This window comes from Papaver somniferum, chromosome 9 (genome assembly GCF_003573695.1).
Source record: "Papaver somniferum cultivar HN1 chromosome 9, ASM357369v1, whole genome shotgun sequence".
NCBI classification, from domain to species: Eukaryota; Viridiplantae; Streptophyta; class Magnoliopsida; order Ranunculales; family Papaveraceae; genus Papaver; species Papaver somniferum.
The window spans coordinates 122,583,375-122,655,463 of NC_039366.1; the positions used below are offsets into that span (position 1 = coordinate 122,583,375).

General features: G+C 37.4%; 3 protein-coding genes and 1 non-coding gene across 6 annotated transcripts; 2 read left to right on the forward strand and 2 right to left on the reverse strand.

Moving 5' to 3' along the window:
- Nucleotides 1-242: 242 nt before the first annotated feature.
- Nucleotides 243-6,295, reverse strand: LOC113310798 (anthranilate synthase alpha subunit 1, chloroplastic-like). Of its 2 annotated transcripts, none has more exons than XM_026559585.1 (11): nucleotides 5,967-6,295; nucleotides 5,693-5,886; nucleotides 5,406-5,584; nucleotides 3,705-3,856; nucleotides 3,257-3,372; nucleotides 2,924-3,170; nucleotides 2,766-2,822; nucleotides 2,280-2,432; nucleotides 1,198-1,278; nucleotides 937-1,023; nucleotides 243-563 (listed from the first exon to the last, which is right to left on the reverse strand). In XM_026559585.1, the coding sequence occupies exons 2-11, from the start codon at nucleotides 5,755-5,757 to the stop codon at nucleotides 243-245; spliced, it is 1,458 nt and encodes a 485-aa protein (XP_026415370.1). In that variant the 5' UTR covers nucleotides 5,758-5,886; nucleotides 5,967-6,295. The 2 variants fall into 2 exon arrangements, with proteins under 2 accessions (XP_026415370.1, XP_026415369.1); XM_026559584.1 differs by having other exon boundaries at nucleotides 5,406-5,595.
- A 17,754-nt stretch (nucleotides 6,296-24,049) lies between these two features.
- On the reverse strand, nucleotides 24,050-29,893 carry LOC113310871 (probable zinc metalloprotease EGY2, chloroplastic). Of its 2 annotated transcripts, XM_026559686.1 has the most exons (16): nucleotides 29,556-29,893; nucleotides 29,388-29,469; nucleotides 28,841-28,939; nucleotides 28,650-28,742; nucleotides 28,418-28,510; nucleotides 28,186-28,278; nucleotides 27,948-27,995; nucleotides 27,725-27,775; nucleotides 27,525-27,629; nucleotides 27,119-27,193; nucleotides 26,928-27,033; nucleotides 26,602-26,695; nucleotides 25,667-25,820; nucleotides 25,175-25,382; nucleotides 24,745-24,905; nucleotides 24,050-24,511 (listed from the first exon to the last, which is right to left on the reverse strand). In XM_026559686.1, the coding sequence occupies exons 1-16, from the start codon at nucleotides 29,708-29,710 to the stop codon at nucleotides 24,233-24,235; spliced, it is 1,896 nt and encodes a 631-aa protein (XP_026415471.1). In that variant the 5' UTR covers nucleotides 29,711-29,893; the 3' UTR covers nucleotides 24,050-24,232. The 2 variants fall into 2 exon arrangements, with proteins under 2 accessions (XP_026415471.1, XP_026415472.1); XM_026559687.1 differs by lacking the exon at nucleotides 28,418-28,510.
- A 5,495-nt stretch (nucleotides 29,894-35,388) lies between these two features.
- LOC113312522 (protein FAR1-RELATED SEQUENCE 5-like) lies at nucleotides 35,389-36,780 on the forward strand. Its single transcript, XM_026561270.1, has one exon. The coding sequence runs from the start codon at nucleotides 35,389-35,391 to the stop codon at nucleotides 36,778-36,780; it is 1,392 nt and encodes a 463-aa protein (XP_026417055.1).
- Nucleotides 36,781-59,733: 22,953 nt separating this feature from the next.
- On the forward strand, nucleotides 59,734-59,947 carry LOC113314677. The gene has a single exon (XR_003342556.1). It is a non-coding gene; the product is annotated as a small nucleolar RNA U3 (small nucleolar RNA).
- Nucleotides 59,948-72,089: the final 12,142 nt, after the last annotated feature.

Below are 72,089 nucleotides of genomic sequence, written 5' to 3' on the forward strand. Positions count from 1 at the left end.
TATTAAAGCTTTTAGTACTACACTTCTTACATGGTTGTTTCCTTTAAGCATTTTCCTTTCATAAATGAACCGAAGTACCAAAAACAGAGTTGTACAAAGTATAAACTGCCAAAACTTCATATTATGTACTCCCCCAACCCTCCTATCTAACAGCAACTTAAGTAAACTAATAACCCTAAATGATGGAAATGGCACTTACCAAAATGTGATTGTAAGTTTAGTTTGCAAGAAAGAGGAGAATATTACTCAACAAATGCAGACTCTGCAAGATCAATTGCACGTGAAGTACCAGCAGCTTTGTTCTCACACTCTCTCTGCTCATCATCTGGATCACTATCTGCTACAATCCCGGCCCCTGCTTGGAGATGGGCTATCCATTCTTGACGCTTTTGTGCTTCCTTGTAAGAGTACATTGTATCATAACGGGATGCAGTTGGGAAAACAATCGTTCTTAAAGCTAAGGCAATATCCATATCCCCCGTAAATGAGATATATCCAAAACCCCCACTATAAGGTCCTCGTCTTGTTACTTCAAATCTATCTATTAGTTCCATCGCTTTCACCTGGTTTACATGAGACAGATAAGTAACAGAAAACATTGAATCCTGTCGAATTGATCCTTTCAAAATGATATACAAAACTTTAAAACTTCAATTTAACATTTAGATAGATCATCCCAGTAGGAACGTTTATGCTCATAGTGATATGTTAATTTGGACTCTGGAAATGGTGTGATTGGTATCCTTGGAAAAAGCCACGTAGATGGCATATGCTTAAATTAGCCAACTTCCACCATTCAAATTTACTAACCGGAGTTTGATTATCAGAAGTTGGTGAGAACAGTACACTTGTTGATGATCAATTGTTTTGTTTAAAAAGATAAATAATATGAGGTACCAATAGAAGATGAACAAATAAGACAAGTAAAATATGAACCTTCGGCGCTCCGCTCACAGTACCAACAGGCAATGCATTTCGTAACACATCCCAGCAACTGAGATTATCAAGTAGCTCCCCTGTAACCTGCAATTGTCATAACACATCCCAGCAACAAAGATTGTAAATCAACATTTGTTACTATTATTATAATGCGGGACTATTAGTTTTTATGTGTGATTCATTACTTGAAAGATACTGCTAAGATTCTTATCCTCCAAAAAAATCAGCTTCTGTTCCGATTGCATGCAGAAGTCTTACCTCGGAGCTGATGTGCATTACGTGAGAATACCGCTCCACGGACATAAGCTTATCCACCTTTACTGATCCAGGCTTCGAGACCTACAGCAATAGTCCATGTTAAATATGGGACTGCAAAAATCTATTGTTGAGAAAGATACATCCCCGTTATGAGAAACTAAATACAAATACAAACATTATCATGACAATGACACTAAGGAATCGTTTATACCATATGTTGATTCGAAGGTCAATATAATTACTTGGAGTAAACAAAGTCAGCCATGTGCACGTACACTGAGTCAGTGACATGGTATATACCCTTCTTATGAGTTCCTCTAGGCTTTTGAAAACAAACATTTTTTTTCATTAAAAACTATCGTAACCAGCTGAACAAGCTTGTACAAGAATAGACAGCAAGGATTGCTGAGTTTGAACATTAACAATTCCCCAAGGATTAGGAAACAACTAACTAAGTGAGAACAAATTCAAACTCATAAACAAATGATCTTCTAATATCCTGAATTCATAACTGCCGGATCTATTCAATAATTTCTACAACTCCAGTATGTGAACTAAGTTTGTGAATCATAAGGAGCTTTGCACAAACGATTTTAAGTTTACCATTCCTTTTGGCTCCATTATTGATTCCCCCAAGTCCATAAAAGCAAAAAGACATCTCTAATTTTGCCTTAGCTTCATATAAGAGAGGCATAAAACCTATATCTCAATATAAAATACATCAACAAAAATGAACGCATCCAGGATTAAAACACGCTGATAGATATCAAACAGGACAGTTCACACAGTATTTTGTATTAGATATGCATTAAACACAAAAGAAAAACCCATTTGCAGGTATGTGGTTTAGAAACCTAAATCAGTTGTCCTATTATAAGACTGTCTTATGATAAGGGAATTAAAGGAAATTAAATTACTGAGTAGTTTGATTCTGTCTCAGGATTACAAATATTCACGATGGCAGCATGCCCTTTGTTTGAAAATAGAAAGATATACACAGAATTATAATGTCAGAAATTACCATACTAAATTGTAATTGAGCTACCAATCGGATGAAGGGGAAGAAAGAGTGAGAATGAAACCTTTCCAACATCGTTACGCCCCAAATCCACGAGCATAACATGCTCGGCACATTGTTTTTCATCGCCCAACAACAGCTTTTCCAAAATTTCATCTTCTTTCTCAGTCTCTCCTCTTCTGATCGTCCCAGCAAGGGGTCGATTTACAATCTTCCCCTGTCAAAGAAACAGAAGTGCCCAGGTCAAGCTGTCAACTACTAAACTATGGTAATTCTAGAAACTATAGTGATTTAACTACGGTAATTCTAGAAACTAAACTGATCAAAAAGATGCGAAGATGCGCTTGCAGATTTATAGTGTAACTTCCTTTTTCTGTTAAAAAAATGTGTCTAACTTCAAAGAACAGTGTTATGCGTCAGCTTTAATCTGAGTATGACTGCTAAAATTCCTCACAGCGAAGTCCACAAAAACTAGGCCATCAAAATGCAAGCTGACAAACAAATTGATTAGAATTTCATACCTGGAGCTAACTAAGAAGGAGTAACTTACCTTCTTCAAACGAGTAAGAATTTCCGGGCTTGAAGCTACCAAAATACTTCCTCTAGCCTGATTAAGAGTCGTATTATCAAATTAAACACTTGCTATGAAACTGAAGTACAAAAGGTGAAGATACATTATGAATAGAATGCAGAGATGGGCAAACTCACTTGTAAATAAGTCATATACTGACTGGGGTTGACAACTCTCAATGCTCGATATACTTCAAATGGGTCTGCAAATGTTCGGCGTTCAAAACGTTGACTTAATACTATCTGGAAAATGTCGCCTGCCAAGATATGTTCTTTCGCCTGAAGTACAGCCTTCTTATAAGCTTCACTTGTCATGCTTGACATCTTCAATGAAGAACCAAAACGACGTGTCTGTAAGTTCACAGAGCCTGGAGCTAGCTTTGGCCTACCAATTGAAAATTGCATCAAATATAGCTAGCTGGGCTCGAATGTACAATAATATATGTATGAAACTTGAATAAATCCACTCACGGGTCAGTTGTTTGTATTGCAGATAGTAGACGTTCTAATCGTTTGATCCCGTCATTGTACGCATCCTCAACTGAAGAGTACCGATCCATACGCACCCAATGGATGACATATGCTTTCTAGTCAATCAAAGCAGACGACAAGACTGAATCAGATCAATTGAGAACAATCCTTCATTTCAAAATGAAATCTGTAGGTATTAAAATTTGAAGAGAAAAACATATGAAAAGGTTTGATGCGGCATGAAGTATCAAATCTTTATAAATCGTCTACTAGATATTTGAAGGAACAATACTGCTGAAATTGGTGTAGAAGCATATCCACAAAAACAGGTTGACACAATAATATCCAGTGCCATATTAGTATTGGTGAAGCTGATATTTCTTATTTTCCTAAGGGAACAATTACCATATTCATCCTTTCAATGAAAACTATGAGTCGGTCAGTTTACCTTCTCCACGTGATCAAAAACTATAACATCGTCATAGAGGCCAAGATGGATGTCTGGGAGGTTTCTATCATCCACAGGAGCACTTGAAAATGGCACTTTTTTATGCTCTACGTAACGCATAGTATCGTAGGAGAAATATCCCACCCATCCACCTGTTTCATCACAGTACTAGGATCACCAGCTATAATTTATCTCAGATACCAGGTGGCCTGAATTTCTAACAAGATTGTTGAAAATTTTAGAGTAATGGTTCATTCACAGACTTTAAGGATTCAAAAGCATCAACTTTTCTTTCAGCGAGTAAGGTAAACTAATAAAATCATATATGGGTTAGTACCAGTGCAGATTTCTCTATATATTAAGAGAACCCCAGAATGTCACGTGTCGTCAATCCTCACCACATTCGTTCTAATTTTTGGTGAAGCCACATCATCACATTTTTACATGTCATTGCTGATTCCTCATCGCAACATTAGAGACAACTGCTACGAAAAACGTTGGTGTACATGTAGAGATGCAATGAGTTGGTTCCACCACAAATCAGAATGATTGTGGTGACGACATGTGGTGTTGTGTTGGACTCTTATTATATAGAGATATAGGTTGTACTTACTAACATCCCTTCATTGATTTGGATTACAAGGGACTGAAATACAACAGTCGTTCTCATTAACTGCAAGTCATTGAACATCCTTTCTGGTATTCGGATCATGCAGAAGGGGAAATGGAAAGAAAAGAAGAAAATAACATAATTATTCACTAAACTGGTGCTTAATTTTTCAGCACCTAAACTAGTCGACACAAGAAATATTCTAACACAGATTCCTTTACGGCTTGAGAACAAGAAATACAACAAATTGTGAATAGTTAAGTAAAACATGATTAGTGGTAATCCAAATTTAAGTGTGATTGGAGTTTTTAATCATGTTCCTTAAGCTTATATTTTGATAATGCCGCTAGCAATTCGGCTCCTTATCATATAACTTAGAATAAACTTAATCATGATTGTGACTTGGTTTATGCCGGATTGAAGTTAACACCTTGAGCAAAACATATTTTACAACCTTGATTAAACTAAGCAGCATATTATATAACAGATAATATACTTAGATACAAAATTGTGTGGTAAAATAGCAATATTATTACTACTAGGAATGGACTTCAACTTCTACTTCAACCTCCTCATGAGTAGTTGATTGGAGAAACTACCTTTTATACAAAAGGCTAGAAGAGAGTCCATGCCATGCTTGACAAGGGCTCGCTTCTAGCCTCCTGCATAAAAATAATCCCTTCCATCAACTAAGCATGTGTAGATAGAAGTAAAACTTGAGGTCTTAAGCCTAGTAGTTAGAAAGAAAAGAAAAAAAAATCTATCCCTTTCTACCTAACTATCAAACTATAGTTAGGAGCTGTGTATATTATATTAACAATCTTAGTTGTGGTACATGTTAATCCTGACCCCTAGGTATTAGATATTGTTCAGCAAAGTGAAATGTAATCATGATAAGAAGCTGAATTGGTAACAGTTATAGTTCAATTCAAGAGCACCTAACTAGTTTAAGTACCTGAAATATCAGAACAACTTATAATTGGGTCTTAAAATCCTTAACTTGACCATGAAATGAAACATGAATTAACAGCCATATTTATGCACTACATTGGTAATGAAAATAATCTAGTGTGAAGCGGGTGATCAATTACCACAAAATGCATCAGGAAGTTCATTGATAAGCAGCGGTTTCCATCCCTCCATAATTCTCCTTGGAACATCCATTGGATCAGCAACAGATTCTTCTGTCTTACTCCTTTCCTCGTGATCCATAATAGTAACCAAATTCTCCTTTGCAACAATTTCCATTGTAGGCTGAGCTCCAATAACACTATATCGCCCCTGACAACAACATTAACTGAGAACCTTTCAAAACAACACAAAAATGGTAAATTAATTTAAAAAAAGAAAAAAAAAATCAAAGAAAATTAGGGCTTACAACGTTAGCACTTCCAAAACCTTGTTCGACCGATTCAAACAGAAAACTCGGTGCATCTCTATCATCTTCTTTAACTAAACATCTGTAAGCTAAAACTGGTGTTAACTGATCTGAAAATATACACCGATATAACGGTACTAAATTGTTTCCATTCTTTGTAGCTTCGTCGAATTTCACCCTTTCTTTCTCATTCACTACACAAATTGAAAATCAGAAATGTGAGTTTTTCAAATTAGAAAGTTCAAATAGAGATAAGAGTGAGATGGAGACAAACCTAATGAGCATTTCAGTGATGGAATGCATGAACGTGAAGTGGTAAAGAAACGGTGAGAGCTTGAATTTCTTGTTTTGATAGGAAATGATGATGAGGATAAACGGAGATTTGACGGAGAAAAACATGATGAAACTGCTAGAGATTCCATCTCCAGGCAGAGGAAGATGAATTAGGGTTTGATTTCGGTTGCCGTGGTATGCTTTCTGTAATAAAAAAGGCACAAGGGATTACAGTTTCCGGAGAACTGATTTTGTCTTGTAACTTCTTCTGGTTTCGGACCGATGAGATTGAGGGAAGGAGAGAGCGCCAGGGGTTAAGGATTTTGGTCAATTTCTTTTACTCCAGTAGGACGACTCACAGTTGTGTATAACAAGTTTTACACTCAGGTGGTGGGAGCCCACTGCCACGAAAACAAAAGAATGATTTTTTAGGGACCATGATTTTTTTGAGAGGACCATGATTTTATTAGGCCACCTTCCCTATAGTGATAAGGGTGTCCTAAAATGTTGAAATGACTAACCTATCCTTAACCTAATTTAATTTAAAACCAACCTAATAACCACCTACATATATAACCACCACCTCCTCCCACCACCACCGCCGATTACCACTACCACCACCTCCGATTATCACCACCACCAACCACCGATTACCACCACCACCTCCTCCCACCACCACCACCACCGCCTATTTAAGAAATGTAAAAACATCAATGTAATCATAATTAAATTCTGTTACATGATAATTTTATCGAGTATAAAAGACGCCAGCCGCAGCCTGATTCTGCCATGGGACCACTCCGGGGGTATTTTCCAACAAACCCTTCACTTTAATTTGATTTTGATTGCTTCAATCGAATAGAAATCATCAAAATAGGGTTTTAGTAGGAGTTACATAGCCATGTTCGGTTAGGCCTATTTTCCAAAAAACCCTAGTTTACTAACCGAACTTCTTGAAAATGAAGAACACGAAGAACAATTCGGTTCTGTTGGATTTAAAACCAAGTCACCGAACTCTCTGTTCGGTTGTTTCGCAAAAAAATTTAAAACTACAAAGTAACCGAACTCCACCCTTAGAACCGAAAAAAAAAAAATCCAGTCTAACCGAACTGTGTTGTTGTGGCCACTATGTTGAGTTCCAAAATAACCGAACTTAGCCAATAGAGCTCGTTTTTTTCGCAAAAAATTTTAAAACTACAAAGTAACCGAACTTAGCCAATAGACGCTGGAACTTCACATTTTTTTTGTTTGTTAAGTTCGGTAACTTCACAATTTTATCGCAGAAACCGAACTCAAAGTTCGGGTGGTTAGCTGTTAGGTTCAAGTTTGCGAAAGAACCGAACTTTGTAAACTTATATACTCTTATATTACGTAAGTTCGGTTAGATCAAAAGTGCATGCAGTTTGCGAACCAACCGAACTTTGTACACCAAAGTTCGGTTAGTTGAGAACCAACCGAACATAACGCTGTAACTCCTAGAAATTCCATTATTAGAGAGTTCGGTAATCTGCGTGTTTGGAACAAGTAACCGAACTACACTTTCAGATGAGTTCGGTTACTTGTTCATCTCACGGGGAAACCGAACTACAGCTTCAGATGAGTTCGGTTACTTGTTCTTCATATAAAGTAACCGAACTGTTCAAAATCCAGTTCAAATCCGGATCATTTTGAAGATTAACAAATGTTCTAGGAGAGGATGGAGATGAAGAATCAGATGAGTTTTCATCATTTGAATACTCAAACTTAGTGAATTGGAAAAAAAAATCTATTTTCCATGTTTTTCTCCTTCATCTTCTCTAACTCTACTCTCTCAATAATTCTACTCAACTAATAATAAACGCATCTTTTAATTTAATCTCACTAATTGTTTTTAACTAAATCATTCACTAATCATCACCCAAAATTAATCAGGAGGGTAATTTAGGTATTAATATAAATATCTAGATAAGGGGTGACCTAGATTTATTTCTAATGTCTTTACCCAAAATAAAACCATGATCCCCCAAAAAAACCATCGTCCCCGAAAAATCGTTGAAAGAAAAATGCACAAGGAAAATGTAATTTGTATCCCCGGACCCCAAGGCCCAAGGGTAGTTTGTTGAGCTAGGATATCGAAAAGCTCCAGATGAACAAACACTTTGTTTTCAGGTGAGTCTGATTTTGTGAATATTTTTTACGTGGCATTTTTAGGAGGCGATCCTAAAAGAATTAGGGGTGATTTTTTTATTCCCATCCCAAAAATGTAGTTATGGGATATCCTAGTGGCACCCTAGCACAATCGGTTGTTAAATATCGTTTTTATCAACTGATTATTACTTTGTTCCTCTCAAATTAAATTCGGGCTACTACCACAGTCAGCAGATAATAAACATCCCAAAACTACTGATTGTAAAACTAGAGAAACTCGAAGTTTCATTTGTTTTGCAAATTCGAATTTAAGGCATCTATCGCAATAGGTAGAAAATGAACATAACTAAACTATCGATTGTGAAACTTGAGAAATTTAAAATTTCGTGTGTTTTGAAGAAATTGAATTTGGGGCTACTACCAAAATTGGTAAATAATGAGATAGTCAAGAGCCTACCGATTGTAAAATTACCTATATACCTTTTGACTAATAAAACCAACCGAAACCTAATTTCATTTCATTTCTTTTCAACTCCTGTTATCCTCTTTTTCTTGCTACCGATTGCAGAGAGGAACATTTTTCCCTCGTTCAACTCCACTTCAATTCATCGTCGTCGTGAATCGTCGAATCAAAACATCGTCGATTGTTCTATTAAACGATGACTAGAACTAATGAACCCAAAAAAGCCCGAGTGAAAAACGTACACCGTGGTGACGTTCCAAAAATTGGAGAAAAATCAAAATTCAAAGAAGTTGTTACTGAAAATTAAGGAGAAAGCGAAAAACACGAGGAAGATGGAGTACCTGATGTAGGTGATTCTGATAGTCAAACTCTCAAGCAACTTCAAATGGTCCCGATTAGGTAAGTTTCTACCATTTTTTTGGTTTCTATTGCTCAAATTTGATGAATCGATGAAATGTTCTAGGGTTTTCAGTTTTTTACCCAGAATCAGGAGTTAGTTATGAATTTTAACTCCCGATTGTGCACGTGTTCTTCAATCCTCAAGAACATCGACCAGAATCGGGAGTTAAATTTATATGTTTTCTATCGATTATACAACGTTGTTTATCACTGAACCCTAATTTGCCATAATCATAAGTTAAATGTTTTCTTTGATTTTCGAATATACTAGAGGATCAGAAGTTATAGAGACGCAGTGATCGGAAGAAAAAGTAATCCCATTTACTCCAGATTGTTAGATTTTGAAATTGAAAGAATTTTGGAACTACATTATATTCGGTAGATATGTATGCTTATTTGCTTCCGATTGTTTAAGTTCACAACTGAAGAATTTTCTGATGCATATTCGGTAGATATGTATGAATAGTTTCTTCCAATTATTTTGACTCAATTGAACTTTCTGAACTCAAAATGAAGCATATTCGGTAGAAAATACTTTTGTATATCTGTCGATTGTTGTTTATTCGGTAGATAAGAATGTCCTTTGACTTCCGATTATATGCATTCGGGTGATAATATTGTTGAACTCATACTACCGAATGTGTATAATCGGTAGTTATTGTTTTTTCTACATTCCGATTGTGTAGTTTGTTAACAGATTCTTACGAACCAATTGTCCTTTTTTTTTAGTTTTCTAGGGACAAGCGAGGTAAGAAATCCCAAGATACAGTTGTTTGAGGGCCTCGTCGAAAAGGGGTAAGAAAGTAACAGCTAGTGCAAGGAGAGAAAGGAGTGTTAAATGAAATTCAAGTGCTCAAGATGGAACTCAACAAGGAACTCAAGAAGGTGAAAAACCAATAACTCAACAAGGAACTCAAGTAGGTGTAGAACCAAGTGCCACACAAGTTAGAGTCGAAGATGAAATTCAACCACTGATCCAGAGCCAAGAGTACAAGGAAAAGGACAACCAAGTGGTACCCAAGGAGGAGTAGAAGTTGCAAAGAAGCCAATCGCTAAGAAAGCAGCACACCTTGTCCTATCAAATTTGAAGGTGAAGGATATTCCAGAAGGCGTGATCCTGGGGCTGCCGGAGGATGGAGGAAAATTGTTAGTTGGATACAAAGACTCATGGGCCAAAGATATCTTCGAAACTGAGGTAACAATCGTATCTTTTTATTAACGTATTGTTTATTTGTTCGTAATGTAATTGCAGGAAATCCTACACCACACCCCTCACAAGATTTCATTAACATTCAACTCATTTTTGGATTAACAATCTTAATTTTATTGATGAATCTTTGAATAATCTTACAAGAAAAGATAAAGGAATCAAGAATAACCACTGCTCTAGATTTTCTCTCTCCTATTTACTTGCGTCTCACTCAAAAAAGATCTCTCTCCTTCCTTTACAACTGAACGGCCATTCATAGGGCATTACATGGTGGATGACATCTAATCTGTCTTTTATTTTCGGATATGACTTGCGATATTATCACAACCTTATAAATATCAATCTCGCAAAACTTCCTTATTTTCGCAGGACCGTCACACTTTTCTCATGATTTGGCTGATGTCGTTTATCATGTCGTTTCTGAAGTTGTTCTGCGACACTGTCGTGTTGTGTTGTTAATAATTTCGTTGAGGCATTATTGCTGCGAGATTCTGATCCTATATCTTGCCTCTTCTCATATCTTCTCTGCGAAGTAGAGAACGATGTGAGAAATTCCTCAACTATCCATCACTTCATATTCTGCATTTATCACACGTATCCTTTCTCCCATCTGTTTCTTGACACGTCTTCTGTAACCGCTGATTTTCAATCGCTCACGTCTTTTCGCATTAATTGTGTTTATCTTCTCGAAAATCTCCTCTGTATGTACTCTTCTTACTCTCCATTTTCTTCTTTTTACTCTCTTTTTCATCTTCTCTGCAACTTCATCATTTTCTCTGTAAATTCCTCTGCTGTAATTTTTCTTCTATCTTCCTTCTTCAATCTTCTTAATTCTTCGTCCATTCCCATACTCAATATTCATATATGCCTCCAAGTGGTCAAAAACATGAGAAAACCTTAAAGGAAGTTCAAAAAGATCTTGCCGAGAAAGGTTTCACACTTTCTACCATTCCTGGTGAAAGTGCCAAATCAATTCTTTCTATCAAACTTTTCTCTGATCAATCAATCATAGTTTCGCTGGGTCAAATTCTCGCAGGTCTCCTCATTCCTCTTTATGACCCAGATATTCCTCTGTTCTATGAGATTCTCGCTCACTCGGGATTTTCGCTAGCTATCTTCCAATTGAGTGGGGATTGCATCCGTCTGATGCTGGAGTTCGCTAACCGTGGTGCTGGTAAAGGATCTTTTTATTCCAAAGAACTTAGGGATCCTAAATTCGTATATATAGAGATAGTCGCTGAGAAGTATACATTAGCGAATTTCTTCGAAAATTATGAATTAATATCCATGAAGAAAGAGAATACTCGCTGGGGTATTCGCTTGAAAAGGAAGGATGTTATTGTTGAAGATAAAATGCTCATGCATGACATTGATTGGCATTCTGGAATAAATAAAACCCCTCGCCAATCCAAAGATGATAAATGGTGCGTCTTCCCCTTGATGCTGAAAGGACCCTATATTGTTGGTTCTAATGTCATCCTGCGAATCTCACCGCTTATCGACCCTGGGTATTCTCTTGGCCTGATAAAGTGAAAGAGGTATATTTCTTCTAATTTCGCCCACTTTATGTTTCTTTATTTATCTTTACTCTTTTGTTCGCTGATTCTTGCGACATTTTACAGATCCAGAAACTAAAAGATAGCTACCGCGGGACTGGGAAAGCCAATACCTTGCTAGCTCTTCGCTCATACACAGATGAGGTAAGAAATATTCTTTTATGATTTTAAACAATATATTGTTGCCTCTGTTTCTTATCTTCATTTGTGTGTGAAGGTTATTGTTGAAGTAGAAGAATCCACCAAGGCTGCGACGGCTGGTGATAAGGGTAAAGATATTCTTCGCAAAGGAAAATCATTTGCATCCTCTTCAAAGAAAAGAAAGAGAGGGAATTCTCCTCCTCCTTCAGATGTTCATTTCCCTGATAGTTCTGAAGATGATGAAGACAACAAAGATGATGATGACGACTCTGCTGCGAATAAATATTCTCCACCTGAATCCTCTAGGGCACAGTTATCTGGTATCCTCTCTGATTCTTGGCAAGGGATGGGAGATAATTGCCTCTCCAGTATATGCAAAGCTCTCGCAACTATTTGCGATACTCCTTTGTTGGATGGTGATAGTTCTCTTCGTGGAGTCTCCAGATCAGTGACTCCTAGCTTCCTAAATTCCTTCAATAGTTTGGTATGCCTTCGTCTTTTTACTTCTTCATTATTGTGACTAAAAATTTCATTTTATTTTAATTATTTTTTGTATTTTCTTCGCAGGCTGGAAAAGCTTCTTTCGCTGTTGCCTCAGATTTAGAGAGGAGACGCGAAATTCTTGAAAAGAAGAATCTTTAATTCGTACGAAGAATGAAGAACTGGAAACTGAAGCTAAGGGTCTTCGTGAGAAGAACGAACAATTAGAAGCTGAAGTTAAAGGTCTTCGCGAGAAGAACAAACAACTGGAAACCGACACTTCTTCGCAAAGGAACAAAATTTCTACTCTTCAAAAAGCTAATGATCAGCTCTATGGTATGCAATTTTTCTCCTTTCCTTTCATTCATTCATCATATTGTCTTATCTTATTTGATTAATCCTTTTTGCAGACATTTGTGGTCTTTCTGATGAAGCCATTCTTCTTTGTTCATTTCCCGATGCCCTAGATAATGACACTCTTCTTGAACATCTTAATAAATCTTTGAATAGTTTCTCTAATGATAAAATTTCATCTCTGCCTTTGAATGAACTTAAATCCAAATTTCGCCTCTTAGAGATTGATCATAGATCTAGTTTAGGTTTAGCCAACCAATTTAAACGTTTTTATCTCAATTCTAAAGAGAAGATCAATGAATTAAGAACCAAGATTAGCAAACATATAGATGATAAAGATCGCATCTCTGATCAAGGTGTTAAGGCTTTGGCGAAATTCCAAGAGACTCTTCTCGAGGTTCAACTTGAACGAGATGAAGCCAATCGTCAAAATGTTGTGCTTAGCGAGAGAGAAAACCAAGTTCGTTCTCGTCTTCTCATAAATAGTAATGATGAGTTCGCTTGGACCGCGACAATCTTGAATAACACCAGAAAAGATTTAGGTGTAAATGTTAGTCTCCAAGTTGAGCATACAGCCTTGATTAGAGATATGATTTCTGAGAGAGAAGGTCATTAACTGTTTTCCTTTATTAATCTTTGATTTTTCACAAGTTTTTATCAAGTTACTGATTAATTGCTATATGCTTCGCAGGGTATGAAAGTAGATATCGCCAAAGAGTTGAGGAACTTGAAGCTGAAAAAGAGGAACTCGCAAAGAATCTTTCTTCTCGCAACGACAAATATTCTAGATTAAAGAATCAAATCAAGATCACTGTTGCGAACTTTAAGAACAACGCTCTGCATTTTCGCAATCAAACTATTCAAATGGTTTGTGATGACCATAGTATTCCTCACTCTGATTATCCGTGTCTCTTGGAGGAGATCCCAAAGAACATTCCTAGTCTGACCATCTCTGATAGCGAAGCTGATGATGAAGAATCTGATGGTGATGAAGGTTATGATGGAGATAAAGGTTCTGATGCAGACGAAGAAGAGAACAAGTCTGATGAAGATGATGAAGGATCAACTAAGAACTAGTCTTTGTTTCTTTCTTTGATCTTCTGTAATACTTGTACATTTATTCATTCTTTTTGTATATTTGCGAATTCTTTTGGTTCCCCATATTCCTTAATATATGAGTTTCTTTCATTTCGACCTGCATTCATTAAAACAATTCTTCCTTGCAATACGGTTAATCAACATAATCATTAGTTTTTGAATTTTTGCGTAAATCTATCATGTGGAAACAAATAACATTTTTTAATTTCATTCATTCCCATACTTGCCTCTGTTATTTGTATCCAAATGAGAGATTTTGCAGATTTTCTTATTTTGTGCCTCAACTTCGCAGTTGTTTATGTATAATTTCGCAATCATATGCGAAGTGAATTTTGATTCTTTTCAAAATCTCATTCCTGTGTGGTCTTATTTTCCTTCCTAGTTAAAGGTCTTATTATGCCACCTCTTGTCATTGCGACAAAATCGCAGGACGTCCTTGCATTTTCATGCAAAAACCCATTGATCTCTTAACTTTTTCTTTTGTATTATTGCCTCTTCAGGATGTTGCGACAATATGACAGCCTAAATATTCTTGCGAAAATAAAGCCCCATGACATTGTCGTCTTGCGACGAAATCGCAGGACGTCTTCGCACTTTCATGCGAAAACCCATTGATCTCGTCTTATCTTTCTTTTAGTATTATTGCCTCTTCAGGATTGTCGCACAAATATGACAAGCCTTAATACCCTTGCGAGTAAAAAGCCTCATGACATTTGCGTCTTAAGACACTTATCAGCTCCCTAATGGAGGGTGCCGCCCTTATCTCCCCCTGGTTGCCCCTTCAAGGAGGCGTACCTCTACCATACAAGGTTGGCTCCTCCCATCCGGTCTTAACAACAACCAGTTGTTTTCGCAGCCTCTTATCCCTTTTACCTATAGGGCTTATGGTTACGAGACTGCACCCTAAGTGGGGTTTTCTTCGGGCCGAGTGCAGTATAAGCCAAGACTTGTCAAGAATGGCAAGGTACGCTCCAGACGCCCCTGGCACTCTTGACTCAACCGTGTACCTCGGCGCCTTGGTCAGATTCTGCACTCCTTGGGAGAGTCCTTATTACCTTAGTCGCCCAACCTAAGTCATATGCTTAAGTTGAGAATCCAAGGTGCCTCTCCCGGATGGGCTTTATTGACCCCAAATCTCCATGACTCAGGTTCCGGTGGGGGGTGTAGCCTTTCCCTGAGCCATGCAACAGGTACCCCCTTATATGACGTACTTTAGGTCTTACATTTGCCTCTTGCGAAATTGTATTCGCGAACTAGGGTGTACGCCATAAAGGTTCGCCCCTTTCTCTTTTGTCATTGTTCTGATTGTCTTTTGTAATTCATTATCTCTGCGAGATTCTCGCACATCATCATCGTATTTGCACTTCTCAATCTCATTTTCATCATTCAGTAAAATGTATTTTGAGAATTTTATTTGTTGCGAGAGTGTCGCAACAAATCAATCATTCATACACTTCTTATTTTTATTACCTTTGCCATTCTCTGCTTCTTTTATTTTCTGCTACTGCTTCCTTGGTAGTGGTATGTTCACCATTTCTTATTCTGAGCTAGCATTAGTTTCGCAACATTTCTTCTTCTTTTCGTTCGATTGCATCCACCATCAATCTCACTTCTTTGTGTCTCTTTGATTTTGTGTCGCCAACTTTCCTTCTTGTTTGCTCTTCCTTCGCAGGATTCTACCTCAGTTTCGTAACATTTCTTTCCTTCAACCCAATCTCCTTTTATGATTCCTACACCGCTGGGGTGAGGGAATTTGATGCACTGGTGGAAAGTTGAAGCTACACCTAGAATCCCATGTAGCCAAGGTCGACCAATTAATGCATTGTAGGGTGACTCTACGTCAACAACACAGAACAGGATTTCAGAAGATATTCCCTTCAATGGAATTCGCATAGTAACCTCCCCTTTAGGCTTGTTGGCAGTACCATTAAAACCATATATCTTATATGTTGATGGTATAAGATCATCATCTCTCCCTCCCATGGTTTTATAAGTATGATAGAATAAGATGTTCACAGAGCTTCCGGTATCGATTAGAATCCTATTAATTGCCCATGAGTCTTCAGCTTCATCATCTTCATCTTCTTTCGGTTTTGGATTAATTTCTAATTTTACCACCAATGGATTGTCATGTACCTCTCCACCTTCGGGGACTTCTTCTGCGGTAAAAGAAATAGTCTGCTTCTGCCATTCCTCTAGTGGCGAGATTTTCGCAATGTTCATAATTTCTCTTTCATCATTGTCTCTTGCGAACACTCTACTCAAAAAATTGTCGTGAAAATCTTCAATTGTCTTGTATGAATGTACGATAGAGTGACAGAATAGGTTCTTTTCTTTTGCACCAACTTCTACGAAGAATGTTTCATTCTCTTTCACCGTGTTTACTCTGTGATGCTCTGGTGGTGGTGGTGGAAATGGTTGAGATTGTGGGTGACCTACCAAAAAGTGGTTTAGTTTTCCTTGATCTATCATTCTCAGAATAATTCTCTTTATATTTCTGCAATCATTTGTAGTATGTCCATGAAAATGATGATAAGAACATAACTCATGACTTCTATGGCTTGGAGGTGGTTCCGTTCCCATGTTCCATGGTGTTGGTATATTCTCCATCAAAATTATAGCTTCCCATATTTTCTTCACACTTGCATTTAGAGGTGGAATCTTGATTTCTTCCCATACTACCTTGTGACCTCCTTGTCCTCTATTATAATTTTGTCTTTGACCTCCATAGGTTTCTTGTGGCTGATCAAGTCTTTGAATCTTATTATTTCCATCATGATTGTAGAAATTTCTTTCTCTTTCATACTCCTCTTGACCTCGGCTTCTCATAGCCACCAGTTTCTGTTGATTGTTGCCCGTAACCTTTTCTTGTTGTACTTGCGAAGTGCTCGCCACTGTGTTTATTAGTTTAGGTAATAAGCTTGCATTCGCTGCTTGTGAATTGGTGTTCGCAATTGGGTATGATTCCATCTCATTTTTCCTTTCCTCTAGAGCAATATACTCTTCCTGAAGTTCTCGCAGTTCGGTCATTGTGATTGTTTTCTTGACTCTGAAAATTTGGACATACAATAGATTGGTTGCGAACATAGCATTGATAAATGACAAAATAAGATATCTCTCACCCACACGGCCTGCCATCTCACTACACATAGTCCTCCACCTTTTGTTAGATGCTTCAAACTTTCTCCAATCCTTTGTTTTAATCCAAACACATCTTCAATACCAGGTCGCGACGAATTGTTACTTATATATGCCCCCAGGAATGTAGTCTGCAAATGATTGAAGGATGTTATTGTATTCTTTGGTAAACCTTCGAACCATTTTAACGCCTCCCCTATTAAGCTGGATGCAAAATACTTGCATAATACGGCATCATGATTTTCCCATTGCAACATGCACCTCACATAGGCTTTAATGTGTTGAATTACACAAGTTGTTCCATCAAAAATGCTAGTTAATGCGGGAAGATTGCATTTCGGAGGTATTCCTCCTAGTTGTACTTCTCTTGTAAATGGAGTTTTCGCAGCTTCTTCTATAACTTCATATAATTGTCTTCTGCCTACTTCTCCTCTACTATTTAGCATTCCTCTCATTTCTTCCAATTCTTTTAAGATTTGTTCATTTACGCCTGAATTTTGATCCATTGGTCTTTTTAATTTCGCCTCCCTTCTTCTGCGTTCATGTCTTTCTTCTCTCGCGAAATTTTGCATTTCTTTTTCATCATCCTCATCTCGTCTTCTCCTACGATTCTCTTCCTCATCTCTATCTTGAATTCACATATGATGATGTCTCTCATTTTCCCCTCCATGATTTTGTTCATTTCTTATCAATTTCATTCACTGTCTTTCAGCCCTCCTATGTACTCTATCATACTCTTCATTGAGATTACCGTTATTCCGGTTTTGTGTACGCCTTCTTTCTCGATTGTCGTGATTATTCTAGCGAATCGCCTCCTGAAGCTCTTGTTCTTCCATTTTCGCTCTCAATCTTTCACGTTCGCAAGTTAAACGTGCTTGTTCAGCATAGTGTCTTTCAATTTCTTCTTCAATCGTTTGTTGATTTCTTTGAGTTTCTCTCTCATGTAAAATTCTCCTTCCTTCCTCTCGATTCCCTTCGCCATCTTGATTATTTCGTCCCTGACGTTGTCCATTCTCCTGACTTTTATCATTTTGCCTATCATCAAAAGTTTTATTTTGTGAAACGTAACGATCATCAGTCCTTTCTCTACCTTCGCGATGTTCTTCATTCGGATTTCGTATTTCTTCTCGAATATTATTTTCAGCATTAACTATGGGTGAGTTTCGCCTCATCTCTCTTCTAGTCGATCTTGAATACGATCTTGTAGTATTTCTTGATCTTCTACTCTGTAGTATCATATTTTCCATCCTCAATTCGTGATTTTTCCTTGTTAGATTTGCACGTTCTTCTGCCTCAGCTCTTCTTTCTTCATGCATTCTTCGTCTCAACATCTCTACTGCTCCAATTTCCTCATCTTCACGAATTATTCCTTCAACTATTTCTTGTTTCCCCTTTGTTAGTCTATTATTTCTCGTTTGTCGTTCTTCTTCTTCATCTGCTGAATTTGATCGCCAAGTATGTATGCTCACTCTATCATAATCCATAGTTCTATTTTGTACCGGTGTTTGTTGAACTGGTTGTTGAATTTGATTTTCTCCATCATTTCTTATTCTAGTAGATTCTCCTGTTTCACTTCTCTCCCTTCCAGCAAGTCTTTTACTTATTCTTCTAGCGGTTGTTGGTTGTTCGGATATATTCCTCCTTCTAGCCATTTCTTCAATACTAATGAATTGTAAGATATTCCGTAAAATTCTTCACCAGTTATTCTAATTTCCCATAAATCAGAATATTAATCTTCAACCTTTTCTAGGGTGATCTTCAATCTTCGGTCCCTGTTTCTAGCGCCATTATGTAGTTGCAGGAAATCCTACACTACACCCCTCACAAGATTTCATTAACATTCAACTCATTTTTGGATTAACAATCTTAATTTTATTGATGAATCTTTGAATAATCTTACAAGAAAAGATAAAGGAATCAAGAATAACCATTGTTCTAGATTTTCTCTCTCCTATTTACTTGCTTCTCACTCAAAAAAGATATCTCTCCTTCCTTTACAACTGAACGACTATTTATAGGGCATTACATAGTGGATGACAACTAATATGTCCTTTATTTTCGGATATGACTTGCGATATTATCGCAACCTTATAAATATCAATCTCGCAAAACTTCCTTATTTTCGCAGGACCGTCACACTTGTCTCATGATTTGGCTGATGTCGTTTATTATGTCGTTTCTAAAGTTGTTCTGTGACACTGTCGTGTTGTGTTGTTCATAATTTCGCTGAGGCATTATTGCTGCGAGATTCTGATCTTACACGTAATATTATTAAGGGTTATTCTAATTAGTTTTTTTTCTTTGTCGTGTGTTTAATAGTATCATCAAGATGTTGTTCGTCTACTTAAACCCACTGTCGCACCAACAAAAATGTTGGATTGGCCGTTATCCGGTGAATGTGAAAGGTTCTTGCAAATTATTACAAACTCGGGGTTGTCTACTACTGTCGAGAATTCAATGTTGCAACATGACCGGGTGGCTATATCGACGTTCGTGAAGAGATTGTATCCTGAGACCGACATCTTTCATATGTCGTTTGGGGAGATGACAATTACCCTGGATGATGTTATGCAGATTCTTAGACTCGCTGACCATGGAACAACTGTGAAGTATGAATACACAAAGCAGTTAAGTTGGGAAAAACTTTACGATTTAACTAATACTACATCCGTTTCAGAAAAATAGGCTGATTTCATGTACAAATTACACATGAAACCAATATATTATTTCGAAACGGAGGGAGTAAGTGTTTTGGTTGGGATGAAGGGACACCAAAAATTGAGTTTGGGAGGTGCGCTGCTTACAGAACTAGACAGTTCAACATGGGTCATTTGATGACTATGTTTAGAGGCACCTTGCAGAAGAAAAAAAATGAAGGAACATTAACTGATGATCAAGTGAACTACGCGGCCACCGCATATCTCTTTTATGTATTAGGATGTGTCATTTTCCCAAATGTTAGAGGCAACCGGGTCGACGCCAACCTTCTACAACTATTGCATCCTATCAATAAAGTATGTGAGTACTCTTGGGGCACTGCATGCCATGCATTCTTGATGGAAGAGTTGAGAAAGGCGTCGAGGCGAGGAACTAGCCAAATTTCCGGGAACGTGAGTCTATTACAGGTATTTTATTTTATTAACTCTATTAGTCCATTAATAGTTATGTTTTTCTTGTTTCTCCAATTGAAGAATCAATTTTCTAATACTTAGTTTCGTATCCTTATAATAGACATGGATCTATGACCACTTCTGTATCCTGAAATTGGCCTTAGAGAACCCTGAGTAGTAGAAAGGTACTCCTAGAGGAACAAAGTATGTCTTCGATGACAACCGTTTTAGGACAAAGGAACAACAGTTGATTCGCATGAGGGAGGTTTTGGATTCGATGAAGGCCTAAGACGTATGCTTTGATCCATATAAGGAAGACTGAGATAGTGGAACATATAGCGGGTCGGTCCGAGTTGACCCTTTATTTTGGATCGTTGTGGCACCCCACAGTATATGTGATGACAACCCCTCAAGGGTGATGCGACAACACGGTTATGTACAACATCAACCAATGAAAGGGATCCATAATGTATGCGAATTGGAGTTGGAGAAGTGCGCTTCTAATGGTGACTCTATGATGATAGTTCACTCAGGCCCACCTTCCGTTATTGAACACTATAAGAGGATGAATTTCACTATCCACCCTGGTAGACCTGTCACCTGAGGTGATGAAAATTCTCCAGGCTATATGAGTTGGTATCAGAAGCATTCTCATCTTCAAGTAATCCGTGAACTTAAATCAAAGACTACCTCGGTCGCAGTCCCTTATAAGTGTATCATCAAAGAGAAGCCAGGTGGTTATGATACATTGGTGCATATTGTTGTGTTCTTTTCATTTGATATTACGGCTCATCTTAGTAATAACCGTTTGATGTTATGTTATGTATAAAAACGGCGGAACAGGTTTAGGGTTTTGTCCAACTGGTGCGCTGGATGCATAAAGTCCTATCATCAAGAATGACACTATGACAGTAGTCACACAATTTCAAAAGGATGAGAGATTAGATTGGATCATGAAATGCTCCTTCAAAGAAAGAGGAATCCATCCTTATATAAAAGAAGGAAGAATATCCAGCCTACCACAACACATCAGACCTATTAGCTTAGTGGGTGGTATGTATAAGATCATCTCTAAGGTTCTAGTAAACATATTAAAGACTGTAATGCCTGAAATTATATTAGAACATCATGGTTCTTTCATTAAGGGGAAGCGGATCCAAGATGGCATTCTAATTGTTGGTGAGATGATTGATGCAAGGTTAAAAAATTCAAAAGTGTCTGGTATTCTTTGTAAGCTGGATTTGATAATGTGAATTGGCATTGTATTGACAGTTTTCTTCAAGGTACTGGCTTTGGTGATAGATGGAGGAACTGAATCTATTGGTGTATCTCATCTGCTCAGTCTTCAGTTCTAGTTAATGGCATTTTACTACAAAGTTCAAGCATCAAAAGGGCTTAAAGCAAGGTGACTCTCTCTCTCTCTTCATATTTATTCTAGTTGCAGAAATTCTTACTAAGTTGCTTAGAAAGTGAGTTCCTTAATATGCTCAGTGGATTCAACATTTTCTCTCAAATTTCAGTGTCCCATCTGCAATTTGCAGATGACATACTAATTTTCTTAGATACAAAAGAGGAAATGGTGGAGAATTTTCTAATGACTTTTCAAGTATATGAAGCTATAACAGGATTAAAAATCAATTTTGATAAGAGTTTTTTGATCAACATAGGTGCATATCATAAGATAGTAGATTTAGTAAACATTATGCGTTGCAAAATGGAATCCTTACCTTTCTCCTGTTTGAGACTGCCAGTATGGGCCACTTTTAAGCAAAGTAGTATTTGAAATCCAATCATTGGCATGTTCAACAAGAAACTGGCTCCTTGGAGAAGCATATTCCTCTCTAAAGATCAAGGAGTCATATTAATAAAAAGTGCTCTCTTCAGCCTACCCATCTACTTCATGTCTCATCTACAAATTCCAGCTGAAGTTGAAAAAAAGATGACACAATCGATGAGAAACTTCTTATTGGTTTGGACAAAGTCAATAAATCCAAGGAAATGGGTGGCTTAGTCAAAAGAAATCTCAGAGGAGCAAATCAAGCCTTGCTGGCTCAGTGGAGCTAGAGATATGTTAGAGGTAGTATGGAGAAAGATTATTAAGCTTAAAACTAAAATAAAAGAATGAGACTTATGCCCTAATGACTACCAACTAGCTCATGGAAAGTGCTATTGGAAAGGTATACAACATGCTAAAGGTTTATTCCAGGGAAATCCCGACTTTACCCTGGGAAATGGTAGAGACATCAAATTCTAAATGGATATCCCCCATGCAATTATTTTCAGTTGGTTTTTAAAGCAGCAACACTCAAAAAAGCTAAAGTTGTTGAGCTGATATCACGTGGGAGATGGAGGATAAGATTAGAAGGTGCTCCAACAAATCAAGTCACTGATGATTACAACAGGATGATTACCTTTTTATGTGACCCTCTTTATCTTGAATCTGAGGAAGAAGACACATTCAAGTTCTCAAACACTTCTAACTACACTACTAGAGAGTGATATAAGTATTGGATTTACGGTCTCACTTAACAAGCCCTATGTCAGATTTGAAGCACATATGAAAGAAGAATGTGCCTCGAAAAACACAAAATTTAGTTTGGTTAGCGGTTCAGAATTCCATTCACACCGTTGAAAATCTCTATAAGAGGGATTATGACATCTAGGAGGTACAACGTTGGTTTTGCAATAACTCGGAAGAAACTGTTAATCATGTGTTATTGAACTTCCCATTCTCAACAGTAGTTTGGGTATATTTTACTTCAAGAATGGTTGCTACCTGGATTAACAGGCCCACAATCAAAGAGCAGTTCGAGTTATGGCAGTCCAGTTATGGATCCTCAATGCTTAGCAAGGTGTGACAGATCGTCCCGTTTTCTATTGCGTGGGAAATATATGGTATAAAAGAATAGAAGGGCGGCGGGTAAAAAGAGGGGTAAATTACAAGAGAAAGTGGTCATAGAAATCAAAAGATGGATTTATCAATTGGTTTAACTTTTAATCCTTTAGGGACTTGATCCTTAACTGGACTGCATCTAATTTTGTAACCTGATTTTCATTGTAATAGGCTGAAGGTTGGGCTTCAGTCTATATCTTTTTCTTTTTAGTAAAATTTTAATCTTTGTTGATAAAAAAAACCTCCCTAGTTTGAGGCATATGCCTTTATTTGAGGCATATGGATTTCTTCGTCTACCCAATAGAGAAGGATAATGGGTGTCTAAAAATGGCGAAAGTACTTGGGTACCCTCACCACTCTTACGTATCTCTAAACGTATTTTTTCTAACAATCAAATCTATTCAATTGACACTTCACTAAAATCATATCCCTCTCAATAATCGAACCTAAAATTAACTACACCTATGAAATTAATTCGTTCTCCCATTTGATTATAATTTTTTTTCTTAAACTAAGAATCGTCGAATGCAGCAATATGATGATATAATTTTATTAACCCGTTCCTTTTAATTAAGTTTTTGATGGATTTGACCTTTCAAGATTTAGATATCCAGATTTCATGTTTTAATCAGAATCGGTTGATGTCCATGTCTACATTGACCGATTTCATCATAATCGGTCGATAATCATATACACCTCGATCGATTTCTATTCGTGTTCTTCGTGATTGACAACCCAGAGTCGGTCGATGTGGACACTAACATAAACCGATTCTGGTTAGAGGAAACACAAAGATTTTCAGTTGATTTTTTTCTATAGAATCGGTCCATATACATTTCGTCATCCACGAATTCTATTGAATGAGTATGATACTCATAGTGATGTAGAGTTGAAAATGAATATTACCGAAGAAAATCGGTTATATGGGAACTTAATATCCGCCGAGTGTTTTGATGGATGAAAAAAACCAAGTCAGAACCATTAACTAAAATAAAATTGATAAGGGGTTATTGCCTTATTGGAATTACTTCATAATGACTTGTTTTAATCTTTTAGTGACAGGCCTCGGACAAAAGGCATGGGCCTCAAACTAGAGAGGAAACAAAAAAACCGTATCCCCAAATGTGGGACTATTATTAATCACTTATCACTGCTTGAACCACACATAAGAACCTTAAATCACCTGAAGCAAAACAATTTATTGTGTATATGTACGTATGCCTACAAGTTGTAAAGGTATCATGATTTCAATCAAAAACTTTTAGACTTATCATAATGTACACTCACTCACACTTTTATTATCCCCCAAGGGATTCAATTGTACTCCTTAAACCCATTACTGCGTCTTCAGTGGTAAAAGGGAAAGGGTATGGTAGACATACTAGCAACCCTAAGGTCAAAACTGTGATGCCAAGGCCGATGAATTTGTTGTCAGGATCACTGATTTCCTCTGACAGTGGAGCAATAGGCCCTCTCTGCAAGAAGAATATCAAGACGACCCAATAGAATGACACGTCGTTGAATAGCGATGACAGTCCAAGCAGAGCAATTGATACGCCTGTTAAGCGATTTGAAGCCTGCGAATACGTACGTACTTGTTAACATCGTAGAATGTCTTGAAAAACTTCACTTATGAAATTTCAGTGACATACGCAAGTCGAAACCAAATGAACATGCTTGGTGAAAAGAAAACAAAAGTAAAAGAGTTCATATAGTGAATTCTTCGGCTTAGCTAATCTAAGAAATATGCATGTTATATATCATTGAACTACTCCCGATTTTAATGCTTCAATGAGTTTTAGCATTGTACCTTTCGGCCCCAAAGAGCCAAAGAGACACGACCTCCATCAAGCTCCCCAGCAGGAATGCTGTTGATTGCATTAATAAGAAGTCCTGCCCATGCCCATATTACTAGTGGATTTATAGAGATAGGAGTTCCTTCTCTTAATACATCACCAAGAAGAAACTTTGCTGCAAAATATACAATTCAGTTCAATCTATTTCAAAGTTAAAAACTACTAAAGCTTTTCACTTGGCTCGAGTCTTGAAGAAAAAGGAAACTAAAAGGCTGTGTAGGTGCATAAATAGACCCCTTTGAAAAACACCACCAATTAGTGGACATAATTTGATCTACGAGTACTATGACTGAAATTGATGCTTACTACTAAGAATCGGTAAAAAAGCCAAGGCTTCAAGTGAAAAAACAACTAGACTTAGAAAGTGTAAGAACAAGTGCTAACCAATGCCTCCAACAAGGAATGATTCATGGAAGACATTCCCGTCCACTACGACACCAATACCATCACTAGGTGGTAAGAAAAACCCCAAGAGAAGAAGAGCAAAACCCAGAGAGAATCCAGCCACAGGTCCAGCGGCTGCAAACTTAAGGAGGTCCTCGCGGTTGGGAACAATATTTATAATTCTGGTAATGCCACCAAATGAGCCTATCTGCCACCAAAATAAGCCCATCAGACATTTTCTATGTGGATAAGCTTGGAGCCAAAAAAAAGGGAACCCTTTAGGAGGTCTGTTTTCATTTACAGAGTGTTCCTAGCATTTACCTACTGACGAGACATGACATATATATGAAAGAACATGCAGACCCAAAAGAAATATGGAATAATCACTCCCATTATCAGGGACAATTGGTAGTACGCAATAGAGAACATTTGATTATATTCCCTCTATTCTGCCAGATTGAGAGATCTGAAAGGCAGACAACGATATCTCACCTGCCAACTAGGAATAAAGTACGGCACCCCAAGTTTAATTCCTGCGCTTCTTGCAACTAAGATGTGGCCAAGTTCATGCACCCCCAAAATGCATGCAGTTACAAAAGCTCCTGAGAGGCCACCCCTCAACAAGTCGACATTGTCAAAAACGGATCTGAGACATAACGTGCTTGTATGTTACAAAAATGAAAATTATCTTGTTTGATGATGCGCTAAAAAGCACTTGATAACCATTATGCACTTCCATAATAACAGTCTAAAGGAGTAAATGACAAAAACTGCTTGAAAGTTATGAACAATGAAGATTATATTGTTTTGACGATATGCTAAAAATAGTAAAAACACGCAAAGGCAGATAAGCAAATTAATTAACCAAACAAGGTAGATCAATGAATAAAGACCAGAGGAGAGAAACATAAATTGAGAGTTGTGATAAACTATCTACCCATTTCAGATAGAAAATAACACTGAATATGGCTAGCATTAGGTGATGATTGCATAATTTTCAACATTGTTATCAAATTTGCTGATTTGTTGCCTTGATTTAAAAAACTAAGGCGAAGTCAAGTTGCTTACTTAGGAACCAAAGTCTAACTCTTAGTAATTTTCTCTGCTTAAAATATGGTAAGTTACTACATCATATAATCAGTACAAACAGCTTCGTTTAAAACTAGCAGTAGTTCGCTAATCCAGCTTCTTTTTCCCCTTACTGGCAATAGGTTGTGGGGTTATTCGTCTTAATGGTACCGCATTTTGGTACAGTGATGTGAAAGGGTCCCATATATGTACATGCTCCAGTTGACATCTAGGATATGTGGGCAAAACAATTCTCCATATTATCTCAACTTTGAGTAGTAACTAGAATGTGTTTGTTTTTATATATATAAATAATGAGGTGGGAAAAAACAAAGTGACAAAACACAGGAATTCCATACAGTAAATTTGTCTGTAGTTCAGGGACGTTTCGGAGAAGTAGTGTAAAAACAGTGACCAATCCAAATGCACCAGCTGCCACCCATTCTGGAACAGCTGTAAAAAAACAAAAACAGGTTCTGATTTGCACAATGCAATACAAACAGTAGAAAACCGCAACCATGGTATATTCCTTACGCATCTGACATCTCATATCGTAAAAGTCTCACTTTGGGACTAATGCTCTAAATGATGTAATTGTAATGAAGGGATAAAACCAGGAGGTGTTCAATTATGAAAATATCGACCTAGAAATTTAAGTGATTGACCCCAAAAGCAAAGGGTTTACCAGTACTCTCAGGTTGCAATGTCATCTTAGGAACCACAACAGCCACTGGGACATCATCCTCTGGATTGATAAGAAGGAAGAGCTTATATTCATCCCCAAACTTATCCTGCAAATTGAGGACAAATAATTTATGGAAAACTGAGGCTAATGCTAAAACTGCTCAAGGAAATCTCTGTGGAATCTACACTTACCTCCATCCTTGTTTTTATCCTTTCAAAACTTTTGGATGCAGTGCCACGCAGGTTTCCTTTGAACAAAATTCCAGTCTAGTCAAAGAAGATGCCAAAAGGAAGCTTGAGATATAATTAAAATAATATATTAAAAGAATCAGATTTAACAAAACTATTTTAGGATCATAAGTATATAGCCAATAAATACAACTGAACTCTTTAATAGATCACATATTAAGTAACTTCCTAACGCATCATGCAGGAAAAAAGAATTAAAGTGAGCCGTATGTATAAGTAGACTTGCACTAAAGAAAGCAATTTTCCAGTTAAGGACTTAGAGCTCATCTCCAACTCCAATTTGATTTTCATTACAAACTGCCATCCTTCTCAAACATGAAAACAAAACATATCTAAGTCAAGTACTCACCTCATATGGTTCATAGCTTGTAACGAAGAAGGTGTCAAAACCAAAAACTTGATCTTTTATAATATCAATGGTTTCCTTGGGGATCCTGTACGACTCACTTAGTTGCTGGCATGTACAAAATAAGAAAGAAGATATAATTTTATACCCGATATAATATTTTGAGCTAATCAACATGACAGGATTAGGCAAATCTTAATCACCTTCAGACCTGGCAGAGGAGATCCACTAGCAACTTCTATATTATCACTCTCCTGAGCAAATAACAGACAAGTACTCTTAAGGATATCAAGTCAAGTGTGATAAAGAACCAAAACAGGTTCAGTAATTGTACAATGTAGTATGCTAATATATATGCATCATTAATCAACGGAAAGGTTTTCGCCGGAATGAATATAGTTGCAGGAATTGGAAAATCTTAGTCACCTTAAGGCCTGGCAGAGGAGACCCACTAGCAACTTCTGAACTGTCACCCTGTGCCAATAACATACAACCACTGTGAGGATATCAAGTCAGGTATAACAAAGAATTCAAAATAGATTCAGTAATTATATATTGTGGGAAGCAAGTATAGGCATCATTTAACAACAAACAGAATGGTTTTAGCCTGAATGAATAATATAGTTGCACCATTAGGCATTAGGAACTAATTAAGAAGAATTACCTCGGTACTAACTGGAGACTTGAGTTCAACATCATTATTTCCAGCTAACTTTTTTAACGCGTCCATAGTCGCCATTGTCGAATCCTCTTTAATCTACCCATGCATAAAGTCCAACCAAATCCCATAAAGGAACAAACTTAGTCTTCTACCAGAATTAACTGGGATATTGACATGTAGCCAGTATGAATTTAGTGGCACCATTAGGAAATAGGAACCAGTTAAGAAGAATTACCTGAGTGCTACCTGGAGACTTAAGTTTGCCATCATTATTTCCAGCTAATTTTTCTAACGCGTTCATAGTCGCCATTATTGAATCCTCTTTGATCTACCCATGCATAAAGTCCATGCAAAACCCATAAAGGAACAAACTCAGACTTCCACCAGGATTAACAGGGATATCGACATGTATCCAGTATGAATTTAGTCGCACCATTAGGAAATAGGAACCAGTTAAGAAGAATTACCTGAGTGCTACCTGAAGACTTAAGTTTGCTATCATTACTTCCAGCTAATTTTTCTAACGCGAGCATAGTCGCCATGGTTGAATCCTCTTTGTTCTACCCATGAATAAAGTCCATGCAAAATCCATAAAATAACAAACTTAGTCTTCTAACAGAATTGAGTATGACATCGACATATATACTCTGAAGTTTACTTGATCAATGACGGTAGGCTGAGAATCGAGCTGTCCATTATTCTGCACATCCAATTCGGGGGAAGGTGCAACATTTCCATCTTCAACTATCTCCTTTTCCTTTACAACATTACACACATAACATGTTACACCACTTATTAGATTTAGCATGATCTACTGATATACATTATAACATCGAAGTACCTGACTCTCATAGTTCGGAGTCTTTGAGCAAGCGGTTGTGAATTATCAGTCAAAGTGATTCAAAGAGGTCATAAATTCTAAGTCCCATGACTAATGAAGTCCTGTAGCCAGTAGGGTAAGACAATATCCACGCTCTTGCACTGAGTGCAAATTTCTATTTTCCTATTCTTCTACTATTAGAGGAAAACATATCACAAACTTCTTAGACTAATTCTCTTACCCAAATACACAATCCCAAAAACCGCACAGCATTTGATTCCAATTTTAACCCTTAAAATCCAAATTTCTTACTCAGTTTCTTCTACTCTACTAATCCAATAGTGCAACAAATAATCCACCACTTACAAAGTGAATAAAGAATCACCTTATCATCATTGCTTTCTGGATCAGATTCAGTCTCCGTTACTCGGCAAATAACAACTCTTCGTTTATGCTGCAACAAAAACCTAAAACAAATTCCAATTCAATCAAACCAAAAATCAAAACTTGAAAGTAAGGAAAAAAAACTCGCCAAAATCACCAAAAATCATACCTAGAACCTGAAGCTATCTGCAGATTACTCCTCGGCACACATGTCCCTCTCACAACAATTGAAGAAGCAGTAAAAGGATGTAATGGAAGATTAGAACAAGAACTACACTTCAAAATGCAAGAAAAATTCTCTCTTAATGTCGCTGGAAAATTCATGATTCCTTGGTAGAAAAATTTGTAAAGTTTACTTCACACTCATAATTCTTTGTAATCCGGATGTAATGAGATCTTATGGATGATAATTTTTCTGAACTGAATTAGGTTTTTTGGCGGAATTGCGTAAGAGGTTCAAAATCTTATCTTGAGAAGAAGAATATTATTTTATCCACTCTTTTTCTATTTTCCCACGTATTTTGTTCGTTACCGTATAACCCTGCCCTTAACGTTTTATTTCTCGTTGGAAAATGGACCGTTAGTTAGTCCGCGAATAGTATCTAAACACGTTTTCTAATCCGCAGACTATGATAACGATTTTTCCTTTGTCGCCTGATCGGCTGGTTACGATGTGAAATGAACCCTGCTGGCACCTGAGAAGTTGAGGATCCCGTTCAACGGATCCAAATCAAACCCTTTAAACCCATAAGTCATATAAGCCCCCACGTCGCGCGGTGAGAATAACCATTTTTGGGTGAGCGTCACTGCTCCCTTGAAAATTCTCGGTTAAAAAAAACGGCATAAACCCACCGGCGAAAAAAACATAAGATAAACCCACTTTTTCTTTGTGTTTGAGATACTACATATCGTTTTCTGATTCACATGTACATCGTCTCTGAAAAAGGATAGTCATACTCATCGTTTTTATCCATTCTTTTTGATTTTCAGAGTAATCATTGTGTCTTTTAGATCTATGTTCTTATTAGTACGAAGGATAATCATGAAACAGAAATTGGGGTTTGCTTATTTGGCTGTTTCGATTTTGCAGACTAGGGTTTATTGAGGTTTCGCTTTTCACTTCAATCAAAATCACTGGTATGGTATCGCTTGATTCATTCTCTTCTTATAGTTTGGTTTCGAAAATCACTGTTTCAGTCGAAACCCTTATATTTATATTCAATTCCGATTCTTGATGGGTTAGCCTAATTCCAATGATCTTCAAGTTTCTACTCTTCTTAGGGTTTCCTAGAGATTTGTATTTCATGTTTCTGTTTTTTATGGAGTAGATTATGTGAGTTTTGATCTGTGGATAATCTCTGTAATTTTATTCGTATTTTTATAATGAATCTTTGATCTCAATACACTGCTATAATCTCTCCGTCTTTTTGATTTTTTGTTTAAAAAGGTGCTCACTGATTTTGATGGCTTTACAGGCTTCCACTGGATTTTGTATACGGAAAATTGGTCATTTGTCCAAATATTATTAAATCACGGTTCAAATGGACGAGTAAAAAATAGTTTGGGTTTAAATGGCCAAAACAAAAAAATAGTAAAGATGAAACTGGTTTCATCTTAGCTTAAATTTAAAAAATAGCAAGGATGAAACTGGATACATCCTGTGTAAATTAAAAATAAGAAAAAATATTTGAAAATGGGCACGATGAAACTGGTTACATCTTGTCTATTTTTACATTTTTGTCCATTTAAACAGTATCAAAATCTAACTGTCCATTTCACCCAGGAATTGTTGATTTTGGTCTTTTTAACCAATTTTGTGTTTTGTATAAGGCTTCTGATAGGAATTCAAATTTTGCAAACATGTCAATAGTTTGGTACAGATAACTTGAACACCTTATGCTCTATTCGGTTTAGGAACTTCATGTTTCTGTGATTCGATTTATTACTTAAATCCTTGATTGATTTTGTTCTAACTACCTGACCCATTGAACTATCAAGCACAATGTAAAAGAAATGAGATCCAAATAGATAAGTATATGTTAGTTCTAATAAACTATGCCCGATCCACATCACATAATTTCTGGATTAGTTACAATAAAGCCTCGAAACATTGGGTAGAGGGGAATAATATTATGTTTGTAGATAACAGATTTGTTCTGATCACAGATTTTATGGGAAGAGATTTGTTGCGCTGATCATTATATAGGGGACTAATATTACTTGCCAATGTCCAATTTATATGGGAAGAGATTTGTTGCGCTGATCACAGATTTTATGCTTGTAGATAAGAGATGAAATTCATATTCAACCATACTGTGATATTAATTGGAATGAGGCTCGACATTTCTGCGCTAAGGTATTCCAATTAATCACCTCACTGTGATATTATGAGCTAATATTTTTTTTGTGCTTATGCAATGCAGGTGTGCATGTGTTGAAGAAGATGTTGCAACTATGTCATTTCTGGAATTAGTTTCTGACTACTATATTTTTATTATTAAGAACAACCTATATGATGCTTACGATCTTTTCTTTAGTTCCACTTACTTTTTCACATGATATTAAGTTTTTTTTTATGGGACCATTGAATCTCTCATTGTGTACGTTGTGTAGGACTTCAATTGAGGTTGATGAGTTGTATTCTGGGAGTTGTTTTCTAGGCATCTAATTGAGTAGTTTGAGTCATATTTTTCAAGGGTACGTAGGGTTGTCCTATACTCCTACGTCTGACTGCCTCTGTTCTTTTAGCTATTATGACAAGATGTAATTAGATTTGTACACACTGGCTTCCCACCCTCCATTATACTTCATCTCCCATACAAAGCATTTAATATGTTCAGTACAACTGCTAATTAATCAACCAAAAAACGAGTCCCTTTTTTGTATTTCTTTTGCATTTATTTTTATCTTATTTTTGCTTATTTATTCTCCTATTTCAAACTTTCAACTATTAGGTTATTAGTTTTCGTCTTTTCAGTTTCTTTCTTGAATCCTTAATTCTGTAACTAATATGTTAATTTTTGTTGCAGGGGATTAAAGAATGTACACCGACAGATGAATCAGGTTAGTTCTTACTAAATTGTTTGATAAAACTCATCGATAGCTGCATTTTTTGGCATTTGCAAGGCACTATACTGATGGGTACTACTGATGCTCACAAGGTCAGGCTACAAATTAATGTTCACTCTATGACACATTAGAGTTCTCTAATCAGTTATTTATGTATCGTTATTATAAAGCCAGTGTATATGAAATATTGATTTTAGCCCTTGGTCTCCTCCACCGTCTAATTCTTTCTCTAAGATTAACATGCCATCTCCACAATTCGCGTCTTGGATGCCTTATGTAATACTGCATTCCTTTTGCTATTAGTCAGAGTATTTTGATCTTGACGGCATTCTGCAACATCAACATCAACATCTGACGTTTAATTTATTTTTAAATTTTTTTTTGAAGCATATTTTTAGATTAATTAATATTAGTAACGCTTTTTGTTTGTTAACAGTAAGGAGTTCAAAATGGGTTTGACAAGAATTTGCTTTATGAATTTGAATGTCTTATGAATTTTCATCTACCTCTTGCTTTGCCAATATTGTATTGTATACCTTTTTGGTGTTGATAATTTAGTTACTGTTTTCAACCATGTCCAGCTGTATATGGCAATCTAAAGATGCACTACAACTAGAAGAATCTAGATTTTGCGTTATGTGCATTTTTTGATTTAGCGTTTATCAGTTAAGATTATGGTCAAGGGAGTCGTCTCTTCAGCATCACGGCACCAAATCAAAAATGTATCGCAATGGTACGAGACAAAATGCCGAGCCACACTAAATCGAGGCCGAGACAAACCAAATAAAAAATCTTAAGCAACTGGCGATGCATAGCCGAGCCACAACAAATGAAAAATGCACTGGGAAGGGGCGAGGCGAAGCCGAGCCACACACCAAATGAAAAATGTATCGGGGAGAGGCGAAACCGAGCCACACCAAATGAAAATGCATCGGGACAGGTGCATTGAGGCGAATCCACATCACAAATCAAAAATATGGTTAAAGTACAAAAAAAAAATGATTTGCAGATCCGCCCGGCGCGTAGCACGGGCACAAAATCTAGTTAGATACTTAATGGGCCTTGGGTCTGAAAAGTTTACCTTCTTTGGAGGAAATTTTTTTGCTCCCTCATTGGTCAAACACTTTTGATCTTACACCACAACTAACCATTTAAATGCATGAGCCACTTAAAACAATCTAGGAGCTTTGTGTGTTGGGATCTACCAAGCAAGCCAGCACATCTGCAACGCGAATGAAATGCATATCAAAATTTAGCTTATCTGAAACCTAAACCCCGATTCTTGTGGAGAAAGGTTTTGGAAACAAATTTCGAAATTGATTTTGAAGTATAAAGGAAATTTTATTCGTCTAGTTAAGATCCGACCTACGAATAGAAATTATTTAAAACAATTTAATGCCAGAAAAAAGAAAAATAAAGCTATATGTTCTTGTGTTTGTACTGTATGGTTTGTTACATGGGAAGTGGCCGCAACAGTTATTGAACATGTGAATCCTAACTAATTAAAAAAAAACAGTGGGCCTTGGGTAGAACTTTAAGTCCATAAGCATTAGTAGCCCAGTCTGTTAATATCATCCCAAAAGAAACTAGATACACTGTCTTTTGGGATAAAATGAAGAATCCTAATTTGGGGCATACAAGATAATTTGGAGGCATACATAATAAGACAAAAAGGGGTTGGAAATAGTATTTTTAGGCTATCCCTTATCCAATCTATTTTCATATATGCCAAAATACCCTTATGAGTAGTGTTAAATTAATGTTAATCTGATTAGTTAGTTTAGTGTTAATTTAGGATCATAATTTTATTTTTAAAGATTAGTGAGTTATTTTTTTAGAAAAAGAACAAGGAAGAGAGAAGAAGGAGAGGAGGAAAAAAAAATAAAAAAATTCTTTGTGATCTTTGTGATTATTGAGAGATGTGTGATACAAATTCGAGTGAGGAAGATGAATCTTCATCACGTAAAGCTATGAAAATACATATCAATTACGATGGAGATCCAGAAATGGCTTATTTGTTGGATCTTGAAAATGATTTTACCCAAATTCAACATTTTTCTCAAACTCAAGATGATTCCTTTATGGAGCCAAACCCCGAAGATGAGTACATGGATGAGGAACCCAATGCTAATAATACACAGGTATGGTTATAGAAGTTGTTTGATTTCCGTTTTGTAGCTTTATTTCCCCAAAAGTTATGATTTTTGCGACTAGTTCGGCGCAACAGAGTAAGGTTCGACAGATAATATGTATGCCGAACCATCAAAAATAAAAACAGTTTCGTTTCTACGATTGAGAAATATATATGCCGAACTTTCATTCAATTATTTTCGCGCCAAATAATTTTCATGGTTCGGCTCAAATGCGATGTGATAATATAAGCCGAACCGTATACAAAAAATTATACGAGTTACAGTGTAATGTTCGGCTTACACGTTATCCAGCCGAACCATAATTTTTGTTTTTATAAATTTCAAGTCTTATGGTTCGGCTTATAATATTAGTGCCCAATAGGCCGAATCCATGTTTGAGAATAGGTTCGGCTTTGTAAACCGAACACTAACTAGCCGAACCGTGAGATCGGCTTTCATAGAAAACTGCGTGTTAACCGAACCTGACCCAAAACCTATGCGATATTGTTATAGATTGTTCCTAAAATGGAAACTATGGAGGATCAACCACCGCCTGTTGATGTCATCCATGAAGATACTAAAGATCACTTCCAAACTGACTTGGTAGGTAACGTAGTTTATGTTTTTACTAATTTTCAAGTTTGTTGTATGCAAAATCATTAATAAAACTTAATTTTTGTACTTGTGTATATGTAGACGTGGAAAACCAAAGAAGAAGTTGTTAAATGGGTTGAGGAACATGCTTGGAAAATCAATTGCGTCCTGGTTAAAGGTAGACAAAGAAAAAAGGAGCGGGTTGAGATGGTTTGTGAGAGGGGTGGGAAGAAAGTAAGCAAGAAGAAAAATGGTAAGCCATATGTTGGGAAGACCGGGAAAAAATATAAGACTAAAACAAGGAAGATAAATTGTCCTTTCAAGATCGTCTTAAAGTGGAACATAAATGAAAAAGTTTTCAAAATGAATGAAGATATGGATTGCCGTCATAACCACCCACGTCCAAAGGATCTTCATGGACATTATAGAGACGGAAGACTAAAAGCTCATGAATATGCGGAGGTAGATAAAATGACACGAGCACGTATGGCACCCTCTAAAATTCTTAGCAAGTTGAAGGCGGATGATAAGAATAACAAGACTACGTTGCAACAAATCTATAACGCGAGAAGTACTTTGAGAAGAAAGGATTTGCAAGGTAGGTTGGTGATGCAACAATTATTGTGGTTGGCCCAAAAGAATAACTATGCTTGCCAAAAGAAATTTGATGAATTTGGCCATGTGACGCACCTTTTTATTGCCCATCCGGAATGCGTAAAGTTGGTGTTATGCTTCCCACAAGTTCTCATATTGGATTGCACTTACAAGACCAATAAGTATGAGATTCCCTTGATGAACGTTGTTGGTCATACGTCAACCAAGTCTCCTTTCACCGTTGCTTTTTGTTTTTTGCATGATGAGTTGAAAGAAAGCTATGTATGGGCATTGGAACAAGTGAAGTTAATCTTCCGGGAGGATGCTCTACCAAAAGTCATGGTAACCGACCAAGAGGCGGCATTGATGTTTGCCATCAGGAAGGTATTTCCGAACGCGCAAAACTTTCTTTGTACCTTTCATGTATGGAATAATGTTAGGAAGAAATGCCAAGGGATAATCCAACCGCTCAAGTTGAAAGAGCTAGAGAAGATTGCTACATTACCGGATGGAGAACGAGAAGTGAAGAAGAAAGAATTCAGGAAATCATATGAGGCTAATGAAAGGATGTGGGCATGTTTCCACAATGATTGGGAATCTTTGACTTGGTCCATCACCGAAGAAGTGTATGAAGAAAATGTTGCAAAGCTCATTGCGAATTGGGGCGTCAAATACCCGGAAATCATTATATATTTACGCAAGCAATTCTTGGATACCAATGCACATAGATTTGTTAGTGCATTTAAAAACCACCACAAGCACTTCGACAACCAAGCTACAAGTATGGTAGAGTCGGCTCACTATCGTTTGAAGAGGAATCTATTTGGGTGCGTGGACACGTTCGTCACGGTGTTTGACGCAATGGAAGACTATTTCATGAGTGACGTTATAAGAATTGGAACATTATTCGAAAAAAGTATAATGATGAAGCATGATGAATTCCCGGATGTTAAGTGGCTTCGGGGACTAACCATAGGGTCTCTCATTTTTACATTACACTTATAATGAAGGAAGTGGATTTGATGGAGAAAATGGATGCTAACTCCCAAGAAGAGTGTGTTTGTAAAATGAGGTAAAGCATGGGACTTTCGTGTCGGCATGAACTACTTCGGTACAAGGATTGTCTTATACCTTTTGAGGATATTGATCCTCATTGGAAATAATTGAGTAATGATCCTATGCCCGACGAGGACGATGATGTAGAGATTTGGGATACACCTTATGGAAAAAGGTTGGCCGAAATGTATCGTGGGATGTTGCGACCTCAAAAACAAATATTATGGGACAATATGATGCCAATACTCTATCCTCCACCCAACAAGGTATATTCGAACCGGAAAAGGGGCCACTAAAAGGTAGGCCGCCCACGAAAGAAAACCGAAAAGTGCAGAGAGCAAGAGTGTATGCTCTTACTACCAAAAAACCCACACCTACCACAAGGGATCCATGCGGGGTCGAGTACCATGATGCAAAGTACGAAGAAGAGAATAAGGAAATAGAGATGTTAGACAAGATGGATGAAGTGAAGCTATCAAAGAAACATGGTCGACCGAGCAAGGATAAAGGTGAAATAAGTAACAAAGAAGTTAAGAATAGTGGTCCTCTATGTCCTCCCCCATTGGAAGTAGACGTCAAGCTTAAGGGTAAGATGTTTTCATCTCAACAAATCGAAACAACAAAGACGACTCTGGTGCCCAAGCAAAAGGAGAAGAAAACCATATATGCGGAAGGTAGAATGAAAGGTCCCAAAAGAGATAGTTTGGGGAAGTGTTTAAGACCTTCTAATATGATTTACCGAAACTACTTGGATAACCTACCCGAATCCATTCATGAGTTTATTATATCCATGGACGATGTCGAAGGGGATGCCAATTGTGGTTTCCATGTCACCGCGGAACAACTAGGGCCTTTTAAAGATGGGAACCATCTGGTTGCCCAATGGGACGAAGTAAATTATATTCGACAAAGATTGTTACAAACACTGGCGAAGACCACGGGGTCGCACACGAGTTCATTAGTTTTGAATGGCGTTTACATGGGGATGTAGTGATCACAAGATACCATTGGATGCAAATGTCGATATGTGGGTTTTTAATCGCGGAGACCTTCAATTGTGTTGTTCTTTCTTTTGCGAGGGCCGAAAGTTGTTATACATACGCGCCGCCAACAAAACCTTTCAATGAGAGTGTGAAAGATAGAAGACTTGTTATTGCATTTGTTCAAGGCTGCCATTATATCGGTCTTAATCTTAGACCCGGTTTCCCAATACCTCCCTTGTGCCCTTTAGCCTTTTGGCCTGTTTTTAAAGAAAATTACTCGATGGGTTGGTGTGAAAATTACGCTACGGAGATGGAGCTTTGGAGAAGTTTGCATCCACCTCTTCCACCCGGACTAGTTTTTCTAATGGATGATGAGGATGAAGAAGATGTTTTTGAGGATGATGAAGAAGATGTTTTTGAAGATGACGAAGAAGATTTTGTAAGGTTAGGATCACCCTAGTAGTTAATCTAATACATGACGAAGAAGATGTTGTAAGATTTTTTGCATTTTGATTTCATTGGATGCCTAGGTTGATATCAGATATTGAATGCTATATAATGTATCCTAAAGCGCATCTTATGAAATGAATATATTTTGTGGTTTTTTAACTTGTTTGTTGGTGCAAATATTTGAAGAAAGATAACTTTTAGTGTATGGTTCGGCTAACCCGTGATGAGTGCCAAATAATGTATATATTTATCCCTTTTTGTTGGCAATTTAACTCATCTTTTATGCATTAATTCTACATTTTACCCCATATTCTGTATTTTCATTGTTTTCAAGAATAAATATTTTTATTAATTAATTTTGCATTTTTAGGTAATAAATAAAGTTCGGATGAGTCGCGGAGCGAAAAGAGCAGAAAAGTAGTGAAAAGCCGGGAGAAATTACGCAAGGAAGCCGCGAAGAATGGTGCGCACAACCTCATTTTCTACACATAAAAGCGCCTCCGTTCTCAGCCGTCAGATCAGTTCCCAGAAGCATCCGATGGTCGCTCCTTCATAGAGCATCAAAATCTGAAGTCTCTGCCAAGCACCACAGCGCTGAAATTCCAAGCCTTCAGATTAGATGGTTGTTGAATCCAACGGTCGCTCCCTTGCTGTTCATCAACGTTTGATATCTCCGCCTTACACTACAACACCTAACTCCATCTGGCGTCGTTGATTTTGTTGTATTATATAATCCAGCGGTCGCTACAAGCTTCACTTCATCTCACCGTCCGATTGATCTTTCATCTCCCTCCATCTCCACGGCGCAGCGTCGCAGTCATCACACTCGATACACTCGCCTCACACCCTAGCGACCGAGCACCTACACCTCAACCAAACGCACCCTTCCCTTCTCCATCGAACCATCTCCTCCATCACCCCCTCTGCAGAACCGCCATGCCCCGTACCACCACCATCATCACCACCTCTCCCTGACGCCCCAATCACTCCACTATTTTCTCCCCAAATCACTCTACCTATACCCATCATCACTATCACGTTTTACATCAACTAATCTCCTCAATTTCTCATCTCTGCCGACTGAAACCCTAGGTGAGAAATTGAAGATATAAGTTGATGTTAGAGCAGCAATTGGAGCGGGAGATGACTCAGGAAGAGAAATAGAAGGATGGGTCGACGAGATGGAGCGAGAATTTCATCAACAGTAGGTAATTGGCAAAACCTAATTTTACTGACTTTGGGGAAATTGGGGGAAAAGCTAATTTTGTGTAATGGGTATAAAGTGGTGTTGGGGGAAGCATTAGGGAGGGACGAATTGACCTCTCTGGACTAGCCAGTAGAGAATTGAACAAAATTTTATGAACTGAAAATTTCAGTGCTTGTATGTTTGTATGTTTGTATGTTGCAATTTGCTTATGTGTTGTAGTCATTTGTTTTGCTGCAATTTATGTTTAAATTATCTATGTTAGTGTATGCATGTTGTCACTTCATGGTTAGCATGAGCTAATCATTTTCAGGCCAAGGCTCAGTGAAGCCTTGTGCACTGTCAAGTGTGAATGAACTAGAGAGTTGCTTCCTGTTGCTGTGTTGTGAAGGTGTATTTGAGAGAGGCCAATGCTTATAGAGCCTGTGATTGGCTGTACTGTCAAAGACAGCCAATGCTAGGGGTAGCCTAGCAAGCAAGTTGGTGTTCTCTCATTTCTAGTTGTATGCTTAGGAAAGAACTTAACCTAGACCATGTTACTTGATTAGGATACAAGGTGGATCATATGCTTTGGCTTGCCCACCACTTCTCTTTTAATCAATCTTAATTTCAGTCACTTTTTCAAGTTCTGTGTTTTTGCATTTCAGCTTTATTTTCATGCCTTTTATGTTCCTGCATCTTGTAGCTACTGTGCACTGAAGGCAGTGCACAATCTTGCCTCTTGCCCTTGGCTGCCAAGCCTTGGTAGTTTGTTGCTTTTTCTTAACTGCTCCTTTGTTGCCTTACCCTGCATTTTTGGTTCTTGCTTATCTTTCCTTGCTTTGGTTCTTAACCTGCTTCTCTTTTGCCTTACTTTATGTTCTTGTTTCTCTGCCTGCAACCTTGCCTGCCCTTAGCTTATTACACATCTTAGTTAGGAAAACTTCTCATATGCTCCTCTCCCTGTGGACAAACCCCTACTCACTCTTTTATTACAAATATTGACCTTGTATACTTGCAAGCATATTGTGTGCATCTTAGAATTCACACCAAGTTTTTGGCGCCGCTGCCGGGGAGCTGGCTGCCATATTTTTGAAGTTTTCATAGCTGTTGTGGCCTTGTTGTGCTTGCATAGTTGTGTGTGTTCATTGCTATCTGTTCATTGCTAAACTGCTGCTGGAGCTGTGCATTATTTGTTGTTGCTGCCAAGCCTGCTGCAAAGCCTGCTGCTGCTGTTGTTCTGCTGTGCTGTGCTGTTGCTGTGCTGTGCTGTTGCTGCCAAGCCAAAGTCTGCTGCTGCTGTGCTGCTGTTGCTGCTGGTGAACCAAAGCAAGCTGGCCAAGTGAAGCTGCTGCTGCCAAGCTGTTGCTGTTGCCAAGCTTGCTGCCAACTGAAGCTGCAAGCTGCTGCCAGGCCTGCTGCCAACCTCTTCTGCTGGGCTTGTGCAACAATCTCTGAACTGGGCTTGAACCAACTGAGCTGGGCTCAGTAACCTCAACTTCTGGGCTTGCAACTTCTGCTCTTGGGCTTCGCTGCTGCTGCTGGGCTCTGCTACCTGTTGCTGCTGGGCTTGGACGTGAGCTGCTAGGACGATCCTAAAGCCCAACTGGGCCTTGCAACTAAAAGGGGACTAAAAGCCTATTTTTGGGCTTCCCTCCAAAAACAAGTAAGCCTAACCCATGAGTTAACCCACTTGGGCCTCATTTAAATTCAAATTTGGGCTTGTAATAATTATTTATTTAATTATTTATTTTGGGATTGTAATAATTTTTATTTTCTTTTTCTTTTTTTTATTTGGGATTGTAAATAATTTTTATTTTCTTTTTGTTTTCTTTATTTTTCTTTATTTTTTTTTTTTCTTTTATGGGTTTGTTTTAATTATTATTATTGTTTTTATTTTCTTTTATGAGTTGTGATAATTTATGCTAGGTTTAGTTCAAAAATTTTCAAAACCCAAAATTTTTAAACCAAAAACAAAACCCCTTCTTTAAACCAAAACCCATTCAAAACCAAATCTTCATAACCCTTGGGCCAAATTGTTTCCGATTGCTCTGTCTGACCAACATGTTAGTTAAGGTACCTACTAGGACATGATTGTGACCTACAGAGACCAGACAAACAGACTTGTTAGAATTAACCCAGACGAACCTATCGAAATTCTAAGTTCTGAGGGAGACAGTCCAGATCAACCAGAAACAATGGGAGAACCACGTACCCTCAAGGATTATATGTACCCAACTAGAGCCAGTCAACCTTCTTGTTTTGCTGCCCGAGGCTAATGGCCATTATGAGCTGAAATCTAGCACAATACAGATGCTTCCTATTTTTAGAGGTGTTGAGAATGAAAACCCGTACCACCACGTGAGAGAATTCGAGGAAATTTGTGGAACTCTGCGTTTCACTCAAATGACCGACGAAACCCTGAAGTTAAGGCTTTTTCCTTTCTCCCTGAAAGATAAGGCAAAGGCCTGGCTCTATGCTTTACAGCCTCAATCCATCATGACATGGGATGACCTCATAAAGGAGTTTTTCAAAAAGTTTTTCCCGAACCACAAGACTGCGACAATTCGTCAAAGTCTGAATAGCTTTGTGCAATTAGAAGGTGAGACCTTAGCTAGATACCTGGAGAGATTCAATGAATTATTGCTCCAATGTCCCCATCATGGTTTTGAAAAATGGAGACTTGTGCAAATTTTGTATGAAGGTCTAGATGTGTCCACCCGAACAACGGTTGAGTCGATGTGTAATGGTCTATTCGTAGATAAAACTGCTGACGCGTCTTGGGACTTCTTGATTGAAGTAGCTGAAAAGACGCAACAGTGGGAATCCATCCGTGAAACCAGAAAGACTACATCCGAAGCAAAGGCTTTTAGGATTGAAGCGGATTTTGAGGGTAGAGCAAACATGGCATCAATAGTTAGGAGATTAGAAGAGTTAGAACTACATAAAAATTCAAAACCTTCCACCACTACTCTCCGAGAACATGTCGCTTCATCTGTTTGTGCTGCTTGTAACGACCCCAACCATCAATTCCAAAATTGTCCAGATTTGCTTGCATCCAGGAGTCTAGGCTTGAACAGGCACATGCCATGTTTCAAACCAGAGCATAACCCTTATTCACAGACCTACAATCCAGGATGGAGAAACCACCCTAACTTTTCATGGTCAAAAGGACCCACTCAAGGAGGACCATCTCACCATCAGCTCAACCCAATCAGAGCTATCAAAACAATCAGGGATATCAGAACAATCAAGGTTATCAACACCCGAGAAACCCTCAACAACAATCAAACTCTCAACAACAATCATATCCTCAACACAATACCGACAAGAGATTGTCCACCTTAGAGGAAATGTTCCAGAGTTTGATGCAAAGTCAGAAAAATCTAGATCAAAAGATGGATCAAATATGTGAGAGAGAAAAGGGTAAACTTCCGAGCCAACCCCAACAAAATCCAAAGAGGATATTTCAAACAGGCACAACATCCTGCACTGAAACCTCACCTGATCAAATCCATGCCATTACCACCCTCCGAAGTGGTAAAGTCATCGAGAACAACGTAGGCGAACCTAATGAGTCTGATACAAATTCCACGTTGTCTCCACAACCCCAGAAAACCAAAGAATCTGAGCAAGTTGGAAAATCTGACAATTCTACTGCTGTGAATGTCCCTTTGCCAACTCATCTTCCTGTTGCTCCATTTCCTCAAAGATTGATCTATCAACAGAAAAGTACCCATTACAATGAGATGTTAGATCTGTTCAAGAGAGTCAACATCAACATTCCTTTTCTTGAAGCAATCAAGCAAATCCCTGCTTATGCCAAATTCCTCAAAGACTTGTGCACTCAAAAGCGCAAGCTCAATGTGCAAAAACGTGCTTTCTTAGCTGAGCAGTGAGTTCCATCATTCTGAACAAAACTCCACCCAAGTTTAGGGATCCAGGATGTCCAACAATTTCTTGCACTATAGGAGAACACACGGTCAATAAAGCGTTATTAGACCTAGGTGCAAGTGTTAACCTACTGCCATATTCTGTTTATGAGCAGTTAGGTCTTGGGGAGTTGAAACCAACATCTATCACTCTACAACTGGCAGACCGATCTGTCAAGATTCCTCGTGGAGTGGTCGAAGATGTTTTGATCAAGGTTGACAAATTCTATTTTCCCGTAGACTTCATTGTCTTAGACACTCAACCTGTACAAAACCCAGACTGTCACATTCCTGTCATCTTAGGACGTCCTTTCTTGGCTACGTCCAACGCGATCATCAACTGTCGGAATGGAGTGTTAAAACTGTCTTTTGGTAACATGACGGTAGAATTGAATGTGTTCGATATTAGTCAACAACCTGTGAATCTTGATGATGATGATGTGCATGAAGTTAATATGATTGAAGGATTAATGCAAGATTCGTTGACTAACATTCTATCCGTCGACCCCTTTCAAGCATGTATGGAGAACTTTAACCCTGATTCTATGATGATGCATACTGTAGTGACGTCCTCTATCTCTGCTCGAATCTGTACCTCAAATGGACGTCACTGAAAGGAAATATGAAGTGGAACACCCCTATCTCTGATTCCAAGCTTATTCCATCCATTGTTGAGCCACCCAAGCTTGAATTGAAACATTGCCTAGTACGTTGAAGTACGCATTCCTAGGTTCTTCTGATACTTTACCTGTCATTATTTCATCATGTTTAGACACGGAACAGGAAAGTAAGCTTTTAGAAGTACTTAAGGAACACAAAGAGGCCTTAGGATGGACCATCTCAGATCTCAAAGGAATTAGTCCCACCATTTGCATGCACCACATTAACCTTGAAGAGAATGCCAAACCATCGAGGGAAATGCAAAGGAGACTTAATCCTAACATGAGAGATGTAGTCAAAGGAGAGATCCTGAAACTACTTGATGCGGGTATCATATACCCAATTCCCGATAGCAAATGGGTTAGTCCCATTCAAGTTGTGCCTAAGAAGTCAGGCATTACTGTTGTTCAGAACGACAAGAATGAATTAGTCCCTACTCGTACAACCACAGGATGGCGAGTATGCATCGACTACAGGAAGTTGAACACAGTAACAAGGAAGGATCACTTCCCGCTCCCTTTCATTGACCAAATGCTAGAACGTGTGTCTGGACACAGTCACTACTGTTTTCTAGATGGCTTTTCCGGTTATAACCAAATTCACATTGCTCCGGAAGATCAGGAAAAAACTACATTCACGTGTCCATTTGGGACGTTTGCTTATAGACGTATGCCCTTCGGGTTGTGTAATGCACCTGCTACTTTTCAGCGTTGCATGATGAGCATTTTTTCTGACATGATAGATAGTTTTCTCGAGATCTTTATGGATGATTTCTCTGTTTTTGGTTCCTCGTTTGACGAATGTTTGAAGCATCTTGCCCTCGTGATATCCAGATGTAAAGAAAAGAACCTTGTTCTAAATTGGGAAAAATGCCATTTTATGGTGAATTCAGGAATAGTTCTAGGACACATCATCTCAGAAAGGAATTGAAGTGGATAAAGCTAAAGTTGACCTCATTCAACATCTACCACAACCTTGCTCTGTGAAGGAGATCAGATCATTTCTAGGTCATGCTGGTTTTTACCGGCGATTCATCAAAGATTTCAGCAAAATCTCCAGACCTCTGTGCAGTCTTCTCTCCAAAGATGTTGCCTTCAATTTCGATGCTGCTTGTGTGAAGGCATGGGAGGAATTAAAAACCCTTCTCACCACCGCTCCTATAGTCCGACCACCCGATTGGAAGCTTCCGTTCGAACTTATGTGTGATGCCTCTGATTATGCTGTTGGTGCTGTTTTAGGACAGCGAGTTGATAGACTACCATATGTGATATACTATGCTAGCAAAACCCTTAATGATGCCCAACTCAATTATTCAACTACCGAGAAGGAATTGCTTGCCGTCGTTTTCGCATTAGACAAGTTTAGATCTTATCTGATAGGGTCTAAGATCATCATATACACAGACCATGCGGCTTTGAAGTATCTTCTTTCCAAGAAGGATGCTAAAGCTCGCCTTATTCGATGGATACTCTTATTACAGGAATTCGATCTCGAAATCCGTGATAAGAAAGGTTGTGAGAATGTGGTTGCTGATCATTTGTCTAGATTAACTTTAGAGTCTATTGATGAATTGTGAGCTGATTAGAGAATCATTCCCAGATGAACAGCTGATGTCTATCTCAGACCTTCCTTGGTTTGCTGATATTGTTAACTACCCGCTACAGGTAGGATGCCCTCACGTTGGTCGAGACAAGACCGCTCTAAATTCCTGGTTGTCACGTTGGTCGAGACAACCAACCTGGAGGACCCAGTCTATGTGGACTAAACTGGTCCACTCTTTCCCTAAATAACCAAACAGTTTTCCAAATGTTTCCCTAAAAACCAAAATTTTCGTTTTCCATCAAAACCAAATGTATCCCAACAAAACCAATTTTTTTTCCAAAAAGTCCAATCCCATTAAAAACCAAAATTTTCTTGTAGATAATGTGTTAGTTAAATTTCCTTTTGTGTATATTTTGTGCTCATCCATTGTGACTGCTAATATGATGGATTTTTGCCTTGAAATAACGGAGTTTTAATTCGAGCTACCACCGTACAATCGGGTATTCTCTCTCCTTTTACTCTACTCAGCATGTTCCTCTTCATATATTGTTTTATAATTCTTTCCATATTTTGAAACATTGAGGACAATGTTTTTTAGGTTTGGGGGTATAGAGTAGATACCATGATAATTTGCCATAATTGAAAACGAACTCTTCTTCTTTTGAAAAAAATTGAAAAATTCCAAAAAAATTGAAAAATCAAAATTCAAAAAAATTAAAAAATGAAAAATCATAAAAATGGAGCTCATTTACCTGAAATGTTGACTCTTGTGCAAATATGTATTTTTATTAGGAGTCTTAGTCTAGATATTTAGGCACCCTGATTCTAGCACAATTCACATAGTGATAAGAAATTGCACGCGCACGATCTACCAATACATGTATGGCCTCGATCTTCAAGGTGTTGGATAGGAAGTTACGATTGCCAATCACTTTAGAATACTGAACGAAACTGGACTAGCTTGTTCTTTGGTTGGTTGGGATAGAAGGTGGAGGTTACATTAAGAAAGACAACCATCGAATTTAACTGGGTGCATCAAAAAGGGCTACCTCTTGCAAAGTGTCATGTAATCTTTTGTTTCCTTTTGTTATGTATCAAAGTATTTTCCTCAAAAAAAAAAAAAAAAAAAAAAAAAAAAAAAAAAAAAAAATATATATTAAAAAAAAAAAAAAAAAAAAAAAAACAAAAATCAAGTATGTATCAATTCCATCATCTCTTGTTCCAAAAATAAAAGAGAATTGTCAATGTAAATAAGAGTCATGTAAAGTCATCTTTGTGTTTTTGTGTTGTAAGCAAGGAGGGTGTATGCCATTGATGTACAACGCGAGAATTGTGAAATACCTCCAACTCATTCACAATTCTCGTAAAGTCCGGACAGCTAGCTAGATTTCGACCTCAGTTCTTAGCCTGAGAAACTATCTCTTGGTGATTAGTAGTCATGACTTCAGATCTTTCTTTACACATGTGTAGATACACTTTACACTCTTATCACATGTCCTTATTTGTTATCAGTGCTAGGATTGTGCCTTCGATAGCTAGATTGACATCTCCATTTTGCTGTGAGCTTAACTGTTTTGCACATGTCACGTTTGATGGAATATGAGCTTATATTTTGTCCTTAGGTTTGTAGGCACACCTCTGGTAAACCTTCACGAGACTTCAACTCGTCCACTAGGGACACTTAGTGGTTTAAAAGGCTTAGTGCATACGCTAAATGCATTCGAGAGACCAGCGACAGTGGTATAGTTAGGATTTCCTTAGTTTTGTTTTACTTGAGGACAAGTAAAATTCAGGTTTGGGGGTATTTGATGAGTGCCAAATAATGTATATATTTATCCCTTTTGTTGGCATTTAACTCATCTTTTATGCATTAATTCTACATTTTACCCATATTCTGTATTTTCATTGTTGTTTTCAAGAATAAATATTTTTATTAATTAATTTTGCATTTTTAGGTAATAAATAAAGTTCGGATGAGTCGCGGAGCGAAAAGAGCAGAAAAGTAGTGAAAAGCCGGGAGAAATTACGCAAGGAAGCCGCGAAGAATGGTGCGCACAACCTCATTTTCTACACAAAAGCGCCTCCGTTCTCAGCCGTCAGATCAGTTCCAGAAGCATCCGATGGTCGCTCCTTCATAGAGCATCAAAATCTGAAGTCTCTGCCAAGCACCACAGCGCTGAAATTCCAAGCCTTCAGATTAGATGGTTGTTGAATCCAACGGTCGCTCCCTTGCTGTTCATCAACGTTTGATATCTCCGCCTTACACTACAACACCTAACCCCATCTAGGCCGTTAACTTCGTTGTATAAAAAATCCAGCGGTCGCTACAAGCTTCACTTCATCTCACCGTCCGATTGATCTTTCATCTCCCTATCCCACGGCGCAGCGTCGCAGATCATCACACTCGATACACTCGCCTCACACCCTAGCGACCGAGCACCTACACCTCAACCAAACGCACCCTTCCCTTCTCCATCGAACCATCTCCTCCATCACCCCCTCTGCAGAACCGCCATGCCCCGTACCACCACCATCATCACCACCTCTCCCTGACGCCCCCAAATCACTCCACTATTTTCTCCCCAAATCACTCTACCTATACCCATCATCACTATCACGTTTTACATCAACTAATCTCCTCAATTTCTCATCTCTGCCGACTGAAACCCTAGGTGAGAAATTGAAGATATAAGTTGATGTTAGAGCAGCAATTGGAGCGGGAGATGACTCAGGAAGAGAAATAGAAGGATGGGTCGACGAGATGGAGCGAGAATTTCATCAACAGTAGGTAATTGGCAAAACCTAATTTTACTGACTTTGGGGAAAATTGGGGGAAAAGCTAATTTTGTGTAATGGGTATAAATTGGTGTTGGGGGAAGCATTAGGGAGGGACGAATTGACCTCTCTGGACTAGCCAGTAGAGAATTGAACAAAATTTTATGAACTGAAAATTTCAGTGCTTGTATGTTTGTATGTTTGTATGTTGCAATTTGCTTATGTGTTGTAGTCATTTGTTTTGCTGCAATTTGTGTTTAAATTATCTATGTTAGTGTATGCATGTTGTCACTTCATGGTTAGCATGAGCTAATCATTTTCAGGCCAAGGCTCAGTGAAGCCTTGTGCACTGTCAAGTGTGAATGAACTAGAGAGTTGCTTCCTGTTGCTGTGTTGTGAAGGTGTATTTGAGAGAGGCCAATGCTTATAGAGCCTGTGATTGGCTGTACTGTCAAAAGACAGCCAATGCTAGGGGTAGCCTAGCAAGCAAGTTGGTGTTCTCTCATTTCTAGTTGTATGCTTAGGAAAGAACTTAACCTAGACCATGTTACTTGATTAGGATACAAGGTGGATCATATGCTTTGGCTTGCCCACCACTTCTCTTTTAATCAATCTTAATTTCAGTCACTTTTTCAAGTTCTGTGTTTTTGCATTTCAGCTTTATTTTCATGCCTTTTATGTTCCTGCATCTTGTAGCTACTGTGCACTGAAGGCAGTGCACAATCTTGCCTCTTGCCCTTGGCTGCCAAGCCTTGGTAGTTTGTTGCTTTTTCTTAACTGCTCCTTTGTTGCCTTACCCTGCATTTTTGGTTCTTGCTTATCTTTCCTTGCTTTGGTTCTTAACCTGCTTCTCTTTTGCCTTACTTTATGTTCTTGTTTCTCTGCCTGCAACCTTGCCTGCCCTTAGCTTATTACACATCTTAGTTAGGAAAACTTCTCATATGCTCCTCTCCCTGTGGACAAACCCCTACTCACTCTTTTATTACAAATATTGACCTTGTATACTTGCAAGCATATTGTGTGCATCTTAGAATTCACACCAACCCGCAGAAATATATTTGAGCCGATCCTTGTAATTTCAACAAGGATGATGCTAATTCTAGGTTCGGCTTAAAGATGACCATCGTTGTGTGCCGAACTAGCATGATGCTAATTTTCACAACATACAGTGTAATGTTCGGCTTATTAGTAAATATAACTAATGAGCCGATCCTTTGTTGGGTTCCCAAGTCCTATGGTTCGGCTTCAATTTTATTTATTTTTGTGCCGAACTACACTGAAGCACATTTGCGCAACATACTGTAATGTTCGGCTTATTCGTTATATTCAATAATAATCCGATCATGTGAAGATCTCATATATGTTATGGTTCGACTTATATGTAATTTAGTTATGTAGTCGAACCATATTAGTTGAACCTGTAAATAAAATTAAATTACCTAAATTGTTTGAAATCATAAAATCACCATTACAAATTAACCATTGTAAAATCACTAACCATTATAAAGTAAAAATTATAAGATTTTAATAACCAAAACGAGTGATGACAAACTTCCCAAGGATGTTGTAGTGAGCTTGGTATTTGAAATTTTTTCCTTTCCATCTACGCCATTCCTCTAGAGCTCGAACAACAATCTCATCATTTGTTTCACCTTTAAGTCGATACCGATTGACAATCTGAATCATATCTATGAAGTCCCTAACTTTATTTTTAATTGTTTCGATTCGACAAAAAAATGATGCCCTATCACGGTTGTTAGCATTACCTGTTTCATTGGTGAAGGCTTCATGAATTCTGACCAAGTAGTACATACTCATTAGACCCTTTACCCGTCGCTCGGCACCCTTCTCCGGATAGTACGTTATGTAATGTTTACAAAGACAAAAATCTTCTTCTAGAGTATACTTAGGACTAGAGGCTGCCATTTTGTGCTTTCATAATGAGATTTCATATGTGGCTATATATACACAAATGGATTGTAGTATTTGTAACGACTATATTTTCAAATGTTGTTTAAACCTATATGGTTCGGCTAATACGACTTTTATATTACAAGCCGAACTACAGTTAACGTATCATCTCCAACAACTAGTTTTTAAAATTTGAAAAACAATAGGGGTTCGGCAGACAAACATTTTCATTTCAAAGCCGAACCTGAATTTTTTTCCGACCATCTAGTGTATCTCGTCGCAAAGGTCTCTAATAAATCTCGGAATTCTTCTCTCCAGCCATCTGTAACATATTCCGAGCTCGTATCTTCTTCCTCCATGGCGTATAGCCCAAAGGCTTTGAATTCTAGCTTCCTAAATAAAAGGAATGAGAAGTTAGTTTTATAAAAACAAAACTAAACAAATGGAACATTAAGCTTTTGGATTACTCACTTTTTCTTCATTAGTTTCGCTGGGATGATATTGATTAACCCATCCTAATACTCTGATATAATCTTTCATCGTATAACGGATTTGTCGAAATCTTCGTCTAATTCCGAACGCGTACGATGTTTAGGATTTCCATCTAACCGAAAATGGAATTCTTTAACTTTTTTCCAAAACATCGAATACTGCACATCAAGATGTTCACCATAAATACGATAAGTCCGAATGAAAGCTCTAACAAGCAACTTATCATCTTCTACGGTGAATGGTTCCATGAATTAGTATAGACGGAAAAAATGAGTTAAGCAGGCCCAATGCTATGAATATAACACAATATATAGAAAAAAGTCACAACTGATCCATTTTTTTACAGAAGACAGTGTAATGTTCGGCTCATATTAACAATTTCCTTATGAACCGAACCTGTTGAACTTAAGGTTCGGCTTATTTGTGTCTGGTATAATGAGCCGAACCAAATGCGTAAATCAAAATTTTATTTAAAGGAAACGGGTTCGGCAACTACGATAATTGTAGTTTGAGCCTAACCATGTTCCTTTAAGTTGTTTCACAGACCACCAAACATTAGAACCAAACATATAAAACCATTGAAAGCTATATTAAAACAAGTGATTCAAGGTACTAAACCAAACAAGTGTATTTAACAAAACATAACAAACTAATTGTACTTCACGACTCATAACAAAAGATAACAAACTAAGTGTACTTCACGACACATCCAAACTTATAGTTCATTGACCACGACCTCTTTTCCCTTTAGAACGTACATTGTCGTCCTCTTCACCAGTTGGCCCGCCCCTAGCAGCTTGACTTGAGCCTTCACCTTCTTGCCATGGCCTCTTGCTCGCCAACCTTTTTGCTGGTTTATTGGGTCCTTTCCCTTTGTTTATGACTGCATCCCACTGGTCGTATCAGTCATGTTGCTCCTCCACCGTCATCTTAGTTTTGCAAGAAATTCTTTTCTTCAAATTTCTCAACAACTCCTAACCCGCCGCAACCTGGTTCCATTTAAAGGTCGAAGAACTTTAATATTTCATAAGTAATACTTAAACAAGTAAAAGCTGAAGACATCGCTTACCATTGTTTTATATGCCTTTTGAATGTCAATGGCCATGGACTTCTTTTTGGAAACCTTTGCCTTCTCCTTGTCAGCTACAACTTGACTTGCTCTATTGATAATAAGCGGATGTGAAATTTCATTATACCAATCCATATATCCTGGCTCAACTTGTGGAGGACCGCCACCCAAAATATGTAAGTGGTTCATATTTAACTTGTTGGCATCCAACCTTCTCCAGTACTCTAAGGTTGGTTTTGGATCATATTTGGGGAACCACGAAGAGGTGGTGCTTTTAGTCCCATTGGTACCCAATGGCAACAACCTGAACTTGTCGTTAACTACTGGGAGCGTTTGGACAGATTCTAACTGACGTAGAACGCGACGAGGATCATATATTACAGAACCACCCGGATGAAATAAAGGTCCATAGTACATACCTATCGGCACAAAATTATCTTGAACAACATAATCTCCTTGAACATCTCTCAAATATGGGTCAAATACGACGTCACTCCCATCCAAAGAGTCTAATTTCTCTCTCAGATTAATAAAGACATCTTTCTTGGCTTCCATATCATATCGATTCGCTGTTGGCGTTGTTTTATCCCAATTTGCATATACTTTGGACAATTTCAATTTCGAGAAATGGTCATATACCCACACCTACATAAATAATTGAAGATTTCTCAAAATATCCTCTTCACAGTGTAAAGTTCGGCAGACAATGAAAATTAGCTAACATGCCGAACTTATACAGCAGAAAGATCGGCTTACACATATGCATGGTTTTAAGCCGAACTTTGCACTGAACAACCAACATTTTGTTTTAAATAAGAATAATTTGAACAACAAAATCAAATTTAATGAAGATTATTACCTGAAGCATAGTGAAATTTCCTCCAATGTTTGTACTTTCCAACCTAGATGCTTGTGCGAGTTGATTGAGTAGGTAGGAAAGTGACGCTGTCCCCCAAGCATAACTATTAACCGAGTGAACTTCCTTGAAAAATTGGAGATATTGAGCACTCACCTTGTTCCCAGAAGTGTCTGGAAATATATCTCTTCCAAGACTGTACAACATATATGTTGTTTTGCAGTTTGTTTCACTAACTCCTCAGTCATCACCAACTTTTCATCTTTAACCCTCTCCGTTGTTTTCTCAAAATAGGTTTTCAACCTCAACAACTTGAACTTCTTGTTATTCTTGTAGGCTGCACCTTTATCATTATGGGTAGAAGTGACATCTTTCACATAACAACAAAAATCTAGTTCGGTTATCGATCTTGGCCAACCTAGAGTTTCCTTCGCCAACTTATACAACTCATCCCAACTCATATTATAAAACGCTGCATCCACGCTTTCGCCGGTGACGCTAAGGCCAGTAATATTATTCGCGTCGTCAGGAGTGATTGTCATCTCGCCAAAGGGGAGATGAAATGTGTAAGTCTCATGAGAAAATCTCTCGGCAAAGGCGGAGGATGTCACTCTATCACATTCCTGATGACCATATTTAATGGCATGCCATAAACCAGAGGCTTGCACTATAGCAATCACCTCAGGAACCTCTTTAAACAAATCCCAATGTGCAGCTATTTGATGTATCAAAACTCTGACCACACGACAATGGTCAGGAGTCTCATATATCCTCTTAGCCCAAGACTCTCTGTAACCAATCAACACCTTGCCTCCGTCGGCTGGAAGACCGTGTGGTAAACCATCATCTCTTGGATCTATTACATCATCATCATCAGGAATGTGAAACCCAACCACACGAGGTGTAGCATCTTGCTTCTCTGGTTGTTGTTGTTCTTCCACTTCAGGTTGATCTTCCACATCTGGTTGATCTTCCTGGTGTTTCATTTTACCCTTTTGGTTCCTATACATAGTACAAAAACATAAATAATTATAATCCTACAGAATACACAGCCTATCCTTAAAAAAATAGGTTACAGAACTAAGTTCGGCGTATACGAACGCCAGACGAAACAGCCGAACCAATGAAACTAAAAGATCGGAGATTATCTCGACTAGCCGAACTGTTCTTTGGTTAAAGGTTCGACAGCTAATAAATTACACTCTATGAGCCGAACCTTTCTCTGTGTTCCGAAAAACCTAGGTTTTTTCAATTAAACCTAATCTAACAATAGAATAAAAGGCATTAATCAACAAATTAAATGGTTGGGTTTGTATAACATACCTTCTAATCCTCATTTCCAGGGTTTCTTCTTCACTTGATTGAACTTCTTTGTCAATTTCAGTTTCAACTCATTTTAACGGTTGTTGGTCTTCAATTGAAGGATTAGAAGAAGATTTGGACCCCCTACCAATTGTTTTTTGTTTTCCACAAGCCATTTTATAGTTGTGTTTAATCAACGATCAAATTTTTATAAATCGACGATCAATTTCGGCGATGAAGTATGATTTTAACTGATTTTCTCCGACTTGGTTTGAAAAGGAGAAGAAGAGGAGAGGAACCGAAAAGGTTCTCTTGATGTTCCTTATGCTTTGACCCAAAAGAGCATTTTTTGCTTTTATATCAACTTAAGGTTAGTATAGTAATTTACAAGATTCTAGAATATTCTAATATTGGCAAATAGTTCGGCTCTTTATAAAATCTCCGTTTTAGCCGAACAGGATTCCTTTGGTAATTATCGAGTGCCAGCAATTTGGTTCGGCTCTAAACTAAGATGGAAGTTCGTGCCGAACTTAACAAGAGCAGTCGAATGTTACAGTGTAAGGTTCGGCTTATACGCGTTAAACACTTATAAGCCGAGCTTTTTACTTAGAAAATTGTAAAAGGTTCGGCTAATACGTATTACATATTTATATTCCGAACTTTATACTGTAACTTACACATAAAAACAACATTAGACAAAAAGCATAGCATTTCACTTAAACATAAAAGTATAACATTGTAGTTAAACATCAAAACATTGTGCCGAAAACCAAACACATAACATTGTTTTCTTCAAGTAAATAAAATTGTGCTAAAATCAAACATTACTTAAAAACCAAACCATAAAAACCTAGTGTACTTCAATTTGAACATAATCATCTATTGATCACCACCACGTCTTCCACCACCACGACCTTTTCTAGCACCACTTTCACTCGCACCTTCACCTTTGTTGATTACTCCAACCCAACAGTTGTACATATATTCTTGCTCTTCCACCGCCATATCCACATTGCAATCAATTTTCTTCTTCATATCCTTCAACACGTCGTTACCCCCAGCCATCCGATAAAATTTAGTTAAAATATATAAGCAACAATAGACAAAAATATTGAAAACAAGTTTAAAAGTATGCACTCAATATACCATAGTTCTGTAAGACTTCGAAACATCTTCAACCATGCCCTTTGTGTTCTTCCTCGTCTTCGGCTCCACTTCCTTTTGTGTTCGCTTTCCCCTCTTACCATCTACCAAAGCTTGACTTTCCCTATTAATGATTAAGGGATGTGAAATTTGGTTATACCAATCTATATAAGCCGGGTCAACTTCACAAGGATCGTCACGCAAATATTCTAAGCCAACCAAACTTAATTTGTTATCTTCCAATTTATCCCAACAATCAATGGTAGGATCGGGATCATATTCGACATTCCATGAACTTTTCGTACTCTTTGTTCCCTTAGAACCTTTGGTAAACAACTTGAACTTTGATTCCTCTAGCACCAGAATCGTTTGGATAAATCTATATTGACGGAGTACTTGACGGGGATCAAACACTATAAAGCCTTCGGGATAAAACAATGGCCCATAGTACATCTCCAACGGCATATCTTTATCCTCAACAACATCGTCATCTTCTTTATCCTTTTTGTATGGTTAAAATACAAATTCTTCAGCAGTCAAAGAGTCTAAGTTTTCTCTCAAAGCTATCAAGATTTCCTTTTTATTCCTCTTCTTATTTTCCTTGAAACTCCATTTGGCCTAGGTAGGAAATGTATCTACCCATTTGTCATCTTCCTTGACTAAATTCAAATCCGGGAAATGGTCATATATCCATACCTACACCAACAATATTGAAAACAAACACACAAAACTTAATTATTAGGATCAGTAGAATTGGATCATGGAGGTTGTCAACTTGGGGAAACAGAAGAAAGTTCGGTTTATGTACAAAACAAGGTTTAAAGCCGAACCCCTACAAGTTCGGCTCAGGATATTGAAATCGAAACAGCCGAACCTACAGAAAAGTATGTTCGGCGTAAAATAAACCAAAATTGAAAGCCGAGTCTTTTCTTGAAAATGGAACTACAATGTGTAAACTTACTTGAAGCATTGTGAAATAACCTCCAATGTTTCTACTTGTTAACCTAGACGCAGTTCCAAGTTGCTCGAATAGGAAAGAAAGGGCCGCGGTTCCCCAAGAGTACTTGTGGCAGCTTTTCAAATCCTTTAACAATTGAAGGTATTGAGCATTCACCTTGTTTCCACTGTTATCGGGAAATATAACACTTCCTAAAGTATGCAACAAATACGCGGTAGCAGTGCGCATAGCTGTGACCTCGTCCATAACCAACTCCCCTTTTGAAATTTTCTCATTTGTGTCTCCAAAACACTTTTTCAAAGCAGTGAACTTGATTTTCTTCAACTTCTTTGTGCTAGAATCCACAAACTTCATCTTTTTAGCAGCGCAGGCAAACTCCAATTATGTTTTGTCTTTTGGCCAACCAAGAGTTTCCTCAGCAAGTACATACAACTCATCCCAAGTCATTTCATAAACCGCTGAGTAAACATTTCTCCCATGCGTTCTAAGACCACTAATCTTCTGTGCATCATCTGGAGTGATTGCCATCTCTCCAAAGGGGGGATGAAATGTGTAAGTATCCAGACAAAATATCCCACAAAAGGCTGAGTTTGTAACTGCATCAAATTCCTCTTGTGCATATAAAATAGCAGGCCATAAACCTGAGCCTTGTACTAAAGCCACCACATCAGGAGCCTCTTTGAAAATATCCTAATGTGCGGCGCTTTGGTGTCTAAGTACGCGGATTGCATCCCTGTGATCCGGAGTCTCGTAAATTTTCTTCGCCCATGACTCCTTGTAGCCAATCAACATTCTTCCACCATCTTCAGGGAGATCATGGGGCAAACCATCCCTGCGAGAACGTATCACATTATCCGGATGAGGAATGTGCTTACCTGTCTCCCTTGATGTAACAACTTTCTCTTGTTCTTGTTCTAGTTCTTCTTCTTCTTGAACTTCCTCGCCAACATCTTCATCATTGTCATCCTCTTGTTCTACATGCAAAGAGCAAGTCGTATCAATTTCCCTTTTCCCTGCATGTATGTTATTTGTGCCACCACCTCGAGGTTTAGGAGTTTTTGAGTTAGAAGGAGTCACTACCATTGTTCTCCTTTTGAGCTTATTTTTGGATTTTCCCGGATGGGTGCTAACACAAATTACAAACCTTAATTAGTTTTCCAAATTAAGTAAATATGATAACTCACGTATAAGTGGACAAGTTTACAGGAAGCTTTTGGACATACACAGTGTAAAGTTCGGCACATTCGATATTTATCACAATGAGCCGAACTAGGTGCCAACAGTATTAGCCATGGTCAGAGAAAAGTTCGGCACATTCGATATTAATCACACTGAGCCGAACAATGAACCCAACAGTAATAGATCGGTTATTAAATAATGACATTCAAGTTCGGATGATTATCATAAAAAAAATTGGTGTCGAACTCAATGGTTCGGCTCATACGATATTCAAGTTTTAAGTCGAACTGTTCTTCGTCTGTGTAAAAAAAATAAGTTCGGCTGCAACATTTCAGCCGAACACTACCCTGAAACTAACAAAAACTGAGACGAATCATCGATTACATGTCATAAATCAACGAAATACGCAAAAATAAACAATGGGTTTGTGGGAAATATCTTTCTATGTGCAATCTTAAAGAATCAGCCTCTATTTCTCCCTCTCCAACACCAATCGATCCACTATCCACTTCATCTCCATCTTTTCCAAAAACCCTAGATTGACATGCTACAGAAGCAACACCAGGATTCGACACCGTATTTCTAGGGCATCGCTTAACACGAGGTGCCATGTATGTGTTTAACAGAGAAGTTAATCGAACAAATTTTCAGAAATTTTCAGAAATTTTTGAAAAGAAGATGAGAAGAAGAGGGAGAGAGAAGGGTTTTTGGTTTTTAAAACTTTAATATATTTTTTTGGTTTAAGTAACCGTTTTAGTATTAATGAGTGAGTTAATTAGTGGGTAACGGTTAATTAATGGGAGGGTAGTTAATTAGGGGGATGGGTTAATTAGTGGAAAAGTTTTAGGATTAGAATTTAATTAAGTGGAAGGGTAGTAATGTAATTTGAACTATATGAGGGTATTACAGTAACTTTAGCATCACTAGAACACCCCTTAGCAGTTTGAATTGGATGGCATCATAAGTCTGTGTGCCCCAAAATTATCTTGTATGCCCCAAATTAGGGTTCAAAATAAACCTGGTTGACAAATGGACCAAACTTAAAGATGAGAATGAACATGGTTAGTTACTAGTCCATGTATATAGCTTTAGCCAACTTATCCTAAAAGGTGGGATGAATTTGATTAGCTACTAGTGTAGATGCATAAAATTGATCATGTTAAAAAAATATATAACTCGTAAGAATATCAAACTAGACCTTTTGTCTGATGATTTCTTGTGGAAAAATTTCAATAGATAAGTGTTACACTTTATCGAGTTTAAAGTGTTGAATCAAATCTGAAATTTATCAATAATTCTTGAATGGCCTTATAGCAGAAGAGAATGATCTTGAAACAGATGAGAATTATAAACAGATTAAATCGAGATACATATTACGAAATTATCTTAGAGAAGATGTGTTAACTTGTCCTTCATAAATCCCCTAATGAAGTCTTTCAAAGTCTTTATATCCTAGTTCTCGAAGAACCTTAGGTATTGGAGGAAACACTTGCAACAGATGCATTTCATCAAGATGATTGAGATTTATGTATTGATGATTTCTCCAACATGTAGTAATCCAACATGATTGAGATTTTGGTGAACCTTTTTGTTTAGTTATAACTTGACTTGCGTTTGAGGTTCTTTCCGTAGTTTGAGAATATTAGACATGTTTAATGTCGAGCGAATTTCATAAGAGAAATACTTCCAAAGGTATCCTCAAACTTCTAAGAATAGACAATGTGTACACAATGTGATAATCTCCTACAAAAATATCTAAAAACTTGGTTCACAAGTTAGATCAGTTGTTGGAAGAATTTAAACTTTCCTCGTAAAGGAATTACCTGTGATACCAATTCGTGAGAATGTAAAAAGCTTACCTTGGAATGAATAAAAAATAAAATACATGCACCCAATAAGATAAATTGATGTTTTTGAATTCACCAAGATAGGTTTGCGAGCTCAAGTTAATTTTCCGATTCATAAACTTTGAAATTTATTTAAGCGTACGAACTCACAAAAGTAGGTTCGCGAACTCAAAGTGAAATTGGGGTTCATGAACTTCATATTCCAGTTAGGTTCATATTATTGAGTTTATGGATTTGCGTTTTAATAAAATTCTATCAAGATTTTTACATATTTTCTGCAGAATTTTTGTTGAAATTCAAATAACCTTATACGATATTTATTTATTTATTGTTTCCACCATATAGATAGTCTCTTTTGGTGATTATCTAGTTAATATATTTGTTAAAGCAAAAACTGCTTCGTTTATAACATTGTTGTGATCGAATTAAATCACATACACAATGCAGTGAACAATCTTTACTGACAGTTTAGTTTAACTTTAACGATCTTCACATTTATATAGTGTCAGGATAAGATAATGAATAATCTACATCTCCAAATGTATATTTCATGGCTAACTTTGGTGTAACATCAAAACCTATCTGCATGTATTGTCGATAGTGCAATTAGTGGGATGCTAACGACCTTACTTGAATATGATCTGTTCTATAGGCTCGTACCTCTGTATCCTTGAGTTCTAAGGAGACATGAAACACAGTATGGTTGATGAAACAGGACCGCACGGTCAGAGCGTGATTAATGGTCACAGGCATGTGATGTAGGCCTGGATGTAGATGATCATTCTCAGCTTGGATTTGGCATGCTGTGATGACCGTGCGGTTGTCTGACAGACTCCAAAATCTTTTTACCGAGTAAAAAAAGCAATTAGTGGGATGCTAATGATGGTAATAAAATAATCTCACTAAAAACAATTACCAAAAAATTAAGTCAGTGATGTTACGACATGGGTTAAATATTATATAGACACTAGTTAAGATACATATATATTATCCAGTTAAATATATATTGAAAAAGCGGGGGTCTAACAAATACACCCAATATTTCGCTCAACAATCTGTATGGACAAACTCCAATATACTTTTAAGAGAATCAACTAGACAGTCAGACTCAATATTAATAAAAGTATATCAAAGAGTTATATCTCACTTTCTCGATTCAATACTTACTCAAGCAAATAGAAATTTGCGGGTCTAATTGAATACAAGAGAAACTACTTGAATGGTACCAAAGACGAACGTTCAAGGATCAATCAATTTCAATCAACAACCAAATGTTGGATTTCCCAATTGATCGATTCAACCCACAGCATCTGATATTTCAATTATATGACAAAATATAATGCGGAAAAGAAATAACACAGACACCAGAAGTTTTCTTAACGAGGAAACCACAAATACAGAAAAACCCCGGGACCTAGTCCACATTGAACACACACTGTATTAAGCCTACTAAAAACTAACTTCGGTCTAGACTGTAGTTCAACCCCAATCAATTTCACACTGATCCAAGGTACAGTTGCGCTCCTTACGTCTCTGATCCCAGCAGGATACTACGCACTTGATTCCCTTAGATGATCTCACCCACAACTAAGAGTTGCTATGACCCAAAGTCGAAGACTCTAATAAACAAATATGTATCACACAAAAAAGTCCATGGTAATAGATAAATCTGTCTCCCACAGAAATACCTACGAGTTTTTGTTCCGTCTTTTGATAAATCAAGGTGAACAGGAACCAATTGATAACCCAGACTTATATTCCTGAAGAACAATCTAGAATTATCAATCACCTTACAATAATCTTAACCGACTAGCGAAAGAAGATATTGCGGAATCACAAACGATGAGACGAAGGTGTTTGTGACTTCTTTTATATCTTGCCTATCGGAGAAATCAATGTCAAGCTAATCTTACGATGGTACTCAACTACGACAGAAACGGCAAGATCAGATCACGCAAATACAGAGAAAATAGTTGGGTCTGGCTTCACAATTCCAATGAAGTCTTCAAGTCATTAATCTACAGGATCTCGAGAAGATACCTAAGGTTAAAGGAGAATCGACTCTAGCTAATACAACTAGTATCACACAGAAGGTGTGGGGATTAGTTTTCCCAGTTGCTAGAGTTCTCCTTTATATAAACTTTCAAATCAGGGTTTGCAATCAATGTTAGCTTGGTAACAAAGCATTCAATATTCACCGTTAGATGAAAACCTGATTAGATTCAAGCTAATATCTTTCAACCGTTAGATTGAACTTAGATTGTTACACACAAATGAAATGCACGTTTATTTAGGTTTGTGTAACCGTACCCAAACATGTACACTTAGTTGGTTCAACAGTAGTTAACCAAATGGTTAGCCATATGAGCACTTCCATATCAACCATATTCTTCTTTACCACAACTAGTTCAAATGACTCAAATGAACTAGTTAGAGAGTTATTCAATTGCTTAGATCTTATAGAAGTATACAAGACACAATCGAAGCAAAAACGGTTTGATTCACTCGAATCAATTCATGAACTTTATAGCCACGGTTTGCAATTATGCATTCCTTAGTTTATATAAGTTTAAGTTCACGAATAATCGTTTTTAAAAAATAAACATCCTAAGTACGCGGACTGGTACGCGGACTTAAGTACCCGGAATGAGTTTGTTTTCAGTTCACAAAATACAGCAGATTTTCACGGGACGTGAACTTCCGATAGTGCGCGTACTGGTATGCGGACTTCAGTTCCGGTTTTCCTGAGAAGCAAAGTACACATACTTTGGTTCAAGGAATAAGGACTTACACACATGTGTAACTACACAAAGTTTATATCCTTCCAAGGTTATATATTCTAAACTCTCATTTCAATCATTGAAACATTCTTAGAGGACGTTATATGATTGTTATTCACAAACCATTTTTCGTCAAAGCCATTTTCAAGTAATTGAAACTTAATATGACTTTTGTCACTAGTAAAGATGAACTTGGCCAAAGCGAAAGCTTACCAACACATATTTCGAGAAAAAAGATAAGCGAGATAAACTCGGCTCGAAATAGCAAATGTGTATAATCATAGTCTATATAGCAATATGACTTTTGTCTCAAGATAGGAGATATAGTAGATAGACTTTTGAGTGATAGATAAGTTCAAGTCTCCACATACCTTTTAGTCGATGAAGTTCCACAAGTTCCTTGAGTAGTTCTTCGTCTTTGTATGATTATCGCCATGGAGTCTTGAGCTCAACTACACTTTCTATCCTAGTCCGAGACTTAGCTAATAGTAGACTAGAAATCAAGACTTATAGTTTTGATCACTAACATTGACAAACATGCTTGAGATAGCAACGCATGCGAGTTCGACCGAGCAGTGCTCTAACATATATATAGGGACATTTTGATTTTGGGTCCCAACTTTGTGACCAGTGTTGCATTTGGGTCCTAGAAAGTTCAATATTAGAGTTTGGGTCCTAGGACCGTTGTGACCATATTGAACGTTACAAAATTTTTAATTTTTAATTTTCTCTTATATTTTGTTAACGTTGTAGGTTACGATTAGCACGTAATTTGCACGTGTAACTTAAAACTGATCAATTGGTTGACAAATTAAGTTTCAGGCTCTATCGTATACCATCTCCTCCTCCTCCTTCGCTAATGATGAACAAAGGAAAACTTTTTAAGAATTATATGTTAATCTTTACTACATGCTTTTAATTAATTCTTCATTTTCGCAACTCAATCATTAAAAAGTTCAATCTTATCAAAAAACTAATCTCAATCCAATATAAATAAATCTCACGCCCTAAATCTTATCAAAAAACTAATCTTAACCCAACAACCCATCTGATATCATTAATTCCATTATTTCTTTTTCAACTTTATTCCCTGAATGAGAGTGATCATGAATGCATCTATTGAAAGTAAATATGATGGTTCCCTTCTCTTACCATGCTTCAATTTCTTGAAAACCCTTCACGACTTCACTCGTAGTTAAGCCATCTCTAACAATTCTAAATAGTGAAAATGCGGGGGTCTAACAACCACACCCAACAATTCGTTTGACAATCTGAGAGGACTTACTCCAATATACTTTCTAGAGAATCAACTAGACAGTCAGACTCAATCTAGAGAAAAGTATATCAAAGAGTTTAATATCTCTAACTCTTAATTAAATTTGCAATCAGTAAATAAAAATCTGCGAGCCCGATTGAATATAAGAGGAGTAACTTGAACGGTACCAAAGACCAATGTTCAAGTGTCAATCAATTTAAATCAACAACCAAAGGTTTGATATTCTAATTGACTGATCTCAACGCACAACCTGTGATATTTCAATTATATAACAAAATATAATACGTAAAATAAATAACACAAACACCAGAAGTTTTGTTAACGAGGAAACCGCAAATGCAGAAAAACCCTGGGACCTAGTCCAGATTGAACAACACACTGTATTAAGCCGCTACAGACTCTATCCTACTACCAATTAACTTAGGACTGGACAGTTGTTGAACCCTAATCAATCTCACACTGATTCAAGGTATATTTGCGTTCCTTACGTCTCTGATCCCAGCAGGATACTACGCACTTGATTCCCTTAGTTGATCTCACCCACAACCAAGAGTTGCTACGACCCAACGTCGAAGACTAATAAAAAAATTTGTCTCACACAGAAAAGTCTATAGATTGAATAAATCTGTCTCCCACAGAAATACCCAAGAGAGTTTGTTCCATCTTTTGATAAATCAAGGCGAATAGGAACCAATTGATAAACCGGACTTATATTCCCGAAAAACAGCCTAGTATTATCAATCACCTCACAATAATCTTAATCGGCTAGCGAAACAAGATATTGTGGAATCACAAACGATGAGACGAAGATGTTTGTGATTGCAGGGTCTGGCTTCACAATCCCAATGAAGTCTTCAAGTCGTTAACCTACAGGGTCTCGAGAGAAACCTAAGGCTAAAGGAGAATCGACTCTAGTTATGCAACCAGTAACACACAGAAATATGGGGATTAGGTTTCCCAGTTGCTAGAGTTCTTCTTTATATAGTTTTCAAATTAGGTTTTGCAATCCAAGTTACTTTGGTAACAAAGCATTCAATATTCACCGTTAGATGAAAAACCTGATTCAACCAAGCTAATATCTTTCAATCGTTAGATCGAACTTAGCTTGTTACACACAAATAAAATGTACCTTCATTTAGGTTTATGTAACCATACCTAAATGTGTACACCATGTTGACTCACAAATAGTTAACCGAGGTTAGCCATATGATTACTCTCATATCAACCTTATTCATCTTAACCATAACTAGTTCAAATGACTCAAATGAACCTAGTTAAAGAGTTGTTCAATTTTTATATTCTCATAGAATTATACAAGAACACAATTGAAGCAAAATCGGTTTGATTCACTCGAATCAATTCATGAACATTATAGCCACGGTTTGCAAAGATTTATTTCCTTATTATATAAATGTTTAAGTTCATGAACATAACCGATTTTAGAACTTTAACCTTCAAGTATGCAAACGGGTACGCATATTTGAAATACCCGGACCAAGATTGGGTTTCGCCAGTACGCAAACGGGTCTGCGAACTTTCAATCCCAGCAGAAATTCTCGGACATGAACCTGTACGCCAGTACGCAAACGGGTACGCATACTTAGGTTCCCGAATTTCTCAAACCAACAGGTACGCAAACGGGTGCGCATACTATGGTTCCTGTACATGGATTACATATGTGCAAGAGTGCACAACATGACATATCCAATAATGGTTAAGTGTTCTAAACTCTTATTTCATTCATTGAAACTTTCTTAGAGGATGATAATAGTCGTTTTCACACAGTATTAGCATCAAATCAATTTTCAAGATATTGAGATAATCATAACGAAACATTCCAAGACTACACCAAATGATTGTATCACACAAACCATATAAGATGTTACTCGGAAATTTCACATGATATAAGATGAACTTGGTCGAAGCGAAAGCTTGCCAACACATATTTCAAGAAATATGTAAGCGAGATAAACTCAGCTCGAAATCTCAAATGTGTATATAGAAAACTATATCGTAATCAATATAGGAGATATAGTAGAAATAGACTTTCCAAGTGATAGATGAGTTTCAGTCTCCACACACCTTTTGTCGATGAAGTTCCACAATCTCCCCTTAGTAGTTCTTCGTCTTAAAATGATGAACGTCGTGAATTCTAAGCTCAACTACACAATCTACGTCCTAGTCCGAGACATCTATAAATAGGCTAGAAATCAAGACTTATAGTTTTGATCACTAACATCGACAAACATACTTGAGATAGCAACGCATGCGAGTTCGACCGAGCAGTGCTCTAACAATCTCCCCCTTTGTCAATTTTAGTGAAAAACTATCAATACATATGGATTACAAAATAATTAAAAATTTTAGCTTCTCATCCAAATGCTTGATCTCCTTGGCATCTTCAACACGACTCGAAAACTTCGTCGCTTCCAAGTACTCCATGATTCTAAACGTGTTCAACTCAACATCATAGTTGTTGAATATCTGTAGCGATAACAATGAGAAAACAAATGCTCTCGATCATTGTTATACAGTGTCATAGTATTATTACACAACATCAAATTTCAATTGTATCACAACTTTGACAACAATACGATGGTGATATGTATCACTCCCCCTTAGTCAATAATTCATCTCGACATGAAAACCACTCCCCCTTACATAATGATCCGTAAACCATATGTATTTGTAGTATAAAACTACACATTAATTCTCCCCCTTTTTGTCAATATAAATTGGCAAAAGTACGAAAACTAGTGGGATCCTCATGAAATTTTCATAGAGATACTTCATGACCAAAAGAGAATAACATACCAAGTTATTTAGATGCAATCATAAAGCCGAAGCTAAATGCATTCATCAAGGAGTTTATAAAGATACAAGATAATCCCTATAATATTCCACAGCCGCACTCGCCATAAAGATTTGGAAATTAAGCACAAGTTTAATTAAGAACTCTCCCCCATAATATGTCATTCTCGAAAGAACAACAAAGGCGACCTTGCTTTTACAAGAAAAGAAGGATTTCTTTGGATATAACCAAATCACATGAAAACATGGATTTGAATCCAAACATCTCAATTGAATCAACCACAAAAATGATCAATTCAATTGGTCATGCTCGACATAAGAGAACTTACGGAGCAACACCGTATATGCACAAAAACGTTGATCGGAGATCGACCAATACTGCGGAATATACAAGAATTCGTTCTATTTTTCATCACTATTTGCACAATGACATATAATAGACTTAATAAAGTGTATCCTTTATTTCATCAAAATTTGCATAATGACATAAAAGGCTTTAACTTTTATTTGTCAAAAGTTCATTTTATCTTTTTTCAATACTTTCATACCGACATAATAGAGATAACTTTTGAACAAGTATGGGACAGTCACAGGTTCACGGACGTAAACAACATATCCCATAACAATTTGCAGTATATAAAATCATAAAGATTAAAATTGCAAAAATCATCTTCCAAAAATCTTAGAGTTTAAGTAAATAAATCTAAAAACATGAAGATGAAAACGTTGGACATAGCTATGTGTACTCGCAATAATGGTTATTCCAAACCCTAGTAATCCTTCTAAAAACACAAGAAATAAATTCTCATAAGAAGTTTCCTAGACATTGTAGAGCTTTCTCAGGGCATCTACAGATAATTCCTTCTCATTATTGAAAAACCATTGATAATCGGATCATTCAATTCCTCCAAATCTTCAGAAATATCGGTAAGTTCTCTTTTCAGTTCACGCAGAGTGTTCTTTGTTAGAGACAATATTTGTTCATAGTGAGAAATATCTTCTAAGGATGAAACGATTCGAGATTTTAAATCATTTCTTTTTCCGATGAAATCCTTCACCATAACCCTAAAGTTATTATCAGAATGACAAACAGACAATAGGTGATGAGTGCCAAATATTGTATATATTTATCCCTTTTTGTTGGCATTTAACTCATCTTTTGCGCATTAATTCTACATTTTATCCCATATTCTGTATTTTCATTGTTTTCAAGAATAAATAATTTTCTTAATTAATTTTGCATTTTTAGGTACTGAATAAATCCTGGTTATCTCACGGAGCGAAAAGAGCAAAGGAACGGCAAAGACTCTCGATAGGAGGAAGCGAAGAATGATGTTTGCAAGAGCCGGATCAACTAGAAGTGGGCTTGAAGAAGGAAGAATTGTTCTTAAAGAAGATATGGGCTTGGAATACCCAAGGCCCAAAACCCTTACCCAAATCCATTTCCATTATCCATACCCATTTCCATGAGAGCCGTCAGATCGGATCCATCTTGTCATCCAACGGTCGCCTCATCATTGTGCATCAAAATCCGAAGCTCCTGTCAAACACTATAGTACCTAACTCCATCTGAAGCCGTCAGTTTTGTTGTGTCTCATCATCCAACGGTCGTTCCTATCGCACTGTTGGATCATTCCATCACCTTTTCATCTTACGCTTTCGCTTCGCTGATCATCAACCTTTGATACATCCGCCTCACACCCTAGCATCAGAAACCTATACCCCTAACCAAACAGACCCTTCTTCTCCATCGGGTTCTTCTTCCCAAATCAATTTTCCCCAAAACCAGATCCTCCTTCCACCCGACCATGGCAGCCTGCAACTGCTGCTCCTCGAGCTTCACTACACCCCTCTCCGCCTCTACCAAAACCCGTACGCACCACAGTTTTCTCTCCCTAGCCTAGTCGTTTCCCCAAACCCACATCTCTCTGACCTAGGTGTGGAGTTGATGAAACAACTCGAGCTAGGGTTGCAGTATATCAATTGGAGCAGGAAGAGCATCAGAGGGACATCAAGGAGCATGGGTGAGAAAATCAATTTAGGGTTTTCAAAATTAGGGTTTTTAGAAATTAGGAATTTGATGTAAGCTATAAATAGAAACTGATGTAGGATGTTAAAACGGTTCTTGGGTCATCCGAGATACCCCCTAATTGGGTTAATTTCATTTCAATTTCCATTTCAAAGCAATTTCAAGTTCAATTTCAATTTCTGTTCATGTTCTAATTCACCACTAGGGTGAAGATGAAACCTTAATTCCACTGTGTAGGAGACTACAATTCTGGCCTCTCATCACTTTGCTCTCACATTGTATGTCAGGCATACATTGTAGTTAGGATACCCCTGTGATTGAAAGTGCAGCAGCCCATGTTAATTGATTATGGTCCAAACCTTAGACTAGTTATGCTCTAATCAGATAGCTAGTACTTTGGGAGGATAATTTAGTTGCAATTGGAATATCCGACTTAGTCTAGGTTAAGAGGTGGAATCTAAACCCTAGTTTGCCATCAACCTTCCCTGTCATCCACAATTCCATCCTCAACTGTTTAGCTTTGTTTTCTTGTTTTCTTTCACTTGTTTTACCTTCACTGCTCACTGTTTGTTTCCCCTCATGCTCACTGTGGTGTCTTAACATCACAATCTTTACTTGTTTCACACACTCACTGTCCATTATTCATCTTGCCTCACTGTCAGTTGCTGTTGCTTCAACTGTCAGTGTTGAACTTGCTTCAACTGTCACTTTTGTTGTTCTTGTTTAAAGTCTCATGATTAGTAATCTGCCCTGGTTAGTGTAATCAGTTAGAAATTGGTTACAATAAGAAAAATAGCACTTGCACCCCCTTGTCCCTGTGGAACTGACCTGTGCTTGCCCTGTGTTGCTTGCCGACACTGTGCACTTGCATTTGTGAAAATCTGTTGCTGCTGCCCTGCTTGCACTGAACTGAACCACCTGCTGTTGCTGTTGCTGCCGCTGATGCTCTTGTGCTGCTGTGGTGCTCCTGCTGGTGCCAGGCCAAGAACCCTGTGAGCTGTTGCACCTGTTGCTGAACCAAAGCTGCTGCACCTGGTGCCAAGCCAACTGACCCTGTGCACTTGCAGCTTTGCTGAACCAAAGCCCAACTGGGCCTCAGAAAAGCCAAAGCTTAGGATGATCCAAAGCCCAACTGGGCTTTTGCAACCTAACTGAGCAGCTGGGCTGTGCTTAAGCAAGTAAGCCTAAACCCATTAAGGGAACCCAACCTGTGGGCTTCCATTTATAATTTGTGGGCTTGTAATTATTTATTGTTGTTTTTATTTTCTTTTATGGGTTGTGCTAATTTATGATAGGATAAAAAAAAAAAAAAAAATTTCTTTTGCTCCCAATTTTAAACCAAATTTCTTTTATATCCCACCAAAACCAAATTTTTCCCAAAAATCCAAACCCATCAAAAACCAAATTTTTGAAAACCCATTAAAACCAAATAGTGGGCTTTGGGTGTCTTTTCAAAATGGGCCAATCTAATGCTCTCCATGAATACATGTATCCGTCAATAAAAATTCCATTATCATGTATTGTATTACCTCAAACCAATAACCCTTTTAAAATAAATGCAAGCATGATACAAATACTTCCTATATTTCGAGGGTTCGACTCTGAGAACCCCTATACTCATGTAAGGGAGTTTGAACAAATTTGTCGGACTATGCAACCTGATCATATGTACGAAGACTCTCTGAAATTGCGTTTGTTTACATTTTCTTTAAAGGAAAGGGCCAAAACATGGTTTTACGGTTTGAGACCACAATCAATCACCACTTGGGAACAACTCACTAATCAATTTTTCCAAAAATTCTTTCCACATCATAGGACCATCGCTATTCGTCAAAGTATCAATTGTTTTGTCCAATTGGATGAGGAAACTGTTTTTCACTATTTTGAACGTTTTAATGATTTGTTGAGTGAATGTCCGCACCATGGAATTGAGAAGTGGAGACTTGTCGTCATCCTCTATGAGGGACTAGACTTTAAATCTCGAACCATGGTTGAGTCTATGTGTAATGGTGAATTTATTGATAAATCTGTGGATGATGCATGGAATTTTTTAGCCGAGATTGCAGAGAAAACCCATCAATGGGAACCCGTTAGGGAAACAGGAACAACACCACATGATATGAATCACCCTCATGAATTAGAGTTTTATTCTTGTAATAGCTCTGACCTTAGGATTGAAAATTATCCTAGATTGCAAAATTCCTATCATGATGATGATGATGATTATGATGTCATGTTAGAAGAACATGTCTATACTAAAAATGTTATGGAACCTTTGGGTTCAAATACACTAGGCTTCTCTGCCCCGACCTTAATGCATGATATTTCTTCTAGTATTCCATGTGATGTTTCCCCTGATGTGCCGATACACGAGAATAAATCTGTTGATGATGTTGATAATTCTGATTGTGATCTTGCCAATTTGATTGATGATTGTGAGCATGATGTGACATGTGTAGATGAGTTAGGAGATTTTGATTTGATCGATAATGATATGCCTATTCTTCTACCTAAGTCACAATCTGATGGCCTTCCACCCAACCTAGATTTGGTTTGTGCCAATATTGTAAAACCAATTTTTCTGAAAATTCCCAACCTAGGTTTGGAACTGTGTGCTTCCCAAGTCCTTTTGGACTATTTTGCTTCTAAGTATAATATCTTTGAGGAACCACAGTTGGAATTAGCATGTTTGCCCGTCCCTAGCACAGTTCATTTTGAGCTAGACCTTGTGCATGGTGAATCCCCAAAACTGCGCGATTTTGTTTTCAAAACTATATCTTCTGTAAAATCCAGGTTTGGGGGTAGCTCATTTTGTTTCACAGTTTCACTTGCGTTTATTTCCTGTTATATTTGTGTGAAGCTGTTGAAACCTCTACACTTTGTCTTTTGGGTTGATCCTCAACTCTTTAGATTGTTAGTGTATGGTGAATTTTTGTATATAATCCAGTAGATAAAATTTTAAAAAAAACTTTTGTTCCTTTTGTATATATTTTGCTAATCCAATATGATCTCGGCTGAAATATGTTGGATTTTTGCCTTGAATAACGGAGTTTTAATTCTGCTTTCGCCGAAATCGGGTATTCTCTCTCCTTTTACTCTACTCAGCATGTCCCTTTCCATATGTTGCATTTTAATTCTTTCCATATTTTGAAACATTGAGGACAATGTTTAGTTTAGGTTTGGGGGTATAGAGTAGATACCATGATAATTTGCCATAATTGAAAACGAACTCCTTCTTCTTTTTGAAAAAAAAAAAAAAAAAATTGAAAAATTCCAAAAAAATTGAAAAATCAAAATTCAAAAAAATTAAAAAATTGAAAAAAATCATAAAAATGGAGCTCATTTACCTTGAAATGTTGACTCTTGTGCAAATATGTATTATTATTAGGAGTCTTAGTCTAGATATTTAGGCACCCTGATTCTAGCACAATTCACATAGTGATAAGAAATTTGCACGCGCACGATCTACCAATACATGTATGGCCTCGATCTTCAAGGTGTTTGATAGGAAGTTACGATTGCCAATCACTTTAGAATACTGAACGAAACTTGACTAGCTTGTTCTTTGGTTGGTTGGGATAGAAGGTGGAGGTTACATTAAGAAAGACAACCATCGAATTTAACTGGGTGCATCAAAAAGGGCTACCTCTTGCAAAGTGTCATGTAATCTTTTGTTTCCTTTTGTATATGTATCAAAAGTGTTTCCTTGTTCTAAAAAAAAAAAAAAAAACGATGTATATATTCAAAAAAAAAGAAAAATAAATATCAGAAAAATACAAAAAAATCAAGTATTTATCAATTCCATCCTCTCTTGTTCCAAAAATAAAAAGAGAGTAGTCAATGTAAATAAGAGTCATGTAAATTGTCATTTTGTTGTTTCATTGTAATAAGCAAGGAGGGTGTATGCCATTGATGTACAACGCAAGTAATTGTGAAATACCTCCAACTCATTCACAATTCTCGTAAAGTCCGGACAGCTAGCTAGATTTCGACCTTGGTTCTTAGCCTGAGAAACTATCTCTTGGTGATTAGTAGTCATAACTTCAGATCTTTCTTTACACATGTGTAGATACACTTTAC

Excerpts from the sequence above, each read along its gene's own strand:
- LOC113312522 (XM_026561270.1), top strand. The coding sequence starts at position 35,389 with ATGGTTTGTGAGAGGGGTGGGAAGAAAGTAAGCAAGAAGAAAAATGGT.
- LOC113310798 (XM_026559584.1), bottom strand. The coding sequence starts at position 6,114 with ATGGAATCTCTAGCAGTTTCATCATGTTTTTCTCCGTCAAATCTCCGT. Across the intron at positions 1,279-2,279 it reads GGCGTAACGATGTTGGAAAG|GTCTCGAAGCCTGGATCAGT; the intron begins GTTTCATTCTCA and ends CTATTGCTGTAG. Across the intron at positions 1,024-1,197 it reads TAATGCACATCAGCTCCGAG|GTTACAGGGGAGCTACTTGA; the intron begins GTAAGACTTCTG and ends TGACAATTGCAG.
- LOC113310871 (XM_026559686.1), bottom strand. The coding sequence starts at position 29,710 with ATGAATTTTCCAGCGACATTAAGAGAGAATTTTTCTTGCATTTTGAAG. Across the intron at positions 27,194-27,524 it reads CAAGCTATGAACCATATGAG|ACTGGAATTTTGTTCAAAGG; the intron begins GTGAGTACTTGA and ends TTCTTTGACTAG. Across the intron at positions 24,906-25,174 it reads ATTCCTTGTTGGAGGCATTG|CAAAGTTTCTTCTTGGTGAT; the intron begins GTTAGCACTTGT and ends TATATTTTGCAG.